Consider the following 72,089-nt stretch of genomic DNA (forward strand, 5'->3'; position numbering starts at 1 on the left):
GCGACCAGAGGGACTGTAGCCTGCCAGGCTCCTCTGTCTGTGGAATTTTTCCAGGCAGAATACTGAAATGAGTAGCCATTTCCTTCTCCAGGGGATCTTCCCTACTGAGGGCTCAAACCCGTGTTTCCTGTGTCTCCTGTGTTGCAGGTGGATTCTTTACCAGTGAGCTGGCAGGGAAGCCTGTAGACACAGTAGGTGGGACCAATCAGTTTATTCCTGCTGGAACTCCTAAGCCCATTCTGATGGTAGGGCCTCAGAGTTTTTCATCTTTCCCACAGTTCCTACGTCTGCAGGGTTTGACTACTCACATGTTCTTCCCAGAATCACATGCAAAAGTCTGCTTGTTCATCATGAGCTCTTGGTGGAAGCCTCATTCTAAAGCAATTATTTTCAGAAATGAGCTGAAAGCCACTAGAGTTATACTAAGGAACATCTGGTACCATCCCTTGAAATCCTAGCCATCCGTTCAGTTCCATTCACTCTCATGGAGGGAGTTAGTTGCTATGGCTTGTTTAAAAAAGTCAGATGGTAGGTTTGGCATATTGTCTGGATACAAGCCAGAGCCTCTGACCCACAGGCTACTGTTATTTTTTAATGGATCCTGCTAAAGGATATGAAAAGATACAGAGCTCATTTATTTGAATAACAAACATTATTATTTTAGCACCAGCAATGTGTAAGGAATATATGCATGGAGTTAGGGATAAAAATGACAGAAAAGGCATGTGTCTCTCCTGATAAAGATATGAGGTATTTAGAGGACTAAGAAGTAGGAATAGACTCTTTTAACATGTCTTCCTTAGAGCATGTATGCAAATTGAATCATGGAAGATTCCTAAATACACCTTATTTTCTCACAATAGATACGTAAACTATTGTTGGTTAGATTTTCTTTGAAGAAATATCCCTTTAGCATAGACTGCATAAGTAGGTACTTAGTAAGAGATTATTATATAAATAAATAAATCAAATATTTTTATGAAAGGATCATGCTCTAGTCCACTACCATGGAAGTCAAAATAGAGGGAGAACTGTAGATGCCACTCCTGTCTATTATTTAGCAAACACCCAGGAAAGAACCCAGTTGTGGATATTCCACAGGAATTTTTCATTTGAGGGGTAACTCCACTAACAGAAGAACTAGCAGGAAATTTTTACACTGGCTAACATGATAATAGTTTCTCAGTTACCCGTGTAAAATTCACTGTGATGTTGGGTGTTGGAAAGTGCTACAGATGAGAATGGGAAATACTGCTGTCAACAGAAAAAGTGGTTTGATATTTATGCTTTGACTCCAAATGAAATTTTGAAACTCCAAATGAAGTATTAATGATTCACATTTAATGGAGTTTTGATTTGTACATTGTTAGGTGCTCTAAATATTTATATCCATTCAGTTTTCAAATGTTTCTAAGTGGTTCGTATGGTGCAGTAGAAAGAAAACAGTCAGTTATAAGTTCAAATCCCAGTATAGCCACTTATGAACTTGTTATGTAACCTCTTCAGCTTCCTATTTTTCTTCTGTAAAATTGGGATAATAATAGTACCTATTCATAATAATTTTGAAATAATGTATACATAATAGCTAGTACAATTCCTGGCACATAATAAGTACTCAATGAATGTTGATTATTTATATTAAAACAATACCTTATGTAAAATAGATTCTTGTAAACAGTTGAGTGAATGGACAAACGAATGACTTTGCTATCACAGAACTTCAGGAATATTTTACCATTTATTATAATTTTTTTTAGCCCTTTTTTCATAGATCTGAATCACTTTTTCTGTGAATATGTATCCTCTTTCTTAGCCTTAGTCCTTCAGTGCCATGCAGAGAAGTCATGGAATATAGTTTCTGAGGCCAGGCTTCACTGCCCACTTGTCAAGAAATAATCCTTCCTTTATCTGGGAACAAAATGGACATAAAGCTTCTGTATACAAGATTTGGGATGTTTCCTAATCTAAAAGAGAAAATAAAAACATTAAACATGGTAGTAACAAGAACGTGAGTTGTTCCTCATATTTCTTCATATCGTGTCCTGCATGAAGATTTTTTTCCTGCTTGTTATTTTGAAATATTTGTGTTGGAAGAAAGTGGGACACACATTTCACTGTCTCAAATGAAACCAGAGATGTTTCACTTGGATATTGTCACTAATAATCATGTTTAGTATGAAATGGGGTAAGTTACCTCATCTCTAAGGAAGCAATAACTATGGACAAAACTTTCTTTGCTCTCCTCTTTTACAATTATATGGGGATTGGGGTTCTTCACTCTTGGGGAATTTAAAACAATTAAAAGAAAAGACAAAAATGGGTTGAGAAAACAGTGTGGGTAGTATTTGATTACTTCTTAGTATTGTAGTGAATAGGAAATAAAAAAGACTGTACTGAAAACCTGTTCGGATTGATACCTATTTCTGGGAGTTCTGGATCTTTTCTGTATTGCTTTATACAAAAACCTGATTAATTAACTTCTGTTCTATTAGGAAGAAAGTCTCTATGATCAGTGGCCAAGTGGTTCCCCAAGAGAGTGTCTCACTTACTATGATTTAATTTTATATTCCTTCTAACTTTCTTTCTTATATATATTCGCTTGTTGTTGTTGTTATTGTTTACTTGATAAGTCATGTCTGACTCTTTGCCACCCCATGGACTTATGCCTGCCAGGCTGCTCTGTCCATGGGATTTCCCAGGCATGAATACTGGAGTGGGTTGCCATTTTCTTCTCCAGGGAATCTTCCCAACCCAGGGATGCAACCCATGTCTCCTGCTTTGGCAGTTGGATTCTTTACTGCTGAAGTCACAAGATAAGCCCATATATATGTTCAATAGTTGCTTTTTTCAATATATTATTTTTATATTAAAAAAGCCTTTACATTTAATTTCTAATTTAACTGAATGGCATCAGCAAAAATCAGTATAGCATCAAGGAGAGTTAATTGCCTGTTAAGAAATTTCTCTTATGATTCATTCATACTGGTTTAGGTTAGGCTTTCCTTGAAAGAGAAGAAACTTTATGATGTATTAAGTTGTATGATAAGAAAATGCTTATAGATAGTTGTTTTTGACTGATAAGAATGGGATTTTCACTTAATTCAACCTAATTCATCTGAGGTAGATTTCTGCTTCAGGATAGAACCATTTCAAAAGGTTCATAGATATTGAAATAAAAGAGCTTTCACAAGTTGTAATGGCCACAATAATTGCCATGACACTCTCTCACTAGAGTGAGTGGTCCACACTGTAGGTGGATCTACACAAGAAGTCAAATGGTAAGCCAGTCCTTTTCAAACCTACACTCTATATTCACTCTATACCCAAAGAATTTATATATCTTTATTGAAGAAAAAAATTTTTATAATTCTATTATAATATGTACAACCATTAAACTAAGTATAAACCCTTTAGATATCCAAGACTTATGTAACAATAAAACAAAAAATGCAAATCAAATACAACCAAAAATGCAAAACCAATGCAATTTAAATGACCATGTTGATTTCATATGACAGTCTTTTCTTCCATCTGAGTTACAGATGGCATTATTTATACTGATTTCAATAATGGAGAGTCTTTCAAGTCTTCATGGGTAACTATCTGTAGGCATGTGATGACTCAGTTTTCTCCACAATCATCTCTACTGTGAAACCTCTATTCCTACAGTGTACACTGATGCCATTTGGCCATTCCTTGGCCTGGATGTGTCTTTAAAGTGTTACAACCACCTCTGCGATTTTGGACAGAGATTAAGCATTTCACAGTTAAAAATATCTTTCAGTATTAAAAAGTATTCTGGTGACAGAACTACCCCAAATACTAATAGAAGGTTTCTTTATTTCTATTCACCCTTATAGGGACTCAAAGGGTAGCTCTTTGGGGATCCAGATTTAGGTAGGGATCTTCTGTTAGATTCCATACCTTGTCAGGATCCCTATGCCTTATCCCAAACATTTGCTTGTCTCAGTATCAGTTCAGTTAAGTTCAGTTGTTCAGTTGTGTCCGACTCTTTGCGACCCCATGAATCACAGCATGCCAGGCCTCCCTGTCCATCACCAACACCTGGAGTCCACCCAAACCCATGTCCATTGTGTCGGTAATGCCATCCAACTATTCATTCTCTGTCGTCCCCTTCTCCTCCTGCCCTCAATATTTCCCAGCATCAGGGTCTTTCAAATGAGTCAGCACTTCGCATCGGGTGGCCAAAGTATTGGAGTTTCAGCTTCAACATCAGTCCTTCCAATGAACACTCAGGACTGATCTCCTTTAAGACGAACTGGTTGGAACTCCTTGCAGTCCAAGGGACTCTCAAGATTTTTTACCAACACCACAGTTCAAAAGCATCACTTCTTTTGTGCTGAGCTTTCTTTATAGTCCAACTCTCACATCTATACACGACTACTGGAAAAACCATACCCTTGACTAGACGAACCTTTGTTGACAGGGTAATGTCACTGCCTTTTAATATGCAGTCTAGGTTTGTCATAACTTTCCTTCCAAGGAGCAAGTGTCTTTTAATTTTATGGCTGCATTCACCATCTCCAGTGATTTTGGAGCCCAGAAAAATAAAGTCTGTCAATGTTTCCACTGTTTCCCCATCTATTTCCTATGAAGTGATGGGACTGATGGCATGATCTTCATTTTCTGAATGTTGAGCTTTAAGCCAACTTTTTCACTTTCATTAAGAGGTCGTTTAGTTCTTCTTCACTTTCTGTCATAAGGGTGGTGTCATCTGTATTTCTGAGGTTATTGATATTTCTCCCAGCAATCTTGATTCCATCTTGTGCTTCTTCCAGCCCAGAGTTTCTCATGATGTACTCTGCATATAAGTTAAATAAGTAGGGTGACAATATGCATGCAGCCTTGACATACTCCTTTTCCTATTTGGAACCAGTGTGTTGTTCCATGTCCAATTGCTTCCTGACCTGCATACAGGTTTCTCAAGAGGCAGGTCAGGGAGTCTGGTATTCCCATCTCTTTCAGAATTTTCCAGTTTTTTTGTGATCACAGTCAAAGGCTTTGGCATAGTCAATAAAGCAGAAATAGATGTTTTTCTGGAACTCTCTTGCTTTTTCCATGATCCAGTGGATGTTGACAATTTGATCTCCGGTTCCTCTGCCTTTTCTAAAACCAGCTTGAACATCTGAAAGTCACGGTTCACGTATTACTGAAGCCTGGCTTGGAGAATTTTGAGCATTACTTTACTCGTGTGTGAATGAGTGCAATTGTGTGGTAGTTTGAGCATTCTTTGGCATTGCCTTTCTTTGCGATTAGAATGAAAACTGACCTTTTCCAGTCCCGTGGCCACTGCTGACTTTTCCAAATTTGCTGACATATTGAGTGCAGCACTTTCACAGCATCATCTTTTAGGATTTGAAATAGCTCAACTGGAATTTCATCACCTCCACTAGCTTTGTTCATAGTGATGCTTCCTAAGGCCCACTTGACTTCACACTGCAGGATATCTGGCTCTAGGTGAGTGATCACACCATCAAGATTATCTGGGTCATGAAGATCTTTGTACAGTTCTCCTGTGTATTCTTGCCACCTCTTCTTAATATCTTCTGCTTCTGTTAGGTCCATACCATTTCTGTCCTTTATCGAGCCCATCTTTGCATGAAATGTTCCCTTGGTATCTCTAATTTTCTTGAAGAGATCTCTAGTCATTCTCATTCTGTTGTTTTCTTCTCTTTCTTTGCATTGATCACTGAAGAAGGCTTTCTTATCTCTCCTTGCTATTCTTTGGAACTCTGCATTCAAATAGGTATATCTTTCAATTTCTTCTTTGTTTTTCACTTCTCTTCTTTTTACAGCTATTTGTAAGGCCTCCCCAGACAGCCATTTTGCTTTTTTGCATTTCTTTTCCATGGGGGTGATCTTGATCCCTGTCTCCTGTACAATGTCATGAACCTCCGTCCATAGTTCATCAGGCACTCTGTCTATCACATCTAGTCCCTTAAATCTATTTCTCACTTCCACTGTATAGTCATAGGGGATTTGATTTAGGTCATACATGAATGGTCTAGTGGTTTTCCCCACTTTCTTCAATTTCAGCCTGAATTTGGCAGTAAGGTGTTCATGATGTGAAATACAGTCAGCTCCCAGTCTTGTGTTTGCTGACTGTATAGAGCTTCTCCATCTTTGGCTGCAAAGAATATAATCAATCTGATTTCAGTGTTGACCATCTAGTTATGTCAATGTGTAGAGTCTTTTCTCGTGTTGTTGGAAGAGGGTGTTTGCTATGACCAGTGCGTTCTCTTGGCAGAACTCTATTAGCATTTGCCCTGCTTCATTCTGTACTCCAAGGCCAAATTTGCCTGTTACTCCAGGTGTTTCTTGACTTCCTACTTTTGCATTCCAGTCTCCTATAATGAAAAGAACATTTTTTGGGGGTGTTAGTTCTAGAAGATCTTGTAAGTCTTCGTAGAATGTTCATCTTCAGCTCTTCAGTGTTACTGGTCAGGGCATAGACTTGGATTACCATGATATTGAATGATTTGCCTTGGAAATGAACAGAGATCATTCTGTCACTTTTGAGATTGCATTCAGTATAGAGGACTGTTTAGAGTGTCTAGTAAGTAAAATGGCTAGAAAAAGAAGGTTTTTAGTTGCTATTATTTTAATAATAAATAAATATCTCTCTGAACTTAAGTTCCCATCAGTAATTTAAATCTTGCCTTAGTTGAGAATATATCCCTCTGCTTTTCCTTTGTCTAGTCATTTTCCTGTCAAATATTAGATTAGAAAAAAAAATACTAAATTTCCATCTAATCATTGTATCTCATAATTTCTCACAAAGAATGATGAACTTCAGTATTTATGAATGTTAAAAAGATAAATAATGACTCAGGAATTAAGTAACTATGCAGATCTTTTAATATCAATTTAGCAATCAACATTGCCAGCATATCACTTTATTATTTAAGAAGCATAAACAGCACCAAACAAATCTTTTTTAAAAAAGACACCTAAATTGTATCAAAGATCCCCTTGTAAGTAGGTTTTTTGTTAAAGAAAAAATATCAATTAATTGATTTTTTGATCCAAAATCAATTAAAGTCATTCTTTTGATTTATAGTTAGTGAATAGATAAAGGAATCTTGGTCTAAATATCATCTGTTTCTTATGATATAAAGCAAGAAAAAGATTAACACTTTTAAGAGGTGATGTTTGGCTCTCTGAGAGGTCTCCAGAATTAGCTTACTTTACACTAACTATTTAATAAATTATTGATTAATTAATGATGAAATTAAGGCATTCCAAGGTGATTTTAAGAAGCAGCATCCTAGGATATAACTGATATAAAATTAGTCACTTTAAAATTTGTATTATATTATTACGCTCTAGTAGTAGACTTTTAGTGACTGAAGTATAGGGGACAGAGAACAATAAGAGAGAATGAAGTTTTTTTTTTTAACTCATTTGTTTGTGTATTCAATAGACATTAATTGAATATTTATCCCTTGAACTGTCTTCCAGGAATGCAAACAACTCAGTGGCTTTGCATACATTATTTCTTCCTCCAAGAATGTATTTCTACCAGTTCTCCATCTGGAAAACTACTTATTCTTCCAGATTCAGCTCAAAAGAAATTCCCTGTACACAGATAATTAGTTGGTCATGCCTCTGTGCTTCAATTTGGTATGCAATAAGTAGTTCCTGTTTTATTCCTTGAATGACTTTATGTTTTTATATTATCCACCCTCATCCTTTGGGTGCTTGTGTTTTCAACCCCTTGGTTATTTTCTTTACTCCGTTTAGAAGAAAAGAAGTTAATAAGAGTAAAGAAAAAAAAAAGTTAATAAGAGTAAAGAAAAAAAAATTAATATCCTTTTAAAAAAGCTTAAAATGATTAAGTAGTATGCATCATTAAGGGCTTCCAATGTGGCTCAGTGGTAAAGAATCTGCCTGCAATGCAGGAATGCAGGTTTGATCCCAGGGTTTGAAAGGTCCCATGGAGAAGGCAAATCATTCCAGTATTGTTGCCTGGAAAATCACATGGGAGAGGAGCCTGGCGGGCTACAGTCCATGGAGTTGCAAAGAGTCAGACATGACTTAAGCGACTAAACAGCAACAACAATTGTTGAGTCAATTTTTAAGTGTCAATCAGTGCAGATACAAAGGTAATTGCCATTGTGATAAAAATAACTTGTGAAAAAAAATACCCTTATCCTTGTCCTTCAGTTACATATCACATTATTATATGTGTCATTCTTTCCCCTAGATTTGCAGGATAGCTCAAATTGTATCAAGAAAGTCCTAGGAATGAAACAAATGTGATAAAAACTGTGATGGCATACCATTAGAATGGTTAAAATTAAACAAAAAACAATTAAAAAAAAAAAGCAACAAAACTGACCATACCAAATGTTGGCAAGTTTATAAAGCAATAAAACTCGCATGCTGATGGAAATTTGAAATGGTTCAACTACTTTGGAAAACTGACAGACGATTTTCAAGTTAAATGTACACCTACCATATGACCCATCCATTCCATTCTTAGCTATTTACACACAAGAAATGAGGACATATGCTCACGCAAAAACTTGTATATGAATGCTTATAGAAGCTTTATCTGTAATAGCCCCAGTCTAGAGAAAATCTAAACATTCATCAATGAGTAAATGAATAAATGTGTGATTTATCCACATGATTTGCCTTGGAAATGAACAGATCATTCTGTCGTTTTTGAGATTGCGCCCAAGAACTGCTTTTCAGACTCTTTTGTTGACTATGAGGGCTACTGCATTTCTTCAAAGGGATTCTTGCTCACAGTAGTAGATATAATGGTCATCTGAGTTAAATTCACCCATTCCAGTCCATTTTAGTTCACTGATTCCTAAAATGTTGATATTCACTCTTGCCATCTCCTGTTTGACCACTTCCAATTTACTTTGATTCATGGACCTAACATTCCAAGTTCCTATGTGATATTGTTCTTTACAGCATTGGACTTCACTTCCATCACCAGTCACATCCACAACTGGGTGTTGTTTTTGCTTTGGATCCATCTCTTCATTCTTTCTGAAGTTATTTTTCCACTCTTCTCCAGTAGCATATTGGGCACCTACCAATCTGGGGACTTCATCTTTCAGTGTCCTATATTTTTGCCTCTTCATACTGTTCATGGGGTTCTCAAGGCAAGAATACTGAAGTGGATTGCCATTTCCTTCCCAGTGGACCACATTTTATCAGAACTCTCCACCATGACCTGTCCATCTTGGGTGGCCCTACACAGCATGGCTCACAGTTTCATTGAGTTAGACAAGGCTGTGGTCCATGTGATCAGTTTGATTAGTTTTCTGTGATTGTGGTTTTCATTCTGTCTGCCCTCTGATGGAAAAGGATAAGAGGCTTATGGAAGCTTCCTGATGGGAGAGAATGACTGTGGGGGTATGGTATGGACCTAACAAAAGCAGAAGACATTAAGAAGAGGTGGTAAGAATACACAGAAGAACTGTACAAAAAAGATTTTCAAGACCCAGATAAGCACAGTGGTGTACTCACCCAGAGCCAGACATCCTGGAGTGCAAAGTCAGGTGGGCCTTAGGAAGCATTACTATGAACAAAGCTAGTGGAGGGATGGAGTTCCAGTTGAGTTATTTCAAACCCTAAAAGATGATGCTGTAAAAGTGATGCACTCTGTAGGCCAGCAACTTTGGAAACTCAACAGTGGCCACAGGAATGGAAAGGGTCAGTTTTCATTTCAATCCTAAAGAAAGGCAATGCCAAAGAATCTTCAAACTACTGCACAATTGCACTCATCTCACACACTAGCAGGAGAAAGCAATGGCAGCCCACTCCAGTACTCTTGCCTGGAAAATCCCATGGGTGGAGGAGCCTGGTAGGCTGCAGTCCATGGGGTTGCGAAGAGTTAGACATGACTGAGCGACTTCTTTCATGGATTGGAGAAGGAAATGGCAACCCACTCCAGTGTTCTTACCTGGAAAATTCCAGGGACGGAGGAGCCTGGTGGGCTGCCATCTATGGGGTCGCACAGAGTCGGACACAACTGAAGCGGCCAGCAGCAGCAGCAGCACACACTAGCAAAGTAATGCTCAAAAGTCTCCAGGCGAGGGTTCAACAGTACATGAACCATGAACTTCCACATGTTCAAGCTGGATTTAGAAAAGTCAGAGGAACCAGAGACCAAGATGCCAACATCTCTTGGATCACAGTAAAAGCAAGAGAGTTCCAGAAAAACATCTATTTCTGCTTTATTGACTATGCCAAAGCCTTTGACTGTGTGGATCACAATAAACTGTGGAAAGTTCTTAAAGAGATGGGAATACCAGACCACCTTACCTGTATACTGAGAAATCTGTATGCAGGTCAAGAAGCATCAGTTAGAAGTGGATATGAAACAACAGACTGATTCCAAATAGGAAAAGGTGTACATCAAGGCTGTATATTGTCACCCTGCTTATTTAACTTATATGCATAGTACCTCATGCAAAATGCTAGGCAGGATGAAGCACAAGCTGGAAGCAAGATTGTCAGGAGAAATAACAATAACCTCAGGTATGCAGATGACACCACCCTTATGGCAGAAAGTGAAGAACTAAAGAGCCTCTTGATGAAGGTGAAAGAGGAGAGTGAAAAAGTTGGCTTAAAGCTCAACATTCAGAAAATGAAGATCATGGCATCCAGTCCCATCACTTCATGGCAAATAATTGGGGAAACAATTTAAACAGTGACAGACTTTATTTTTTAGGGGGCTGCAAAATCACTGCAGATGGTGACTACAGCCATGAAATTAAGAGAAGAAGAAAAGCTATGACCAACCTAGACAGCATATTCAAAAGCAGAGACATTACTTTGCCAACAAAGGTCCATCTAGTCAAGGCTATGGTTTTTCCAGTGGTCATGTATGGATGTGAGAGTTGGACTGTGAAGAAGGCTGAGCGCCAAAGAATTGATGCTTTTGAACTGTGGTGTTGGAGAAGACTCTTGAGAGTCCCTTGGACTGCAAGGAGATCCAACCAGTCCATCCTAAAGGAAATCAGTCTTGAATATTCATTGGAAGGATTGATGTTGAAGCTGAAACTCCAATTCTTTGATCACCTGATGCAAAGAACTGACTCGTTGGAGAAGACCCTGATCCTGGGAAAGAGTGAAGGTGGGAGGAGAAGGGAAAGACAGAGGATGAGATGGTTGGGTGGCATCACCGACTTGATGGACATGAGTTTGAGCAAGCTCTGGGAATTGGTGATGGACAAGGAAGCCTAGAGTGCTGCAGTCCATGGGGCCACAAAGCGTTGGACATGACTGAGTGACTGAACTGAACTGGTTGCTATCCACATAATACAATGTTTTTTTTTTGTTGTTGTTGTTGTTTAGTTGCAAAATTGTTTCCAACTGTTTTGAGACCCCATCAATTATAGCCTCCAGGCTCCTCTGTCCAGAGGATTTATGAGGAAAGAATACTGCAATGGGCTGCCATATCCTTCTCCAGGGGATTTTCTTCACTCAGGGATGGAACTTGTATCTCCTGCTTGGCTGGTGGATTCTTTACCATTGAGCCACCAAGGAAGCCACACAATGCAATATACTCATCAATAGAAAGGAATAAACACTGATACATGCAATAATGTGGGCTAATCTTAAAATTATACAGAGTGAGAGAATCCATGGCCAAAAGAGCACCATATACTGTTGATTTCATTTATGCAGAATTCTAGAAAATGAAAATTAATCAATAGTGACTAAAAACAAATTGATGCTCACACGAGCAAAAGGGTAGAGGAAGGAAAGAAATACAGAGGAGACTTCTTGGAATTATGGACAGTATCATTCTGATTGTGATGATTTTATAGGTATATACATATGTCTAAACTGATCACATTTTATACTTTATGGGGTTTATTGTACTTCAACGATACTTCAGTTAAGTTAAACAGAAAAAATAATTAGGAAATAGCAGTATGGTATAATAGAATTGAATACTACAGTCTTAGCTCTGACTCTGTTAAACTGAAAAAATATTTCCCTCCTTAGGATTGGTTTTACTCATTTATAACAAGAAAGGGTGAGGTTTACAGTGATTTACAACTGTAGCTTTATAAGAGAAGACCAGAATTAAACGTACTGTCTTATTTTATGATAGCAAAATGACTAGTCATTCTGTCTATTGATTAGACTCGATTTTAAAAACCTAAACCGCTGGCATTTCTTGAAATATTAAATATTTAGAAATATTAAGGAAATTAATCAAACTATACTTCCCTCCCTAATTGCTCTCTTGTATGAGATCTAATATTTATGTTGACCTTAAAGACTATCTATTAGCTCAATTTAATTCAAATGGATGCCAAATTTCATTTATGTTGTCCTTTCAGTTCAGTTCAGTCTCAGTCACGTCCAACTCTTTGTGGCGCCATGAACCGCAGCACGCCAGGCGTCCCTGTCCATCACCAACTCCTGGAGTTTACCCAAACTCATGTCGGTGATGCCATCACCATTGAGTCGGTGATGCCATCTAACCATCTCATCTTCTGTCGTCCCCTTCTCCTCCTGCCTTCAATCTTTCTCAGCATCAGGGTCTTTTCAAATGAGTCAGCTCTTCACTTCAGGCGGCCAAAATACTGTAGTTTCAACTTTAACATCAGTCCTTCCAATGAATACCCAAGACCAATTTCCTTAGGATGGACTGGTTGAATCTCCTTGCAGTCCAAGAGACTCTCAAGAGTCTTCTCCAACACCACAGTTCAAAAGTATCAGTTCTTCAGCTCTCAGCTTTCTTTATAATCCAACTCTCACATCCACACATGACCACTGGAGAAACGATAGCCTTGACTAGACGGACTTATGTTGACAAAGTAATATCTCTGCTTTTTAATATGCTATCTATGTTGGTCATAACTTTCCTTCCAAGAGCAAGTGTCTTTTAATTTCATTGCTGCAATCACCATCTGCAGTGATTTTGAAGCCCAATAAATTAAAGTCAGCTACGGTTTCCACTGTTTCCCCATCTGTTTGCCATGAAGTGATGGGACCAGATGATCTTAATTTTTTGACTGTTGAGCTATAAGCCAACTTTTTCCACCTCCTCTTTCACCTTCATCAAGAGGCTCTTTAGTTCTTCTTCACTTTCTGCCATAAGGTTAGTGATATCTGAGGTTAGAATATCTATATAAAATGCATTTGAGGACTTGATTCTGAATGTTTAGAGCTATCAAACTGTTTTCTTAGGGAGGCATGGTTAGAATCACCCAGATTCAAAAATATATACTATTGAGTACATAAGATACTCACTAAACCTGTTTTTTTTTTTTTAATGTATTAGTAGTTTGATTTATTTGGGCATAGTGACAGGTAGTAATTTATCATAGTCTCTTCTTTTCTCCTTTTGTAACAAAAATATTCATCAGATATTATCCAGTGACCTAAATCTGCCAAATGAGCATCTTACATTTGGTTTTGGGTAAAGTATCTATGAAACTTGAAATCTTCAATCATGAGGGTTTTTTTTTGTTATTGTTTAACATGTATAGCTGTTTGACTGAGTCATAGATTCTGAGAACCAAAAGAAACCTTACAGATAATTTAACTCTAAGCTTCATTTTAGGATGAGGATGCTAAGATTTAGGTATATGTACTACTTGCATAGGAACACACATGAAGTTTGGAAGACCTGAGATTTGAACTAAGATTTCCACTCCTGATAGGTCACCCTTCCTTGTGACCTGAAACACTTGAAACACAGCTGATGCTCAATAAATATTAATATCTGCTAACTGAATGAATGTATCATTGTAGCAAAATGCTTTTACCCCACAGGCTATCCTTGTAAGATAATGAATGTAAGGGAAAGAGAACAAAACTAAGAATCAGGAGGTTTCAATCTGAGGTCAAACAGATGACTTTCAAAGTTATTTTACCCAAGTTCCTATTTCTAAAATGAAGTATCAATAGTTGGCCAATATAATCCAAAATTCTTTCATTTTCAAAATTTATACTATTGAAACTTACAGATTAATGATCGGATTTTTACTTAGTATGTTAATTGCAAATAGTTTTAATGGTCTGTGTAAACTTTGAAATCTGTGTTTATTTGGCTCATCTACACTGTCATATTTTTGCCAAAACATTGAGATTTATCTCAGACTTTATGAAAAGCACACTCAATAGTTGAGAAAATGTTTGTATTTAAGATGCTGACCAGAATTATTTTAATATAAAGTTATATCTCTAATATTTCAAAAACATGTTGCTGGTTAGTTTTAAAATGTGGGCCTACAAAGATCAGCACTCTGAGTATGTGGAGGTATGAAATTCTTTCCTCTCAGTCTTTCCCTTATTTCTAACTCCATCCTCTGATTAGCCTGAGATCCAAGGTCAGACTCTTACTGACATTTGTGGCCCTTATAAAGGATGGAAAGTGGCTCCATAGGAGTCCATAAAGAAAACTGGAGTGAGGTAAGATAAGAGGTGAAAGTGCCTCTGTGAGAAAAGAGTCATCACAGTAAATGAAAGTTTATGTGTCATAATGGGAAGGGAGAATTAGTGTAGGATACAGATGTGAGAATAAAATTTATTCCTGCTCAGATTCTTGTGGGTGCTTATGATATTGAAAAAGAAATGGTAAACTTGAAGGCACTTTGTCACCATAAGCCCATGTTTGTGGATTTTTTTCTGCCTTCATATGTGAAGAGATGAAAAGTGGAAATCACTTCTCTCCATATGAGGACTTTAGGTGAAGACTGGGTTAACATCAATGTATTCAAGACCAGAATAGAGTTGCAGCTGGTGTTTATCTCAGGAACTTGGAGGCAGGATGGTGTCACAGGCACCAGATGTTGATAAAATAGACACCTCAAAGGATGTCAAAGGTCATTACCACCTATGTGCTCCTTGCCAAACAGAATTAGCTAAGAGGAATGTTAAGAGCCAAAGAATAAAGCCAGCAGAGATAGGAGGCTGTGAAAATGCTATGTGAAATATTCTCCATTCACTTTAGAACATCCAAGGATACCAGAAAGGATTAAAGCCCTCCCATTTGGCAAGATGAGACTATTAATCTAGTGGCATTGGGGAAAAAAGCATTAAAGTGGTTATGCCTAAGATCCATAAGCAAATGTTACCTAGGGAATCATTTGAGTTAAAATATATTTTATAAATACCACTAATGCTGATGAAACTGAAGTTGAATGGCTCTATGAAGACCTACAAGACCTTATAGAACTAACACCAGAAAAAGATGGCCTTTTCATCATAGGGGACTAGAATGCAAAAGTAGGAAGTCAAGAGATACCTGGAGTAACAGGCAAGTTTGGCCTTGGAGTAAAAAATGAAGCAGGGCAAAGGCTAACAGAGTTTTGCCAAGAGAATGCATGGGTCATAGCAAACACCCTCTTCCAACAACACAAAAAACGACTCTACACATGTACATTGCCAGATGGTCATGCCAAAATCAGATTGATTATATTCTTTGCAGCCAAAGATGGAGAAACTCTATACAGTAAACAAAAAAGATCTGACTGTGGCTCTGATCATGAACTCCTTATTGCAAAATTCAGACTTAAATTGAAGAAAGTAGGGAAAACCACTAGACCATTCAAGTATGATCTAAATCAAATCACTGACAATTATACAATGGATGTGGCAGATTCAAAGGATTAGATCTGATTGATAGAATGCCTGAAGAACTATAGATGGAGGTTTGTAACATTGTACAGGAGGCAGTGATCAAGACCATCCCCAAGAAGAAGAAATGAAAAAAGGCAAACTGATTGTTTGAGGAGGCCTTACAAATAGCTGAGAAAAGGAGAGCAGTTAAAGGCAAAGGAGATATGGAAAGATATATCCATCTGAATGCAGAGTTCCAAAGAATAGCAAGGAGAGAAAAGAAAGCATTCTTCAGCGATCAATGCAAAAGAATAGAGGAAAACAATAGAATGGGAAACTAGACATCTCTTCAAGAAAATTAAAGATACCAAGAGAACATTTCATGCAAAGATGGGTACAATAAAGGAAAGAAACAGTATGGATCTAACAGAAGCACAAGATATTAAGAAGGGGTGGCAACAATACACAGAAGAATTATATTAAAAGACCTTGATGACCCAGATAATCACAGTGGTGTGATCACTCACCTAGAACCAGATATCTTGAGGTGCCAAGTCAAGAGAGCCTTAGGAAGCATCACGACTAACAAAAGTAGTGGAGGTGATAGAATTCCAGCTGAGCTATTTGTGGCTCAGATGGTAAAGAATCTGCCTGTGATGTGGGAGACCCAGGTTCGATCCCTGAGTCAGGAAGATCCCCTGGAGAAGGTAACGGCAATCCACTCCAGTACTCTTGCCTAGAGAATTCCATGGACAGAGGAGACTGGGGGGCTACAGTCCATGGGGTTGCAAAAAGTCAGACACAACTGAGGCACTAGACTTTTGCTTTCAAAAGATGATGCTGTGAAAGTGCCACACACAATATGCCAGCAAATTTGGAAAAGTCAGTAGTGGCCACAGGGCTGGAAAAGGTCAGTTTTCATTCCAATCCCAAAGAAAGGCAATGGCAAAGAATGTTCAAAGTGAAAGAAAGTGAAAGTGAAGTTGCTCAGTCATGTCTGACTCTTTGTGACCCGTGGACTGTAGCCCACCATGGGATTCTCCTCCGTCCATGGGATTCTCCAGGCGAGAATACTGGAGTCGGTTGCCATTTCCTTCTCCAGAATCTTCCCGACCCAGGGATCGAGCCCAGGTCTCCCATATTGCAGGCAGATGCTTTAACCTCTGCACCACCAAACTACCGCAAAATTGCACTCATCTCACACGCTAGCAAAGTAATGCTCAAAATTCTCCAAGCTAGGCTTCAACAGTACATGAACTGTGAAATTCCAGATGTTCAAGCTGGATTTAGAAAAGCCAGAGGAACCAGAGATCAAATTGCCAACATCCGTTAGATCATAGAAAAACCAAGCAAATTTCAGAAAAACATCTACTTCTACTTTATTGACTATGCCAAAGCCTTTGACTATGTGGATCACAACAAACTGTGGGAAGTTCTTAAAGAGATGGGAATACCAGATCCCTTTACCTGCCTCCTGAGAAATCTGTATGCAGGTCAAGAAGCAACAGTTAGAAGTGGATATGGAACAACAGACTGGTTTCAAATTGGGAAAGGAGTACGTCAAGGCTGTATATTGTCACCCTGCTTATTTAACTTATATGTAGAGTACATCATGAGAAATGCTGGACTGGATGAAGTGCAAGCTGGAATCAAGATTGCTGGGAGAAATATCAGTAACTTCAGATATGCAGATGACACCACCCTTATGGGAGAAAGTGAAAAAGAACTAAAGAGCCTCTTGATGAAAGTGAAAGAGGAGAGTGAAAAAGCTGGCTAATTACTCAACACTCAAAAAATTAAGATCATGGCATCCAGTCCCATCACTTCATGGCAAATAGTTGGGGAAACAATGGAAACAGTGACAGACTTTATTTTCTTGGGCTCCAGAATCATTGAAGATGATGACTGAAGCCATGAACGTTTGCTCCTTGGAAGAAAAGCTAATAAAAACCTAGACGGTGCATTAAAAAGCAGAGACATTACTTTGCCAACAAAGGTCCATATAGTCAAATCTATGGTTTTTCTAGTAGTCAAGTATGGATGTGAGAGTTGGACCATAAAGAAAGCTGAGTGCAGAAGAATTAGTGCTGTTGTACTGTGATGTTGGAGAAGACTCTTGAGAGCCCCTTGGACTGCAAGGAGATCCAACCAGTAAATCCTAAAGGAAATAACCCTGAATATTTATTGGAAGGAATGATGCTAAAGCTGAAACTCCAATACTTTGGCTCTCTGATGCGAAGAACAGACTCATTTGAAAAGACCCTGATGCTGGGAAAGATTGAAATCAGGAGGAGAAGGGGGCAACAGAGGATGAGATGGTTTGATGGTATCACCAACTTGATAGACACAAGTTTGAGCAAGATTTGTGAGTTGGTGATGGGCAGGGAAGCCTGGTGTGCTGCAGTCCATGGGTCACAAGGAGTTGGACACAAATGAGCAACTGAACTGAACTGATATTTTATAAAATAATTTTTAAACATCCTACAAATTTAGTTAAGATTATGGTTTATATAGAAAAGCCTATTACTACCAAAATTGGATGAGCAGTTACTTTTGTATTACAAATGCAATAGAATGTTTTATAGTTTGTAGTTTTGGTCCTTAGTTGAAAAGCTGGGGTGCCAAGTTATTCAAAGGGTCTCATATTCAGTTCAGTTCAGTTCAGTTGCTCAGTTGTGTCCGACTCATTGCGACCCCATGAATTGCAGCATGCCAGGCCTCCCAGTCCATCACCAACTCCTGGAGTTCACTCAGACTCGCATCCATTGAGTCAGCAATGCCATCCAGCCATCTCATTCTCTGTCGTCCCCTTCTTCTCCTGCCCCCAATCCCTCCCAGCATCAAAGTCTTTTCCAATGAGTCAACTCTTCGCATGAGGTGGCCAAAGTACTGGAGCTTCAGCTTTAGCATCATTCCTTCCGAAGAAATCCCAAGGCTGATCTCCTTCAGAATGGACTGGCTGGATCTCCTTGCAGTCCAAGGGACTCTCATGAGTCTTCCCCAACACCACAGTTCAAAAGCATCAATTCTTCTGCGCTTAGCCTTTTTCACAGTCCAACTCTCACATCTATACATGACTACTGGAAAAACCATAGCCTTGAGTAGACAGACCTTAGTTGGCAAAGTAATATCTCTGCTTTTGAATATGCTTTCTAGGTTGGTCATAACTTTTCTTCCAAGGAGTAAGCATCTTTTAATTTCATGGCTGCAATCACCATCTGCAGTGATTTTGGAGCCCCAAAATATAAAGTCTGACACTATTTCCACTGTTTCCCCATCTATTTCCCATGAAGTGATGGGACCAGATGTCATGATCTTAGTTTTCTGAATGTTGAACTTTAAGCCAACTTTTTCACTCTCCTCTTTTACTTTTATCAAGAGGCTTTTTAGGTCCTCTTCACTTTCTGCCATAAGGGTGGTGTCATCTGCATATCTGAGGTTATTGATATTTCTCCCGGCAATCTTGATTCCAGCTCGTGTTTCTTCCAGTCCAGCGTTTCTCATGATGTACTCTGCATATAAGTTAAATAAGCAGGGTGACATTATACAGCCTTGATGTAATCCTTTTCCTATTTGGAACCAGTCTGTTGTTCCATGTCCAGTTCTAACTGTTGCTTCCTGACTTGCATATAGGTTTCTCAAGAGGCAGGTCAGGTGGTCTGATATTCCCATCTCTTTCAGAATTTTCCAGTTTATTGTGAGCCACACAGTCAATGGCTTTGGCATAGTCAATAGAGCAGAAATAGATGTTTTTCTGGGACTCTCTTGCTTTTTCCATGATCCAGTGGAAGTTGGCAATTTGATCTCTGGTTCCTCTGCCTTTTCTAAAACCAGCTTGAATATCAGGAAGTTCATGGTTCACGTATTGCTGAAGCCTGGCTTGGAGAATTTTGAGCATTACTTTGCTAGCGTGTGAAATGAGTGCAATTGTGCGGTAGTTTGAGCATTTTTGGCATTGCCTTTCTTTGGGATTGGAATGAAAACTGACCTTTTCCAGTCCTGTGGCCACGGTTCTATGAAGACCTACAAGACCTTTTAGAACTAACACCCAAAAAAGATGTCCTTTTCATTTTAGGGGACTGGAATGCAAACGTAGGAAGTCAAGAAACACCTGAAGTAACAGGCAAATTTGGCCTTGGAATGTGGAATGAAGCAGGGCAAAGACTAATAGAGTTTTGCCAAGAAAATGCACTGGTCATAGTAAACACCCTCTTCCAACAACACAAGAGAAGACTCTACACATGGACATCACCAGATGGTCAACACCGAAATCAGATTGATTATATTCTATGCAGTCAAAGATGGAGAAGCTCTATACAGTCAACAAAAACAAGACCAGGAGCTGACTGTGGCTCAGATCATGAACTCCTTATTACCAAATTCAGACTTAAATTGAAGAAAGCAGGGAAAACCACTAGACCATTCAGGTATGACCTAAATCAAACCCCTTATGATTATACAGTGGAAGTGAGAAACAGATTTAAGGGCCTAGATCTGATAGACAGAGTGCCTGATGAACTATGGACAGAGGTTCATGACATTGTGCAGGAGCAGGGATCAAGACCATCCCCATGGAAAAGAAATGCAAAAAAGGAAAATGGCTGTCTGCGGAGGGTTTACAAATAGCTGTGAAAATAAGAGAAGCAAAAAGCCAAGGAGAAAAGGAATGATATAAGCATCTGAATGGAGAGTTCCAGAGAATAGCAAGAAGAGATAAGAAAGCCTTCTTCAGCAATCAATGCAAAGAAATAGAGGAAAAGAACAGAATGGGAAAGACTGGAGATCTCTTCAAGAAAATTAGAGATACCAAGGGAACATTTCATGCAAAGATGGGCTTGATAAAGGACAGAAATGGTATGGACCTAACAGAAGCAGAAGATAATAAGAAGAGGTGACAAGAATACACAGAAGAACTGTACAAAAAAGATCTTCATGACCCGGATAATCACGATGGTGTGATCACTCATCTAGAGCCAGACATCCTGGAATGTGAAGTCAAGTGGCCCTTAGAAAGCATCCCTACGAACAAAGCTAGTGGAGGTGATGAAATTCCAGTTGAGCTATTTCAAATCCTGAAGGATAATGCTGTGGAAGTGCTACGCTCAATATGCCAGCTCCTAATTAGTTGCCCCTAACAGTTAGGGGTGGAGAAGGCAATGGTACCCCACTCCAGTACTCTTGCCTGGAAAATCCCGTGGATGGAGGAGCCTGGTAGGCTGCAGTCCATGGGGTTGTGAAGAGTCGGACACGACTGAAGCGACTTAGCAGCAGTAGCAGCAGCAACAGTTAGGGCTGTTGATGGCCCACATCCTGTGTTTTATACATGTAGTTCAAAGGTATCCCTTATGGTATCTTTATTACATTTATTCCTGTTTGTTTTGATTTTCTTTATTTGGTTTAGCAAACTTCAGTTCCCTGGTTATCTTGCAACTCTCTCTCTTTCAACAAATCACGGCTTTTACCCAAACATTGCATCTGTGCTGTAGGTAAGTTTGATTTGTGTTGCTCTCTTGTCATTTAACCATTTAACAGCATGGTTTCTTTGTGCTGGATTGGGACTTTGAGGGCTTTCAAATTAGTTACACTCATTTGGAGGTCCTGAAAAATTACTACAGTGCTCATTCAGTGTTCTCTTTGGGCTCTTTCCTTCATTTGTGTTAGAAGGGAGGATGAGTTTGAGGAAGAAGAGAGAAGAAAGAGTAAGGAAGCCAATTTTCTTTTAATCTCCATTTAAGTTTTTAAGCAAAAACACCAAAGAAAATATTTCCACATCTTAATCAAAGTAAACAGATTCAGTTCATGGTAAAAAAAAAAAATTGATTTGTTAAAAAATGCAATTGCGTTTTAAGAGTCAGAATTTCTTGATTCTAACTTTTTTTGGTAACTAGACTTGGCAAATATTTACTGAGGACTTACTCTGTGCCAGACTCTTTTAGGTGTAAAAAACAAATAAAATCAGGGAACATTCCTTGAGGTAAATAATATTTAGTTTCACTTTATGGGTGAAGAACAAGTGAAATTAAATATAGGTAATAAATAACAGAATCAGGTTACAATTCAGGCCTACCCATTATGCCTTTAATGTGCCTAGACCAGTATTTCCCAAATTGTAATCTATGCATAAATCACCTGAGGGTCTTGCTAAACTGTAGGTTCTAGTACAGCAGGTTTTTGGGTGAAGCCTAGGATTCTGCTTTTCTAAAAGCCTCCCAGGGAATGCTGCTGCTGCTGGCTCACAAACTATAGTTTGAGTGGCAAAGCCTCAAACCCTTCTCACCTGGGGTCCTTCTGTATTAAAGAGTGAAGATAGAACAACTAATACACTTATCAGTTTGCATATTTAGTGTTTTGTTTTCTGGAGAATCTTACATTGTTTTATTGATGGTCCTAGATAGTGGTTATGTATACACTTGTTCTAGACTGATCCAGCAAATACATAATATACTCTTGAGAATGTGATCTGAGAGAGATTTAATTTACTAGGAAGAAAATTACTCAGGGCTCTTTTAGTGACTTAATTTTTTGAAATAATTTTTTGAAATAGGTTGAAAACATATCCAAATTAGATACTGTAGAGTAATTATGGCAAAGGAAATTTGGGTAAATCTTCGGTAAAATCACTTCCTAAGTCAGTTGTGTGGAAGAGAATTTAATTGAAAAGAGTGAACACGCCCCCACCTTTCTTTCTTCTTTGTTAGGCTTTAAGTAGACAATGGACAATACCAGCTGTAATCTAATTGAAGTCAGTTATCCCCAGGTGTTCAGAGAGGCTGCTCAGTCAAAATTTTGCAAATCAAGTTTGGCATGAATAAGCTTTTCCAAGGACATTAAAATTGAAGTATGTGTATATTTCTTTTCAGTACTCTTAAATTAGTGAAGTCTTGTTTTTGTGATTAAATGAACTAATAAAACTATTTTAAATTTAATTTAGTAATAGTCAAGATAAGATTTCACTGATAGTAGAAGTTATAGGAGGCAGTCCATTTACAAGAGAGAGAGAATATTCTAAATTTTAGAATACATATTAGTGCTAGAAGGACTCTTAGAGATGAGGATGTATTGTTTTCTAAGCTTTATTTCCCAACGTCAGGTGAAGACACTGAGTCCCAGAGAGATTTAATAACTTGCTTAAGGTCAATCAGCTTATTGGCAGCAACACTTTTACTAAAAGTTTGGTCATTGGTTACAAAGTTAACTGCTACAAGGCTTATGTAGGAAGCATAATTTAGCATTGTAAAGTATAAAAGAGAATGAATAAGGAAATATGGCAAACAGCATAGGTGAAAGAGTCACTGCCACACAGATCTAGCTGATTATTCTCCTATGAAAATGGAAGTTCATTATAGCCAGATTATTTTATTTTTAAATAAAAGTTGGAAGTCAAGAAATTTTACTGAAAATAAAATGCTGACCTCAAAGAAAAAGAAAAGACAATGTGAGTCAAACAAAACACTCTTACAGGACAGATTTAGCCTACAGGGTTGTACTTTTACAATATCTGACACAAGCCTTTGTTCTCCCAGCTTAGTGTGCCTTCATCAGTGATTTCTAGCAGCTCTCTGAAATTCTCCTAGTAGCTGCTCTAGGAATTGAGGGGAGGCCAGGTGGATAGTGTTCTGGTCCTTCCAATCCAATCCTGGATCAACAGGATCTCCACATAAGGACTATTTGGAAAGAAGTATTCAACTAATAATACTTATTTCATTATTAACTCCTTAAATGGTGAATAAAAACTTAAGATCCCTCCCACTGCCTTTGTTGTTGTCCAGTTGTTAAGTTGTATCTGACTCTTTGTGACTCCCTGAACTGCAGCACGCTAGGCTTCCCTGTCCTTCACTATCTCCCAGAGCTTGCTCAAGCTCATGCCCATCGAGTTGGTGATGCCATCCAACCATCTCATCCTCTGTGGTCCCCTTCTCCTCCTGCCTTCAATCCTTCCCAGCATCAGGGTCTTTTCCAATGAGTCAGTTCTTCGCATCAGGTGGCCAAAGTGTTGGCATTTCAGCTTCAACATCAGTCCTTCCAATGAATATTCAGGACTGATTTCCTTTAGGATCGACTGGTTGGATCTTGCAGACTCCTTGCGGTCTTCTCTAGCGCCATAGTTCGAAAGTGTCAGTTCTTTGGCTCTAGCCTTCTTTATGGTCCAACTCTCACATCCACATGTGACTACTGGAAAAACCATAGCTTTGACTATATGGACTTTTGTCATGAAGTGATGTCTCCACTTTTTAATACACTGTCTATGTGTTTCATAGCTTTTCTTCCAAGGAGCAAGCATCTTTTTAATTTTGTAGTTGCAATCACCGTCTGCAGTGATTTTGGAGTCCAAGAAAATGAAATATGACACTGTTTCCATTTTTCCCCCATCTATTTGTCATGAAGTGATGTGGAAATAGATGTGATGTCTTTGGGGCAAAAATATAATTTACAAGCTCAATGAAAAGAATGAAATCATTAAAGAATTCCTGCCTCAAGAGGGCACTGTGCTGATGGACAGTAGTCAAGTTTTCCCAGTAATCTATAAAATTAATCAGTTAATTTTGGCACTGCTTATTGTTGAATATTATTTGTGTAATGTGCACATGTGTATGTACATATATATACATACACATGTATGTAAGAGAGAAGGATACTCTAATTGGATTTAGAATTACCATCTTTTTTTTTCCCTCTCTCATTACACTGAAAGAGAACTAACATCAGATGTGAAGAAATGATGAGCTACTGGAATACTACCATCATTTGAGATGGAAGTCAGGGTATGAGATGAAGGAGGCTATTAGTTTTATCAACTTAAGCTTTCGTTGGTGGTCTCAACTATTTGTGAACCTTCTGAAAGTTCAAAGTCATGTAACATCTAGTCATTTTTTCTAAGGTACAAATTTTAATTGCACAATGGTGGTTAAGGAGGAGAGGGACACTTATCTGGTGTGCAAATGTAGACTACCATTAGGCATTTGTAGGATTAAATAAATTAGTACAGATAAAGTGTATCTAGCATGGAGAAGATGTTTAATCAATCGTAGCTGGTATTACTATTTCTTTATGCTGTGGCTTTGCTGTTTAAGATACACTATCCATCATCTTTTCTTGGTGATCTGTTATGATACAGTTCAAATGCTATGGTCCCTAACTTGACTGTGAAAGATTATATAGGCACATTATTTCTGCTAGATACTCTTCTCCAAATTTCTTCTGCACCTACCCTAAAGAATTTGGATAGTACATGGAATAAAATTTGAGGATAACCTCATTATTTATTAAAATTTTTATTAATATGCAGGATTGTATAGGATATATAGTAAAGAATTCCTGTTCCCCAAGTTTTACAGAATATTGATTTGAGATAATGATATGTAACTTCTAATCAAATTTATGTACTCATTAATTTAAATTGTCAAACTATAGTAAGAAAGGGGAAAGCAAGTGATTGACATTGGATGAAACATTTTATAAAAGTTATGAAAAATTTAAAAATATAATCATTGTGAAAAAAAATCAAGCTTGTATTTTAAAAAATTTTTTACTAATTTACCAGTAACTCTCTACATGTGAACTTTATGAAACATTTTGGTTTTGATATCAAAGCAGTAATGTAACTCATTTTCATACATAATTTATTTTGTTTTTGAGCTGTATCTTCATAAGCACATTTTAATGCATAATTGAACTGAACTTCATTTAGTTTATTTTATTCCACTTTTGGAGATCATCTACCCTGTAGATGACTTGCATGAATTGATTTATGAATGCTTTACTCAGTAATGCTTTAACTCAATAATAAGACATTGGAGAAATTTTCTTAAATTAAGAAAAAAGAAATCTCCCATGTTGGAGGGAGTTTCAGTGTACTTGATTTTCAGAAATCTTTGCATTTCTAATTGAGAGGTATTTTGAGGGTTGCAGTTATGATCTCCTAGCCATTCTGCATGATTGCACACCGAGATTTTTCAGCCGTCTTAATTTGCAGATTGATAAACGCAGTCATTAGAAAAGACACTGATGCTGGGAAAGATTGAAGGCAAAAGGAGAAGAAGGGTGGCAGAGATTGAGATGATTAGGTAGCATCACTGACTCAATGGATGTGAAGTAAGCAAACTCCCGGAGATAGTGAAGGACAGAGGAACCTGGTGGGCTGCAGTTCAGAGGGTTGCAGAGCCGGACATGATTTTGTGACTGAACAACAACAACAACCTGGCAGTCAACTTCAAGAGTTTCTCATAGAAATGTTTTATGGAAAGTAAGCTTCAGTAATCACTGTATGATTAAGATTAAAAAGAATTAAGTCATGCCCATTTCCTATAACTTGGCCAATGAAATAGATGAAACTCTTCTATACATCTTGTATTTTATAATTTAAAAAAAGACCATAATTTGAGAAAAATGTGTTCATTTCAATTCTCTGTTTATAGACTTTAAGGGACTTGAAGATTGGACTTGATTGCTTTAAATGGAGCCCTATGTTAGTATTATGGGTTGGTATTTAATTTTTTATAAGATCAGAAGCAGCTCATTTTATATAGAGCTTGATGTTCATAAGTAGCTGACAGATAGGGTGTATGCCCTCAGTTCAGTTCAGTTCAGTCGCTTAGTCGTGTCCAACTCTTTGCGACCCCATGATTGGCAGCACGCCAGGCCTTCCTGTCCATCACCAACTCCCGGAGTTCACTCAGACTCGTGTCCATCGAGTCAGTGATGCCATCCAGCCATCTCATCCTCTGTCATACCCTTCTTCTCCTGCCCCCAATCCCTCCCAGCATCAAAGTCTTTTCCAATGAGTCAACTCTTCGCATGAGGTGGCCAAAGTACTGGAGTTTCAGCTTTAAAATCATTTCTCCCAAAGAAACCCCAGGGTTGATCTCCTTCAGAATGGACTGGTTGGATCTCCTTGCAGTCCAAGGGACTCTCAAGAGTCTTCTCCAACACCACAGTTCAAAAGCATGAATTCTTCAGTGCTTAGCCTTCCTCACAGTCCAACTCTCGTATCCATACATAACCATAGGAAAAACTATAGCCTTGACTAGATGGACCTTAGTCAGCAAAGTAATGTCTCTGCTTTTGAATATACTGTCCAGGTTGGTCATAACTTTTCTTCCAAGGAGTAAGCATCTTTTAATTTTATGGCTGCAGTCACCCTCTGCAGTGATTTTGGATCCCCAAAAAGGTAAAGTCTGTGACTGTTTCCACTGTTTCCCCATCTATTTGCCATGAAGTGAAGAGACCAGATGCCATGATCTTCGTTTTCTGAATGTTGAGCTTTAAGCCAACTTTTTCACTCTCCTCTTTCACTTTCATCAAGAAGTTCTTTAGTTCTTCTTCACTTTCTGCCATAAGGGTGGTGTCATCTGCATATCTGAGGTGATTGATATTTCTCCCGGCAATCTTGATTCCAGCCTGTACTTCATCCAGCCCAGCATTTCTCATTATGTACTCTGCATAGAAGTTAAATAAGCAGGGTGACAATATACAGCCTTGATGTACTCCTTTCCCAATTTGGAACCAGTCTGTTGTTCCTTGTCCAGTTCTAACTGTTGCTTCTTGACCTATATACAGATTTCTCAAGAGGCAGGTCAGGTGGTCTGGTATTCCCATCTCTTTCAGAATTTTCCACAGTTTCTTGTGACCCACACAGTCAAAGGCTTTGGCATAGTCAATAAAGCAGAAGTAGATATTTTTCTGGAACTCTCTTGCTTTTTCCATGATCCAGCGGATGTTGGCAATTTGATCTCTGGTTCCTCTGCCTTTTCTAAAACCAGCTTGAATATCAGGGAGTTCATGGTTCACGTATTGCTGAAGCCTGGCTTGGAGAATTTTGAGCATTACTTTACTAGCATGTGAGATGAGTGCAATTGTGTGGTAGTTTGAGCATTCTTTGGCATTGCATTTCTTTGAGATTGGGTTGAAAACTTACCTTTTCCAGTCCTGTGGCCACTGCTGAGTTTTCCAAATTTGCTGGCATATTGAGTGCAGCACTTTCACAACATCATATTTCAGAATTTGAAACAGACCCATCACAAGCATGGAAATTGAAACTGTAATCAGAAATCTTCCAGCAAATGAAAGCCCAGGTCCAGACGGCTTCACAGCTGAATTCTACCAAAAATTTCAAGAAGAGCTAACACCTATCCTACTGAAACTCTTCCAGAAATTTGCAGAGGAAGGTAAACTTCCAAACTCTTTCAATGAGGCCACCATCACCCTAATACCAAAACCTGGCAAAGACGCCACAAAAAAAGAAAACTACAGGCCAATATCATTGATGAACTTAGATGCAAAAATCCTCAACAAAATTCTAGCAATCAGAATCCAACAACACATTGAAAAGATCATACACCATGACCAAGTGGGCTTTATCCCAGGGATGCAAGGATTCTTCAATATCCACAAATCAATCAATGTAATTCACCACATTAACAAATTGAAAAATAAAAGCCATATGATTATCTCAATAGATGCAGAGAAGGCCTTTGACAAAATTCAACATCCATTTATGATAAAAACTCTTCAGAAAGCAGGAATAGAACGAACATACCTCAACATAATAAAAGCTATATATGACAAACCCACAGCAAACATTATCCTCAATGGTGAAAAATTGAAAGCATTTCCCCTAAAGTCAGGAACAAGACAAGGGTGCCCACTTTCACCGCTACTATTCAACATAGTTCTGGAAGTTTTGGCCACAGCAATCAGAGCAGAAAAAGAAATAAACGGAATCCAAATTGGAAAAGAAGAAGTAAAACTCTCACTGTTTGCAGATGACATGATCCTCTACATAGAAAACCCTAAAGACTCCACCAGAAAATTATTAGAGCTAATCAATGAATATAGTAAAGTTGCAGGATATAAAATCAACACACAGAAATTCCTTGCATTCCTATACACTAATAATGAGAAAATAGAAAAAGAAATTAAGGAAACAATTCCATTCACCATTGCAACGAAAAGAATAAAATACTTAGGAATATACCTACCTAAAGAAACTAAAGACCTATATATCAAAAACTATAAAACACTGATGAAAGAAATCAAAGAGGACACTAATAGATGGAGAAATATACCATGTTCATGGATTGGAAGAATCAGTATAGTGAAAATGAGTATACTACCCAAAGCAATCTACAGATTCAATGCATTCCCTATCAAGCTACCAGCAGTATTTTTCACAGAACTAGAACAAATAATTTCAAGATTTGTATGGAAATACAAAAAATCTTGAATAGCCAAAGCAATCTTGAGAAAGAAGAATGGAACTGGAGGAATCAACTTGCCTGACTTCAGTCTCTACTACAAAGCCACAGTCATCAAGACAGTATGGTACTGGCACAAAGACAGAAATATATATCAATGGAACAAAATAGATAGCCCAGAGATAAATCCACACACCTATGGACACCTTATCTTCGACAAAGGAGGCAAGAATATACAATGGAGTAAAGACAATCTCTTTTACAAGTGGTACTGGGAAAACTGGTCAACCACTTGTAAAAGAATGAAACTAGAACAGTTTCTAACACCACACACAAAAATAAACTCAAAATGGATTAAAGATCTAAATGTAAGACCAGAAACTGTAAAACTCCTAGAGGAGAACGTAGGCAAACCACTCTCCGACATAAATCACAGCAGGATCCTCTATGATCCACCTCCTAGAATATTGGAAATAAAACCAAAAATAAATAAATGGGATCTAATTAAAATTAAAAGCTTCTGCACAACAAAGGAAACTATAAGTAAGGTGAAAAGACAGCCTTCTGAATGGGAGAAAACAGTAGCAAATGAAGCAACTGATAAACAACTAATCTCAAAAATATACAAGCAACTCCTGCAGCTCAACTCCAGAAAAATAAACGACCCAATCAAAAAATGGGCCAAAGAACTAAATAGGCATTTCTCTAAAGAAGACATACGGATGGCTAACAAACACATGAAAAGATGCTCAACATCACTCATTATCAGAGAAATGCAAATCAAGACCACAATGAGGTACCATCTCACACCAGTCAGAATGGCTGTGATCCAAAAGTCTACAAGCAATAAATGCTGGAGAGGGTGTGGAGAAAAGGGAACCCTCTTACACTGTTGGTGGGAATGCAAACTAGTACAGCCACTATGGAAAACAGTGTGGAGATTCCTTAAAAAATTGCAAATAGAGCTGCCTTATGACCCAGCAATCCCACTGCTGGGCATACACACTGAGGAAACCAGAATTGAAAGAGACATGTGTACCCCAATGTTCATTGCAGCACTGTTTATAATAGCCAGGGCATGGAAGCAACCTAGATGTCCATCAGCAGATGAATGGATAAGAAAGCAGTGGTACATATACACAATGGAGTATTACTCAGCCGTTAAAAAGAATACATTTGAATCAGTTCTAATGAGATGGATGAAACTGGAGCCTATTATACAGAGTGAAGCAAGCCAGAAAGAAAAACATCAATACAGTATACTGACACATATATACAGAATTTAGAAAGATGGTAATGATGACCCTGTATGCGAGACAGCAAAAGAGACACAGATGTATAGAATGGACTTTTGGACTCTGAGGGAGAGGGAGAGGGTGGGATGATATGGGAGAATGGCATTGAAACATGTATACTATTATGTAAGAAAAGAAGTGCCATTCTATGTTCGATACAGGATACAGGATGCTTGGGGCTGATGCATGGGGATGATCCAGAGAGATGATATGGGGTGGGAGGTGGGAAAGGGATTCAGGATTGGGAGCTTGTATACACCCATGGTGGATTCATGTCAATGTATGGCAAAACCAATACAGTATTGTAAAGTAAAATAAAGTAAAAAAATAAATAAATAAATAGAAAGAATTGAAATATAGTTGATTTACGATGTATTAGTTTCAGGTGTATAACAAAGTGATTTAGTTATAAATATATATGTATATAAAAAAAAATAAACAGTTCAACTGGAATTCCATCACCTCCACTAGGGGCATTATATAATGATGCATATATAGTATTAACTAGAACTCAAATTTGCACGTTCTAGAAAATGAATCTCAAATTGGCATAAACAAAATTACAGAGTTGAATACTTCATGTAAGCGGGAAGTCTAGGAAGTATGACTGCCTTTCTAGTATAGTCTGACCCAAGGGCTCAAATGATGTTGCCACAACTATTGCTCTCCATTCATTGGTTCTGTCTTCCACTGTTCTCTATTGTTACTAAGGGGATGAGTTTTTAAGAACATGGAGGGTACTATGTTACATTACTGGGGTAAAAGAAGGAGCATTAAGCTGAAGAGAAGGAAGGATTTGGTCAGTGTGGAGTTCTGTGCAGAAGAAGAGATGGGCATGGGGCATATTAAAAATATATATCTACTTTAGAAGCCAAATTTTAAGCATGTGATCCAGTAAAGTATCTGTAATCAAAGGAAAGGGATTTTTAATTTGAATTTTTAATTTCATCATATTTTAATAGCTTTATTTATGCAGCTCAGTAGTAGGAATATATGTGACAGGAAGATGAGAAGGACACCCATCTTTACTGGGTGTCCTTCTCCTTGAGAAATGCTTAGATGGCTCCTACTTATGTTTAGTTCTATAACACTTAATTCTAAATAGATGTATTGTTTAGATTTGTTAATACATTTAACAATCTGTTTCTTTGAGATTTTGCATATTTCTGATATATTTCACTATGTGTCATTTTTATTGTTTAATTACCAGAGGGATATTTCATTTTTAAATTCTGAGCAGGAAGCTAACTGTTGCCCTATTTATCACCTAATCCATTCAGAATTTTCAAGTGTTTTGTACACTTTGCTGAAGAGGCAAAAGTAATTTAGCAGAGTAATTTCTTCTACAAGTACATTCTTAAGTACCAAATGTACTCTAAAGTTTTCCTTTGGTTATTAAACGATCTATTTTGTTCTGCACAAATCATGGTTTGGCCATATGTAAGGAAATATAGAGGATTAGGGAGAAATCTATGAGATTGTTTTCATCATCTGCTTTTGATGTAGAAAGATGTAATAGTAACTGCTGGAGTAGTCTTCACTTTATTTTCTCCTTTTACTTTATCCAACCTTTCTCATCTTTAACCCAGATGCCTTTATGTCTTTAACCAAGATATATTTTTTAATGGCTCCATTATGTTCATGTTTATCCAAGCCCCAAACCTGAAGTTATCATATAGGGCTCCATCATCCTCAGCCCACATCAGTTAGTCACTGAATCCTATTTATTTTACTTCCTGAAGTTTCTCTTTTCCTTTTTATTCCACTGCTGTAGGTCTTCACAATTGCTTAGCTATCTGTTGCCACTCTTCAAACTGGTCTCTGTGCTTAAGTTCTTCCCCAGCTCCACTCTGCCAACTCTGCCCTCAGCCTCATCTAACCCTTGCAGTAAAGGTTATTTTTTTGATATGCTTATTTGATTGTATAACTTCTTTTTGGTAAATTACCATAGCCTTCAGGATATGTACAGGTCAGATGCCATGGCTTAGCATATAAAGCCCTTTGTGTTCTGGCATCTGACCACTTATTCAGCTCAATTTTCTGTCTTGCTGGCATAGGCATTCTTTTCTCTAGACAAGTCAAATGCACATGCATTTTTTTTTTTTCCACACAGGTCATTTTGCATATGACTTTGTCGCCCCTCTTTCTCCTGCTTAGCTTAGTAACTGTTACTTATCCTTCAAAATTTAGTTCAGTCATCACCTTTCTTTAATGGTTGTCAAAATCAATGGAGTTGAATTCAGTGCCCTTAATCTGACTTTCTTAGCACCTTACCATAGTACTTTGCACACTGACCTATGTTGATTTCCTTGTTTGTCTTCCATATGATAATGTGATGACTTAAGGGTAAGATCTGTGTCTGGAGTAGTACTAGACCCATTGGAGTTACTCAATAAATATTTGCTGACAATGTTTGAAGATTAATTTTATGTATCAGCTCAGCTAGCCTATTGTCCCCAGCGGTTTGGTCAAACAATAGCCTAGATGTTGATGTGAAGGTATTTAGTAATGTTATTAACATTTATGATCAGTTGACTTTGAGTAAAGCAGATTACTCTATAAAGTGGGTGGACCTCTTTCAATAAACCGAAGGTGTTAAAAGCAAAATCAGAGGTTTTCTGGAGAAGGAGTTTTACCTAAGGACTGTAACAGAAATCCTAGTTGAGTTTGCAGCCTATTGTCCTGCTTTATAGATTTCTGACTGACTGTTCTTGATGGTCATGCAAGCCAGTTCCTTAAAATTAAATTAAAAAATTTCACTTTCTTTATATGTTTGTGTGTGTGTATTCACTTTTGATTCTGTTTCTTTAGAGCATTATTATTGATACAGAATTTATTAAGTGAGTTGAAGACGTTCTGAACATATATTGTCCCAATTATTTGAGCAAATCATATAAATATTATATAGTTTCTTATTTAAGGAAGTAAAAGAATGCATTTTAACTGCATCTAAATTGAATTAAGCTCTCCTGAGAAACTTCTTATTAAAGTTTTATTTCTTAAAAAATGGATGTGCAAAATTTTTAGTGGATTAAATTTATGACATTTAAATATTACATCCTTGTAGCAATTCATAAAGTAAAAACAGGCCTTTCCCACTGAAGGCTTAGGAAGGCCAATTTTAAAAAGTTGGATTATGGGATTATTATTGGCATTCTTGGTTCTGAACTTGTTTTTGTTTGTTTTGTTCATCAGTATCTTTGGTGATAGAGTTCTGGTTAGTTCTGCAAATATAACCTGAAATTCAAAGTATGGTTTATTCTCCTATTTACATTTTTTATGAAATGCCAAAGTGTGATAAAGTGTTAGAGCCCTTTGAGCTGATTTCCATTCATTTCGCAGAAACATTCTATGAAGAAATGGAGTGCAACAGTGGAATTTTACAGCTATCTGGGCATTGACTTGTCCTTTATCTAAGGCATTATTCACCTCAGTGGACAGACTAATTTTCTTTCATCAAGATATCAGAAAAAGAGATTTCCCATATGAAACCAAACTGAGCCAAAGAAGATAAATGTGTCTGTGAACTAGCATCTCTCCAAACTAAATAATAAGTAGGATCTTGAAGTTTAAGATCCATTTTAAATGCCTGTAAGATACATAAATTTAAAAATAATAAAATTATGGAGATGTAAGAGTTACAATGGCTGCAAAGTAAGCATCTTATAAGTCTTCAGTTCAGTTCAGTTCAGTCGCTCAGTCGTGTCCGACTCTGCGACCCCATGAATCGCAGCATGCAAGGCCTCGCTATCCATCACCAACTCCCGGAGTTCACTCAGACTCACGTCCATCGAATCAGCAATGCCATCCAGCCATCTCATCCTCTGTCGTCCCCTTCTCCTCCTGCCCACAATCCCTCCTAGCATCAGAGTCTTTTCCAATGAGTCAGCTCTTCACATGAGGTGTCTGAAGTACTGGAGCTTCAGCTTTAGCATCATTCCTTCCAAAGAAATCCCAGGGTTGATCTCCTTCAGAATGGACTGGTTGGATCTCCTTGCAGTCCAAGGGACTCTCAAGAGTCTTCTCCAACACCACAGTTCAAAAGCATCAATTCTTTGGCGCTCAGCCTTCTTCACAGTCCAACTCTCACAGCCATACATGACCACAGAAAAAACCATAGCCTTGACTAGATGGACCTTAGTTGGCAAAGTGTCACTGCTTTTGAATATGCTATCTAGGTTGCTCATAACTTTTCTTCCAAGGAGTAAGCGTCTTTTAATTTCATGGCTGCTGTCACCATCTGCAGTGATTTTGGAGCCCCTAAAAATAAAGTCTGACACTGTTTCTACTGTTTCTCCATCTATTTCCCATGAAGTGATGGGACCAGATGCCATAATCTTCGTTTTCTGAATGTTGAGCTTTAAGCCAACTTTTTCACTCTCTTTCACTTTCATCAAGAGGCTTTTTAGCTCCTCTTCACTTTATTCCATAAGGGTGGTGTCATCTGCATATCTGAGGTGATTGATATTTCTCCCGGCAATCTTGATTCCAGCTTCTGTTTCTTTCAGTCCAGTGTTTCTCATGATGTACTCTGCATATAAGTTAAATAAGCAGGGTGACAATATACAGCCCTGACGTACTCCTTTTCCTATTTGAAACCAGTCTGTTGTTCCATGTCCAGTTCTAACTGTTGCTTTCTGACCTGCATACAGATTTCTCAAGAGGCAGGTTAGGTGGTCTGGTATTCCCATCTCTTTCAGAATTTTCCACAGTTTCTTGTGATCCACACAGTCAATGACTTTGGCATAGTCAATAAAGCAGAAATAGATGTTTTTCTGGAACTCTCTTGCTTTTTCCATGATCCAGCAGATGTTGGCAATTTGATCTCTGGTTCCTCTGCCTTTTCTAAAACCAGCTTGAACATCAGGGAGTTCATGGTTCACGTATTGCTAAAGTCTTGCTGGGAGAATTTTGAGCATTACTTTACTAGCATGTGAGATGAGTGCAATTGTGTGGTAGTTTGAGCATTCTTTGGCATTGCCTTTCTTTGGAATTGGAATGAAAACTGACCTTTTCCAGTTCTTACTTTTGGTATTATCAGATATTTTGACTTGATCCAACATTGTGCCATTTGAGGTAAAATTAATATAGCATTTATTTGCTCCTCTACTATGAATAAAATCTTATATAGATGTTTTGGGTGAGTCAAAGATGATATAAAACTTGCAACAGATTTAGTAAGAACAATAATAGAGGTACAACAATGTTTTAGAGGAAAAATAGCTAAGGAATGAGACTAATTGTGAGGAGTAAAAGTTGGGTATGGTTCATGGAATTTGAGCTAGACTCCAAGAAGTGATTCAGTACTTTGAGTAACAGATATAGGAGTGGGAAAGAGGTTTCTAAGCATCAGAACAATTTGAACATCTTAAAGAAGACATAGAAGGCAGGAAAGCACAAAGCCATTTGGAGCAGTGTTCCATATCCAGATAATGATTTGGAAAGGGAAATCTTGGCACTGAGGAGACCACTTTTAATGTGATTTCAGTGATTCAGAGGAGAGCTGGTGAGAGTCTGAGCTCAGTTCAGTTTAGTCGCTCAGTCGTGTCCAACTCTTTGTGACCCCATGGACTGCAGCACACCAGGCCTCCCTGTCCATCACTGACTCCTGGAGTTTAACTCACATCCATTGAGTCAGTAATGCCATCCAGGCATCTCATCCTTTGTTGTCCCCTTCTCCTTCTGCCTTCAATCTTTCCCAGCATCAGGGTCTTTTCCAATGAGTAAGTTTGTCACATCAGGTGTCCAAAGTATTGGAGTTTCAGCTTCATCATCAGTCCTTCTAATTAATATTCAGGACTGATTTCCTTAAGGATGGACTGGTTGGATCTCCTTGCTGTCCAAGGGACTCTCAAGAGTCTTCTCCAACACCACAGTTCAAAAGCATCAGTTCTTCAGCTCTCAGCTTTCTTTGTAGTCCTACTCTCACATTCATACATGACTACTGGAAAAACCATAGCCTTGACTAGATGGACCTTTGTTGGCAAAGTAATGTCTCTGCTTTTTAGTATGCTGTCTAGGTTGGTCATAACTTTCCTTCCAAGGACTAAGCACCTTTTAATTTAATGGCTGCAGTCACCATCTGCAGTGTTTTTGGAGCCCCCCAAAATAAAGTTTGTCACTGTTTCCATTGTTTTCCCATCTATTTGCCATGAAGTAATGGGAACAGACACCATGATGTTAGTTTTCTGAATAATTTTTAAGCCAACTTTTTCACTCTGCTCTTTCACTTTCATCAAGAGGCTTTTTAGTTCTTCTTCACTCTCTGCCATAAGTGTGGTGTCATCTGCATGTCTGAGGTTATTGATATTTCTCCTGGCATTCTTGATTCCAGCTTGTGCTTCATCCAGTCCAGCATTTCTCATGATATACTCTGCATATAACTTAAATAAGCAATGTGACACTATACAGCCTTGACATAATCCTTTTCCTATTTGGAACCAGTCTGTTGTTCCATGTCCAATTCTAACTGTTGCTTCTTGACCTGCATACAGATTTTGCAGGAGGCAGGTCAGTCTGAGCTCAGATAGTGGAAATGGGAGGAGATATAAGGAAGTACATATGAAAGATAGTATAGGAATATATTTGATATTTTAAGGCATTAGATAAGGTGAATTTTAAAAAATATTTATTTATTTTTGGCTCTGCTGGGTCTTTGTTGCTGCATGGGCTTTTTCTCTAGTTGTGCAGACCGGGGGCTATTCATAGCTTGCACATTTCATAGCTTGTGACTTCTCTCTTGTGGAGCGTGGGTTCTAGTGTAAGTGGGCTTCAGTAGTTGTGGCACGTAGGCTCAGGAGTTGTGGTTCCTGAGGTCTGGAGCACAGGCTCCATAGTTTTGGCACATGAGTTTAGCTGCTCCACTGGCCTGTGGGATCTTCCCTGATCAGGGATTGAGCCAGTGTCTCTTGCATTGGCAAGTGAATTCTTTACCACTGAGCCACCAGGGAAGCCCCAAGATGAACTTTTTAAAAATGAAATTTACTCTCTTCATAAACAGAATTTTACTAGTAATCTAAACTTATTTTGAAAAGAAAACTCAAATCTCAAGAGAAATTTAAATAATGTTGGTAAAAAATACATAAATATCTTTCTATATTTTTCAAATAAAAAGGTCAGTTGTTAGAGTGGAATACATTGTGTAAACACCAGACTACTATGAAAAGATAAATGAGAGTGCCAGATTGCTCTAATTTCAATTATTTAAAAATAAATTTTTTTTGGCCCTGATACACAGTATGCAAGATCTTAGTGCCCTGACCAGGGTTCCAATCTGTGCCCCCTGAAGTGGAAGTGCAGTCTTAACCATTGATGGTGGTGGTGGTGGTTTAGTCACTAAGTCATGTCCAATTCTTTGCAACCCCATGGACTGTAGCCAGCCAGGAGCCTCTCTGTCCATGGGATTTCCCAGGCAAGAATACTGCAGTGGGTTGCCATCTCCTTCTCCAGGGGATCTTCCTGACCCAGGGATTGAACCTGGGTCTCCTGCATCATGGATGGATTCTTTACTGACTGAGCCACCAGGGAAGCTACTGGACTGCCAGGGAATGCCCTATTTAGTCTTAATTAAGCTGTATTCTAGAGTATGCAAGAACTTACAGTTGTGGCCACAGGCCAATTATTGGTGATTTTGAAGAGCCCAGTAGAATGGGGATGGATACGATACAGAGATAGATAGCAACTGTTTCATTTGTGAAATATGTGTATGTTAGATGTCTGTGAAGGAATGCATCTTCTAGGAATAGACTAATTTTAACAACAATTCCTAGAAGATCTGGAAGAGAATTGAAGGTAGATTATTGTGTGCATAGAGATAATCTGTTAAGTATTAGGAGACATCAGGGATTCAAAGAACAAAGCACGCTCAACTTGGTTCCTTTTAAATTATTTTTATTAAAATTTGAATCACCCAGAAAAGTATACAAAATGAATAATCTAAACACAGACTTCATTGACATTTGTGTATATTTCTTGCCCTTAGTTTTGAGACTTCTATGTAATGTGTTTAGAAATATTTTTTTCAAATGATTCTTTTTGAAATGATTCTTTAAGATTTATGATGATATATGCAGTCCCTTACCCTATTATTTCCAATTCCAGAAGCAACTGGTTTTTTTTTTTTAACTGAAGTATAGCTGATCTACAGCACTGTGTACAACACTGTGATTCAGCTATATATATATATATATATATCTGGAGAAGGAAATGGCAATCCACTGCCACTGCAATATTCTTTCCTGGAGAACCCCATGGATAGAGGAGCCTGGTCGGCTACAGTCCATGGGGTCACAAAGAATAGGACATGACTAAGTGACCAACACACATATGTATATATGTATTCTTTTTCAGAAGCAACTAAGTTTGGCTGTTTCCTTTGGAATTTACTTTTGTGTTAACAATAATAGATTTTTTTTCTGTGATGACATGACTTTCTAAATAGATCTATTGACATTCTGTTAATAAAGATGAGAATTTGGTCTCTCACTCCAGCATTACCCCTCACCGCACTCCCCACTTTATTTTCTTCTACGTAGTAATGTCACAGATTTTTGTTTAAATAAATATTTAGTGTCTATACTATAGTGATGATTATATAAATATTATCTATAATCCAGGTCTTCAGTATACCATTGTCATATATACTTTCTGGTGAATTTTTTTGTTTGTTTTTAGTGGAGTTTTTTTTGTTTGTTTGTTTATTTTTTGCTTAGTTTTTAATGTGTTCAGTTCAGTTCAGTTCAGTCGCTCAGTCATGTCCGACTCTTTGCGACCCCATGAACTGCAGCACGCCAGGCCTCCCTGTCCATCACCAGCTCCCAGAGTTCACTCAGACTTGCGTCCATTGAGTCAGTGATGCCATCCAGCCATCTCATCCTCTGTCGTCCCCTTCTCCTCCTGCCCCCAATCCCTCCCAGCATCAGAGTCTTTTCCAACGAGTCAATTCTTCGCATGAGGTGGCCAAAGTACTGGAGTTTTAGCTTTAGCATCATTCCTTCCAAAGAAATCTCAGGGCTGATCTCCTTCAGAATGGACTGGTTGGATCTCCTTGCAGTCCAAGGGACTCTCAAGAATCTTCTCCAACACCACAGTTCAAAAGCATGAATTCTTCAGCGCTCAGCCTTCTTCACAGTCCAACTCTCACAGCCATACATGACCACAGGAAAAACCATAGCCTTGACTAGACGGACCTTAGTTGGCAAAGTAGTCTCTGCTTTTGAATATGCTATCTAGGTTGGTCATAACTTTTCTTCCAAGGAGTAAGCGTCTTTTAATTTCATGGCTGCAATCACTATCTGCAGTGATTTTGGAGCCCCCAAAAATAAAGTCTGACACTGTTTCCACTGTTTCCCCATCTATTTCCCATGGAGTGATGGGACTGAATGCCGTGATCTTCGTCTCCTGAATGTTGAGCTTTAAGCCAACTTTTTCATTCTTAGCATTAAGTAAATTGCTTAATAATTCATTCAAGCACATAAACTAGTCCCTCAGTTTCATCATTTTCTTGGTGAAATATTTGGATGACATATCTTGGTGACTTATCTGGAGCCATCTGACCTCTGAGCCTGATGCTCAGCTGGTCTTGGGATTTTTGTCCTTTCACAATCATCCTATGGATTACATTCACTTTTTACATGATGGGAATCCTCTTATCCTCTTTTTTTCCTGGATTTCACATTTTTCTATTTATAGGTTTATTCCCTTTTTTTGATGGAATATCATTCTGTGACTTCCTGAGAAATAATTCATGGAAGTATACTTTTTGAGACTTTATATGTCTGAAAATGCCCTTATTTTGTCTTTGCTCTTGATTAATAGTTTCCAGACATAGACATCTAGGTACAGAATGTTTTTTCTTCAGAATTTTGGAGTTATTTCTCTCTCTCTTCTCTTTTTTGGTTTATCTTTCCATTTTTAAAATTAAAAGCAAATATGTATTTGTGGACACATTCCAAAGATTAGCAAGAAGAGATAAGAAAGCCTTCTTCAGTGATCAACGCAAAGAAATAGAGGAAAACAACAGAATGGGAAAGACTAGAGATCTCCTCAAGAAAATTAGAGATACCAAGGGAACATTTCATGCAAAGATGGGCTCAATAAAGGACAGAAATGGTATGGACCTAACAGAAACAGAAGATATTAAGAGGTGGCAAGAATACACAGAGAACTATACAAAAAAGATCTTCATGACCCGGATAATCACGATGGTGTGATCACTCATCTAGAGCCAGACATCCTGGAATGTGAAGTCAAGTGGGCCTTATAAAGCATCACTATAAACAAAGCTAGTGGAGGTGATGGAATTCCACCTGAGCTACTTCAAATCCTAAAAGATGATGCTGTGAAAGTGCTGCATTTAATATGCCAGCAAATTTGGAAAACTCAGCAGTGGCCACAGGACTGGAAAAGGTCAGTTTTCATTCCAATCTCAAAGAAAGGCAATGCCAAAGAATGCTCAAACTACCACACAATTGCACTCATGTCACATGCTAGTAAAGTAATGCTCAAAATTTTCCAAGCCAGGCTTCAGCAGTATGTGAACCATGGACTTCCTGATGTTCAAGCTGGTTTTAGAAAAGGCAAAGGAACCAGAGGTCAAATTGCCAACATCTGCTGGATCATGAAAAAACAAGAGAGTTCCAGAAAAACATCTATTTCTGCTTTATTGACTATGCCAAAGCCTTTGACTGTGGGGATCACAATAAACTGTGGAAAATTCTGAGAGAGATGGGAATACCAGACCACCTGACCTGCCTCTTGAAAAATCTGTATGCAGATCAGGAAGCAACAGTTAGAACTGGACATGGAACAAGAGACTGGTTCCAAATAGGAAAAGGAGTACGTCAAGGCTGTATATTGTCACCTTGCTTATTTAATTTCTATGCAGAGTACATCATGAGAAAAGCTGGGCTGGAAGAAGCACAAGCTGGAATCAAGATTGCCAGGAGAAATATCAATAACCTCAGATATGCAGATGACACCACCCTTATGGAATAAAGTGAAGAGGAGCTAAAAAGCCTCTTGATGAAAGTGAAAGAGGAGAGTGAAAAAGTTGGCTTAAAGCTCAACATTCAGAAAATGAAGATCATGGCATCTGGTCCCATCACTTCATGGGAAATAGACGGGGAAACAATGGAAACAGTGGCAGACTTGATTTTTTTGGGCTCCAAAATCACTGCAGATGGTGACTGCAGCCATGAAATTAAAAGACGCGTACTCCTTGGAAGAAAAGTTATTACCAACCTAGATAGCATATTCAGAAGCAGAGACATTACTTTGCCGACTAAGGTCCATCTAGTCAAGGCTATGTTTTTCCCAGTTGTCATGTATGGCTGTGAGAGTTGGACTGTGAAGAAGGCTGAGTGCTGAAGAATTGATACTTTTGAACTGTGGTGTTGGAGAAGACTCTTTAGAGTCCCTCGGACTGCAAGGAGATCCAACCAGTCCATTCTGAAGGAGATCAACCCTGGGATTTCTTTGGAGGGAATGATGCTAAAGCTGAAATTCCAGTACTTTGGCCACCTCACACGAAGAGTTGACTCATTGGAAAAGACTCTGATGCTGGGAGGGATTGGGGGCAGGAGGAGAAGGGGACGACAGAGGATGAGATGGCTGGATGGCATCACTGACTCAATGGACGCAAGTCTGAGTGAACTCTGGGAGTTGGTGATGGACAGGGAGGCCTGGAGTGCTGCCAATCACGGGGTCGCAAAGAGTCGGACACGACTGAGAGACTGAACTGAACTGAACTGATATGTATAAAGTCCAACGAATCCTGTTTTTAGTCCCACTGGTACCCCTACCATTAGTACTATTAATATTTCCAGTTTCTGAGTCTTTCTGGAATTATACAGTGTAAATCAGCTAGTGTTTTGGCTCCCTCAGCCGTATCTTTTTGTTCTGTTTTTCTATTTTGTTCTATTCACATTCAAAATTTTATTTTTATTTTTCCCTGTTTACTTTCTTCTTGTTTCTCATATCATTTGTGCTTTTGGTATTACTTTAAAAATTTCTAAGATTTACTTTTAAATTACTGAAATTACTTTTAAAATTACCAGCAGTGTAGTGTGATTTTGTGAGGAAATGGAGATAGACTCATGTGTTCAATCTGTAACAGTTTGGTCTCTCTAGAATATTTCTGTCACTTAATATTCTACTTTATAAATAAAAGTCCCTCTGTTTTTACACATGCTCATGTAAACAGTTAAGGAAATATCAAGTTTGTATAATATTGCATGAAATAAATATACCATTCTTCTTAACCTTTCTTTTACTATAAAGTATTTCAGTGTCTTTTAAGATAACTTTATTTATATATTTGTTTTTGATTGTGCTGGGTCTTTGTTGCTGTTCACAGGCTTTCTCTAGTTGTGGTGAGCAGGGACTATTGTTCACTGTGGTGTGTGGGCTTTTTTTATAGTGGCTCTGTAGTTGTGGCACATGGGCTTAGTTGCCCTGTGACATGTGGGATCTTTCTGGACCAGAGGTTGAACCTGTGTCCCCTGCATTGGCAGGCAGATTCTTTACCACTGTACTGCTGCTGCTGCTGCTGCTGCTGCTAAGTCTCTTCAGTCGTGTCTGACTCTGTGCGACCCCATGGACGGTAACCCACCAGGCTCCCCTGTCGCTGGGATTCTCCAGGCAAGAACACTGGAGTGGGTTGCCATTTCCTTCTCCAATGCATGAAATTGAAAAGTGAAAATGAAGTCACTGAGTCGTGTTCAACTCTCAGTGACCCCATGGACTGCAGCCCACCAGGCTCCTCCATCCATGGGATTTTCCAGGCACGAGTACTGGAGTGGGGTGCCATTGCCTTCTCCAACTGTACCGCTAGGGAAGTCCTATTTCAGGGTTTTTCTAACCTTTGTCAACTGAAAAAAAAAAAGTACTATGTGAGAGTTGTGAGTTAAGTTTTAGTTGGGGGTAAAACAATCTACAGATTCGGTGCAATTCCTATCAAATTAGCAATGGCACTTTTCACAGAATTAAAACAAAAAATTTGATATTTATATGGAAACACAAGGACCATTGGCTTTGAATAGCCAAAGCAATCTTGAGAAAGAAAAACCCAGAGGAATAAAATTCCTTGACTTCAGATTATAGTACAAAGTTAAGATAATCAAAACAGTATGGTAGCAGGACAAAAACAGAAAGAGAGATCAATGGAACAGGATAGAAAGTCCAGAGATAAAAAGTCCATGATCACTTAATCTATGTCAAAGTAGGCAAGAATAGACAATGAAGAAAAGGTCATCTCTTCAGTTAGAGGTGCTGGGAAAACTGGACAGGCAGATGTAAATGAATGAAATTAGAGTACTCCCTAATGCCATATAATAAACTCAAAATGGATGGTGTGCTGAAGGTCAGTGACTTTAGTGGCTAGTAACTTAATCTTTGTAGAGGCAGATTCTAAGTCCCAGTTTGTAGTTGGTATCACCAGTGAACATGATTCTGTAAAAAAAAATTTGGTATGTGGAAACTGATGTTAACTATGAAGAAATTTACTAACAGTAGGCTCAGGATTCTATATTTGGCCCCATCTTATTAACATTTTTTTTTTTTAGTGACTTTGATGAAGTAATCTTTTAAAGGCCTCTCCTGCCTGTAGGATGAGATTTAGGACAGATTCAATCTATTTTTCATGATTCCATAAGGCGTAACTTGGATAGAATTTTTAAGGAGACAAATTTGAGTTCAATTTAAAAAAGATTTTCTAATATTTAGAGTTATTCAGAAAAGAAACAGGGCTGCTTAGTATGCAAATAGGCCCTTCTTTACTAAACAGTGAGCTCTAAGAGAGTGGGAGCCATCTGATTCACTTAAGTCCTTAGTACAGTGCTGTCACAGGGTGGGGACTGGAATGTTTATTTAATGTTGAAAGCATTAATGCTATTTTACCACCAGATAGAGTTGTAGAAACAGAGATGCCTGTTCTTTGTGAGAAGTTTTACCCCTTAAAATCCCTTCTGTCTCTGAAATTTTCAGCATCTGAAAGGAGATGCTAAAAGCCAACAATTGATAACATGGGAAAAAAGTGGATTCAATATCTAAAAATCTCCTTTTTGATGTCTATATAGGATGGTTATCATTAGTGATACCAAGTTAGATAGATAACTAATTGGATATGTTTATTTCAAGAGTAAGAAAATTAATGACCTAATTTGCTTTCAGTTTAGTTCAGTCGCTCAGTCGTATCCGACTTTTTGCGACCCCATGAATCACAGCACGCCAGGCCTCCCTGTCCATCACCAACTTCCAGAGTCTACTCAAACTCATGTCCATTGAGTCGGTGATGCCATCCAGCCTCTGTCGTTCCCTTCTTCTCCTGCCCCCAATCCCTCCCAGCATCAAAGTCTTTTCCAATGAGTCAACTCTTCACATGAGGTGGCCAAAGTATTGGAGTATCAGCTTTAGCATCAGTCCTTCCAATGAACACCCAGGACTGTCTCCTTTAGAATGGACTGGTTGGATCTCCTTGCAGTCCAAGGGATTCTCAAGAGTCTTCTCCAACACCACAGTTCAAAAGCATCAATTCTTCAGTGCTCAGCTTTCTTCACAGTCCAACTCTCACAGCCATACATGACCACTGAAAAAACCATAGCCTTGACCAGACAGTCCTTTGTTGGCAAAGTAATGTCTCTGCTTTTGAATATGCTGTCTAGGTTGGTCATAACTTTTCTTCGAAGGAGTAAGTGTCTTTTAATTTCATTGCTGCAATCACAATCTGCAGTGATTTTGGAGCCCAGAAAAATAAAACCTCACACTATTTCCACTCTTTCCCCATCTATTTCCCATCAAGTGATGGGACCAGATGCCATGATCTTCGTTTTCTGAATGTTGAGCTTTCAGCCAACTTTTTCACTCTCCTCTTTCACTTTCATCAAGAGGCTTTTTAGCTCCTCTTCACTTTCTTCCATATGGGTGGTGTCATCTGCATATCTGAGCTTATTCATATTTCTCCTGGCAATCTTGATTCCAGCTTGTGTTTCTTCCAGCCCAGCATTTCTCATGATATACTCTGCATAGAAGTTAAATAAGCAGGGTGACTGTACTCCTTTTCCTATTTGGAACCAGTCTGGTGTTCCATGTCCAGTTCTAACTGTTGCTTCCTGACCTGCCTATAGGTTTCTCAAGAGGCAGGTCAGGTGGTCTGGTATTCCCATCTCTTTCAGAATTTTCCACAGTTTATTGTGATCCCCACAGTCAAAGGCTCTGGCATAGTCAATAAAGCAGAAATAGATATTTTTCTGGAACTCTCTTGCTTTTTTTATGATCCAGAGGATGTCGGCAATTTGATCTCTGTTCATCTGCCTTTTCTTTAGTAGTGAGGATTTCCCATGTATCCATCATTTCTGCCTTGTAATCACAGGCCATTGTTTTGTCCTTAACCTTGATTACAGAGAGTTATTTTCCCCCTGTTGATATCCTCTTAATTTAGCAGAATTTTTCATTCTAAGCATCCTTCTGCCATTATAATAAAAAATCAAATTACCTAATCAAATATGACAATCATATAGTTTTCATTTAATAACTTTTATCACTTTCTAAGTCAGTAAATTCCTTGCAAGTATATTTGCCTTATTTCTTCATATACGTATTTTGTGAAAAACTCATTATTATTTTGCCTTAGTTATATTCATAGAGTAGCCTAGGAATTAGTTGAAATGTTCAAGTGGTGAAATTTCACTTCTTTGTAGGCCATTTGACATTACTCTGAGTGTAAGCTCAAAATTATAACAATTTGTAAAGTCGTTGAAAGACATATGTCCTTTAGTACATGTGTATGTGCTCTCACTGGCTCATTTGAAGTTCATAATTTTTTATTTTATTTTATTTATTTTTTATCCTTTTTAAAAAATTTAAATTTATTTATTTTAATTGGAGGCTAATCACTCTACAATATTGTATTGGTTTTGCCATACATCAACATGAATCTGCCATGGGTGTACATGTGTTCCCTATCCTGAACCCCCCTCCCCCCTCTCTCCCTGTACCATCCCTCTGGGTCATCCCTTTGCACCAGCCCCAAGCATCCTGTATCATGCATCGAACCTGGACTGGAGATTCATTTCTTATATGATATTATGCATGTTTCAATGCCATTCTCCCATATCATCCCACCCTCACTCTCTCCCACAGAGTCCAAAAGACTGTTCAATACACCTGTTTCTCTTTTGCTGTCTCGCATACAGGGTTATCATTAGCATCTTTCTAAATTCCATATATATGAGTTAGTATACTGTATTGGTGTTTTTCTTTCTGGCTTACTTCACTCTGTATAATAGGCTCCAGTTTCATCTACCTCATTAGAACTGTTTCAAATGTATTCTTTTTAATGGCTGAGTAATACTCCATTGTGTATATGTACGATAGCTTTCTTATCCATTCTTCTGCTGATGGACATCTAGGTTGCTTCCATGTCCTGGCTATTATAAACAGTGCTACAATGAACATTGGGGTACACATGTCTCTTTCAATTCTGGTTTCCTCAGAGTGTATGCTCAGCAGTGGGATTGCTGGGTCATAAGGCAGTTCTATTTCCAGTTTTTTAAGGCATCTCCACACTGTTCTCCATAGTGGCTGTACTAGTTTGCATTCCCACCAACAGTGTAAGAGGGTTCCCTTTTCTCCACACCCTCTCCAGCATTTATTGCTTGTAGACTTTTGGATCGCAGCCATTCTGACTGGCGTGAAATGGTACCTCATTGTGGTCTTGATTTGCATTTCTCTGATAATGAGTAATGTTGAGCATCTTTTCATGTGTTTGTTAGCCATCTGTATGTCTTCTTTGGAGAAATGTCTATTTAGTTCTTTGGCTCATTTTTTGATTGGGTTGTTTATTTTTCTGGAATTGAGCTGCATGAGTTGCTTGTATAATTTTGAGATTAGTTGTTTGTCAGTTGCTTCATTTGCTATTATTTTCTCCCATTCTGAAGGCTGTCTTTTCACCTTACTTATAGTTTCCTTTTTTGGGGCAGAAGCTTTTAATTTTAATTAGGTCCCATTTGTTTATTTTTGCTTTTATTTCCAATATTCTAGGAGGTGGATCATAGAGGATTCTGCTGTGATTTATGTCAGAGAGTGTTTTGCCTATATTCTCCTCTAGGAGTTTTATAGTTTCTGGTCTTACATTAAGATCTTTAATCCATTTTGATTTTACTTTTGTGTATGGTGTTAGAAACTGTTCTAGTTTCATTCATTTACAAGTGGTTGACCCGTTATCCCAGTACCACTTGTTAAAGAGATTGTCTTTTCTCCATTGTAGATTCTTGTCTCCTTTGTCAAAGATAAGGTGTCCATAGGTTTGTGGGTTTATCTCTGGGCTTTCTATTTTGTTCCATTGATCTATATTTCTGTCTTTGTGCCAGTACCTTACCGTCTTGATGACTGTGGCTTTGTAGTAGAGCCTGAAGTCAGGCAGGTTGATTCCTCCAGTTCTGTTCTTCTTTCTCAAGATTGCTTTGGCTATTTGAGGTTTTTTGTATGTATTTCCATACAAATCTTGAAATTATTTGTTCTAGCTCTGTGAAAAATACCGTTGGTAGCTTGATATGGATTGCATTCAATCTGTAGATTGCTTTGGGTAGTATACTCATTTTCACTATATTGATTCTTCCAGTCCATGAACATGGTATATTCTCCATCTATTAGTGTCCTCTTTGATTTCTTTCACCAGTGTTTTATAGTTTTCTATATATAGGTCTTTAGTTTCTTTAGGCAGATATATTCCTAAGTATTTTATTCTTTTCATTGCAATGGCAAATGGGACTGTTTCCTTAATTTCTCTTTCTATTTTCTCATTATTAGTGTATAGGAATGCAAGGGATTTCTGTGTGTTGATTTCATATCCTGCAACTTTACTATATTCATTGATTAGCTCTAGTAATTTTCTGGTGGAGTCTTTAGGGCTTTCTATGCAGAGGATCATGTCATCTGCAAACAGTGAGAGTTTTACTTCTTCTCTTCCCATTTGGATTCCTTTTATTTCTTTTTCAGCTCTGATTAGTGTGGCCAAAACTTCCAAAACTATATTAAATAGTAGTGGTGAGAGTGGGCACCCTTGTCTTGTTCCTGACTTTAGGGGAAATGCTTTCAATTTTTCACCACTGAAGCTAATGTTTACTGTGGGTTTGTCATATGTAGCTTTCATTATGTTAAGGTATGCTCCTTCTATTCCTGCTTTCTGAAGAGTTTTTATCATAAATGGATGTAGAATTTTGTAAAAGGCTTTCTCTGCATCTATTGAGATGATCATATGGCTTTTATTTTTCAATTTGTTAATGTGGTGCATTACATTGATTGATTTGTGGATATTGAAGAATCCTTGCATCCCTGGGATAAAGCCCACTTGGTCATGGTGTATGATCTTTTTAATGTGTTGTTGGATTCTGATTGCTAGCAATACTCAGATAAAATAGACTTTAAAACAAAGGCTGTGAAAAGAGACAAAGCTGGACACTACATAATGATCAAAGGATTGATCCAAGAAGGAGATATAACAATTATAAATATATATGCACCCAACATAGGAGCACTGCAATATGTAAGACAAATGCTAACAAGTATGAAAGGGGAAATTAACAATAACACAATAATAGTGGGAGACTTTAATACTCCACTCACACCTATGGATAGATCAACTAAACAGAAAATTATCAAGGAAACACAAACTTTAAATGATGCAATAGACCAGTTAGACCTAATTGAAAGCTATAGCACACTGACTCATTTGAAAAGAGACTGATGCTGGGAAAGATTGAGGGTGGGAGGAGAAGAGGATGACAGAGGATGAGATGGTTGGATGGCATCACCTTCTCAGTGGACATGGGTTTGAGTAAACTCCAGGAGTTGGCGATGCACAGGGAGGCCTGGTGTGCTACAGTCCATTGGGTCACAAAGAGTCAGACACATCTGAGCGACTGAACTGAACTGATGTGCTCAGTGGCTCAGATGTGTCTGACTCTTTGTGACCCTGTGGACTGGAGCCAGGCAAGCTACTCTGTCCAAGAGATTCTCCAGGCAAGAAAACTGAAGTGGCTTGCCATTTCCTCCTCCAGGGGATATTACCTGACCCAGGTATCTAACCACATATCCCACATCTGCGTTGGCAGGCAGATTGTTTACCATTGTGTCACCTGGGGAGTAGTAGTAGTAGTTGTTGTTCAGTCATTCAGTCGTGTCCGACTCTTTGATACTCCATGGACTGCAGCACACTAGGCTTTCCTGTTCATCACCAACTCCCAGAGCTTGCTCAAACTCATGTCCATCTAGCCATCCAACCATCTCATCCTCTGTGGTCCCATTCTACTCCTGCCTTCAATCTTTCCCAGCATCATTTCCAATGAATTAACTCTTTGCATCAGGTGGCCAAGGTATTGGACCTTCAGTTGCAGCATCAGTACTTCCAATGAATATTCAGGGTTGATTTCTTTTAGGATTGACTGGTTTGATCTCCTTGAAGTCCAAAGAACTCTCAAGCATCTTCTCCAGCACCACAGTTCGAAGGCATCAATTCTTTGTGCTCAGCCTTTCTTATTGTCCATCTCTCACATCTGTACATGACTATTGGACAAACCATAGCTTTGACTATATGGACCTTTGTAGGCAAAGTAATGTCTCGGCTTTTTAATGTGTTGTCTAGGTTTGTCATAGCTTTTCTTCCAAGGAGCAAGCATCTTTTAATTTCATGGCTGCAGTTACCATCCTCAGTGATTTGGAACCCAAGAAAATAAAGTCTGTCATTGTTTCCATTGTTTCTGCACCAATTTTCCATGAAGTGATGGGACCAGATGCTATGATCAGTTTTTTAATGTTGAGTTATAAGCCAGCTTTTTCACTCTATTCTTTCACTTTCATCAAGAGGCACTTAAAAAAAAAAAAAGGAAGTTCTTTAGTTCCTCTTCACTTTCTTCCATTAGGGTGATGTCATCTGCATATCTGAGGTTATTGATATTTCTCCTGGCAATCTTGATTCCAGCTGTGCTTCCTTCTGCCCAGCATTTTACATGATGTACCCTGCATATAAGTTAAATAAGCAGGGTGACAATATACAAGCTTGACATACTCCTTCCCTAATTTTGAACCAGTCCGTTATTCCATGTCCAGTCCTAACTGTTGCTTCTTGACCTGCATACAGGTTTCTCAGGAGGCAGGTAAGGCGGTTTGGTATTCTCATCTCTTTAAGAATTTTCCAGTTTGCTGTGATCCACACAGTCAAAGGCTTCAGCGTAGTCAATGGAACAGAAATGTAGATGATTTACTGGAATTCTTTTGTTTTTTCTATGATCCAATGGATGTTGACAACTTGATCTCTGGTTCCTCTGCCTTTGCTAAGCACAGCTTGTACATCTGGAATTTCTCAGTTCACAAACCGCTGAAGCCTAGCTTAAAGGATTTTGGGTATTACCTTGCTAGCATGTGAAATGAGTGCAATTGTGCGATAGTTTGAACATTCTTTGGCATTGCCCTTCTTTGGGATTAGAATGAAAACTGACCTTTTCCAGACCTATTGCCACTGCTGAGTTTTCAAAATTTGCTGGCATATTGTGCAATACTTTAACAGCATCATCTTTTATGATTTGAAATAGCTCAACTAGAATTCTGTCACTTCCACTAGGTTTGTTTGTAGTGATGCTTCCTAAGGCCCCCTTGACTTCCTATTCCAGGATATCTGGCTTTAGGTGCATGATTACACCACTGTAGTTATTCGGGTCATTAAGATCTTTTTTGTATAGTTCTTCTGTGTATATTTGCCACCTCTTCTTAACTTCTTCTCCTTCTGTTAGGTCCTTATTATTTCTGTCCTTTATTGTGCCAGTCTTTACATGAAATTTTCCCTTGGTATCTCTAATTTTCTTGAAGAGATCTCTAGTCTTTCCCATTCTATGGTTTTCCTCTATTTCTTTGCATTGATCACTGAGCAAGACTTTCTTATCTCTCCTCGCTATTCTTTGTATCTCTCTCTGCATTCAGATGAACATATCTTTCCTTTTCTCCTTTGCTTTCACTTCTCTTTTTTTCCTCAGCTATTTGTAAGGCCTCCTCAGACAACCATTTTCCTTTTTGCATTTCTTTTTTTTTTTCAGATTGCTTTGATCATGTCCTCCTGTACAATGTTACAAACCTCCACCCATAGTTCTTCACACATTCTGTCTACCGGATTTAATCCCCTGAATCTGTCATTCCACTGTAATATTGTAAGGTATTTAATTTAGATCATACCTTAATGGCCTACAAATCCCTCATACCTTAAATCGGAGAAGGCAATGGCACCCCACTCCAGTACTCTTGCCTGGAAAATCCCATGGGCGGAGGAGCATGGTGAGCTGCAGTCCATGGGGTCGCTAAAGTCGGACATGACTGAGTGACTTGACTTTCACTTTTCACTTTCCTGCATTGGAGAAGGAAATGGCAACCCACTCCAGTGTTCTTGCCTGGAGAATCCCAGGGATGGTGGAGCCTGGTGGGCTGCCGTCTATGGGGTCGCACAGAGTTGGACACGACTGAAGCGACTTAGCAGTTAATGGCCTAGTGGTTTTCCCTACTTTCTTCAGTTTGAGTCTGAATTTGGCAATAAGGAGTTTATGATCTGTGCCACAGACAGTCTATTCCTGGTCTTATTTTTGTTGACTGTATAGAGGTTCTCCATCTTCAACTATGAAGAATATAATCAATCTGATTTTGGTATTGACCATCTGGTAATGTCCATGTGTAGAGTCATCTCTGTGTTGTTGAAAAAGTGTATTTGCTACGACTGGTGCATTCTATTGGCCAAACTGTTAGCCTTTGCCCTACTTCATTTTATACTCCAAGGCCAAAGTTGCCTGTTATTCCAAATATCTCTTGACTTCCTACTCTTTTATCCCAGCCTCCTATATGAACAGGACATTCTTTTTTGGTTTTAATTGTGGAAGGTCTTGTAGTTCTTTAACCATACAACTTTACCTTCTTTGGCATTAGTAGTTGGGGCATAGACTTGGATTAATGGAATATTGAATGGTTTGCCTTGGAAATAATTTGAGATCATTCTGTTTCACCTGGTAAGTACTTTTCCTTATATTGCTAAATAGTCTGTTTGGTTTCACCGATTTACAACCAGCCATTTCAAACTTGAATATGGAATTAGTAACTCTTGAAAACATTTCCCTGGACCTGCTCAAATAGGATTAATCTGTATCTGAATGCTGGTAGCACTTCATCTTGATGTCTCATATAATTCATCCCTTTTGACATAGTACTTATAGTGGCTAAAAAGGGCTAAACTGACTTCCCTGAATTTCTTGAGAACTACTAACCAGAGCTCAAGAGATATTTGTGAAAAAAGTTAGAATGTATTTGAATTCATATTTTGTGGTGATAAAAACACATTGTGTAAATGTAATAGAGAAAATAATATTTTGTTAACTGATATCTGTATTCCTGTTGTGAGGGGGACTACCTTGTATAGAAAAATACTTCCATGAACTGCTTTGTCAGGTGGAAGGTGATGCTCTCAAGGATAAAGGTGTCTGGTGTTGTGGGGAGGGTCTGCAAAACTACTTAACAGGAGGCTGCAGGCTCTGAAGGAAGTGGGACATTCCAGCTTTGGGGTAGTTAGTAATGCCCAAGACTACATGTGACTAACATTCCAGTCAAAATAAATATATAAACCCCTTAGTACACAGTTCCAGGGGACATGGCTCACTGAACAGAAGAATGTATTGAACACACCAGTATGAGCACACAGTTTCATCCAGGCTACAATAGAAATGTATATTGGGTGAGTAGTTTGGAGGAGTAATCAAGGAAATCAGGATGAATCCCACATTCATTTTGGTGAGTAGAGCAGAAAAATAGAGAATAACTACAGGAACCAAGACATGCAAATCAGAGATTTAGAGCCATAGGTGAAAATTAGCAGAAGTCATTAGACTTCACACTTAGAGTAAAGGCTAGTCTTCCTGATTTTATTTAAAACTCAGAAGCATTGTGGGCTCAGATACCTGGCTACATAGATATGGCTTAGATGATCAAAAACCTGAATCCTCTTCATTTCCCTAATAAAAGCAAATCCAGTTTTCTGAAAACTGGCTAGAAATTCAGTAAGGGCCAAAGATTACCAAATCACACAACCTATAATATCACTTGGGGTTTCCCTGGTGTCTCAGATGGTAAAGAATCTGCCTGCAAAGCAAGAGACCCAGGTTTGCTCCCTGGATTAGGAAGATTGCTTGGAGAAAGGAGTGGCAACCCACTCCATTATTCTTGCCTGGAGAATTCCATGGACAGAGGGGCCTGGTGGGTTTTGAAAGAGTCAAACATGACTGAACGACTAACATTTTCAGTTTCACTTCATGATATCACTTATATTTAAGTGATATCAACTTACTTAAGTGAATTGCCTCATGCAAAATTAGCTCTATTAGAAAAAATTAAGTGTACTATGTGTCAAGCACTGTTTAAAGACTTTAGATACATCTCTTACATGGATCTTATATATATTAACAACTCTGGGGGATGGTGAAGGACAGGGAAGCCTGGTGTGTTGCAATCCATGGGATCACAAAGAGTGGGACACAACTGAGAGACTGAAAAACAACAACAAATATGTATTAACTCTTCATAACAGGTTACAAGTAAAATAGATTGTTATTCTAATTTGACAGAAGGAAAACCAAGGCAAAGTAACGTAAGTCAGTTACCTAAGTTCCCAAGGCCAGTAAGTAGCAGGGCTGGGGTTTTACCTAGGTAGTCTAATTTCAGAGGCCATGTTCTTAACAACTGTAGACATTCTATACCGCTATACTTTGTAGAATAGTTAAAATATGAGTTACAAAAGAAGGTAAAACCTTCTTCAAAGTTTTAAGTAAAAAAGAAAGGTAGGTCAGCAAGTGAGAACAGCCCTACCTAGCTGTTTAGCACTACTGTTATTTACCTGTGTTAGGGTCTATTATGAATTACTTAATGCTTTGTTTCATCATTTCTTCCATTTTAAAGTGAGGACTATGCCTACTCTGATGCCTTTCATGGGAAAGTTTTGAGCAAAATGTATACATAGTTGAAACATTTCATCAATGTAGAGAGATGTCCCATAGAAATCACAAAGTTGTGTATGAATACTGCAGATAATTTGAACCTTCAGCTAATGTTCCAAAATGGAACTGGATAATTCCTCTACAGCTCTTTGAGTTGAAAGATGGAGATTATCAGTAATTCAAGTTTTGAAAGACAGTTCCTAAACCTTAAATATGTAATCAGCTGTGAGGGAAAACAGATGCGGGATTGGGTAACCTCTCTGCCTTAGCTGAACTGAAATTTTTTTTGTATTTCTAATTTTCATTTTATTGTCTTAATATCATGTCACCTGTGCACACTAAATTTTTCATGTAAAGAGGGCTTGGTATGCTCCTCTTTTTTATTAGCCTTTAGTGTGGTCAAAGGCATGAGCGAGAGAGGAACTGGCAAGCAAATTAAAGACCTTGGATCAGAGTCTGTAGGAAACTGAATAGTGGCAGTCCATCTATCACCCACACTGTTTGGCAATTTCAGTGCAATTACACTAGGCTCTAGACACTAAATACAAAGTGTTACACAAACAGATTTAAAATTAGTAAATGGAAGCCTGTAGCACTTTGCCAGGATTAATACAATAGCCACTGTGAAGAGACAGAAAGAGTCCCAGAATATGTTCAATTCCCGAAAAATGGCAATTTCAGCAGAAGGTTCATAATACAATATAATAACATTATTTTTCCAATTATAGTTCAAAATATAATGTTTAATTCCCGTGAGGACAGAAATCCTTGTAAAAGGAAAAGGTTGTTGTGATAAAGGCAGAGAAAGACAGGCTAAAAGAAAAAACAAGATCATCTGAAATGAAGACTTCAGTTTATAAAAAAGAGAGTACTTGGCTAATACTGTATTATTTAATCTAAAAACAATATAATGGAGGCCTCGGGGAGGGGAAAGTATGATGAGGTGGGAAGGAAGAGTAATATGAAAAACCACAGTCCTCATCATACCTGAGAAATATTGATCCAGACTGATATAGATCTCAGTTCACTTCAGTCGCACAGTTGTGTCCAACTCTTTGCAACCCCATGGACCACAGCACGCTAGGATTCCCTGTCCATCACCAAATCTTGGAGTTTACTCAAACTTATGTCCATTGAGTCAGTAATGCCATCCAACCATCTCATCATCTGTCGTTCCCCTTCTCCTGCCTTCAATCTTTCCCAGCATCAGGGTCTTTTCAAATGAGTAATCTTTTTGCATCAGTTGGCCAAAGTGTTGGAGTTTCAGCTTCAACATGAGAACTTCCCATGAATATTCAGGACTGATTTCCTTTAGGATGGACTGGTTGGATCTCCTTGCAGTCCAAGGGACTCTTAAGAGTCATCTCCAACACCACAGTTCAAAAGCATCAATTATTCTGCATTCAGCTTTCTTCATCATCCAACTCTCACATTTATATATGACTACTGGAAAAACCATAGCCTTGACTAGACGGACCTTTGTTGGCAAAATAATGTCTCTGCTTTTTAATATGCTGTCTAGGTTGATCATAACTTTTCTCCCAAGGAGTAAGCGTCTTTTAATTTCATGGCTATAATGACCATCCGCAGTGATTTTGGAGCTCCCCCAAATAAAGTCTGCCACTGCTTCCACTGTTTGTCCATATATTTGCCATGAAATGACGGGTGTGGATGCCAATATTTTGTTTTCTGAATGTTGAGCTTTAAGCCAATTTTTTCACTCTCCTCTTTCACTTTCATCAAGAGGCTCTTCAGTTCTTCACTTTCTGCCATAAGAGTGGTGTCATCTGCATATCTGAGGTTATTGGTATTTCTCCTGGCAATCTTGATTCCAGCCTGTGTTTCCTCCAGCCTAGCTTTTTTCATGATATACTCTGCATATAAGTTAAATAAGCAAGGTGACAATATACAGCCTTGATGTATGCCTTTTCCTAATTGGAACCAGTCTGTTGTTCCATCTCCCATTCTAACTGTTGCTTCCTGACCTGCATACAGATTTCTCAAGAGACAGGTCAGGTGGTCTGGTATTCCCATCTCTTTCAGAATTTTCCACAGTTTCTTGTGATCCACACAGTCCCAGGCTCTGGCATAGTCAATAAAGCAGAAATAGATGTTTTTCTGGAACTCTCTTGCTTTTTCCATGATCCATTGGATGTTGGCAATTTGATCTCTGGTTCCTGTGCCTTTTCTAAAACCAGCTTGAATATTTGGAAGTTCACAGTTCACGTATTGCTGAAGCTTGGCTTGGAGAATTTTGAGGATTACTTTGCTAGCGTGTGAGATGAGTGCAATTGTGTGGTAGTTTGAGCATTCTTTGGCATTGCCTATCTTTGGGATTAGAATGAAAACTGACCTTTTCCAGTCCTGTAGCCACTGCTGAGTTTTCCAAACTTGTTGGCATATTGAATGCAGTACTTTCACAGCATCATCTTTTAGAATTTGAAATAGTTCAATTCAGTTCAGTCGCTCAGTCGTGTCCGACTCTTTGCGACCCCATGAACCGCAGCACACCAGGCCTCCCTGTCAATCACCAACTCCCGGAGTTCACTCAGACTCGTGTCCATCGAGTCAGTGATGCCATCCAGCCATCTCATCCTCGGTCATTCCCTTCTCCTGCTGCCAATCCCTCCCAGCATCAGAGTCTTTTCCAATGAGTCAACTCTTCACATGAGGTGTCTGAAGTACTGGAGTTTCAGCTTTAGCATCATTCCTTCCAAAGAAATCCCATAGTTGATCTCCTTCAGAATGCACTCTTTGGATCTCCTTGCAGTCTGAGGGACTCTCAAGAGTCTTCTCCAACACCACAGTTCAAAAGCATCAATTCTTCGGCACTCAGCCTTCTTCACAGTCCAACTCTCACATCCATACATAACTACTGGAAAAACCATAGCCTTGACTAGCTCAACTGGAATTCCATCATCTCCACTAGTTTTGTTCATAGTGATGCTTTCTAAGGCCCACTTGACTTCACATTCCAGGATGTCTGGCTCTAGGTGAGTGATCACACAATCATGATTATCTGGGTCGTGATGATCTTTTTTGTACAGTTCTTCTGTGTATTCTTGCCACCTCTTCTCAATATCTTTTGCTTCTGTTACATCTATACTATTTCTGTCCTTTATTGAGCCCATCTTTGCATGAAATGTTCTCTTTATATCTCTAATTTTCTTGAAGAGATCTCTGGTCTTTCCCATTCTATTGTTTTCCTCTATTTCTTTACATTGATCACTGAGGAAGGCTTTCTTATCTTTCCTTGAGAGATAGATCTGGGTGATCATAATTGACACTGAGGCCCAGATTTCATCCAAACTTCCATAACAAGGTTGATGAGTTTAAAAGAATCTTCAAGTTATTTATTTTTCTTAATTTTTGAAGAAGCAACAGAGTGCTTTGTGAAGTGGAGGCTTAGATGTTTCTCTCTTTTTTTAAATTTTATTTATTTATTTATTTATTTATTTATTTTTTAATTTTAAAATCTTTAATTCTTACATGCATTCCCAAACATGAACCCCCCTCCCACCTCCCTCCCCATAACATCTCTGTGGGTCATCCCCATGCACCAGCCCCAAGCATGCTGTATCCTGCGTCAGACATAGACTGTTTCTTTATGAACAATTCTCGTGTAATTTTTGTGGTAAGAACTCAGTGTTGGGTACCATGAGGTTGTGAAAATGAGACCTTGACTCTGTCCTTGGGAAACTTACAATTTGATTGAGAAGATAACCTATGCTTAAATAATATTTTAAATTTAGAAAATAGTAGACCTGAAACCACAGCTAAAACAGAGTGCCATGGGAGCTGAGGGTTGGGAAAGATAACTTGCAATGAAGATGTGAGAAGAATTTTATGGGGAATTTAGAAGGGTTTCTGAAGAATGAATAGCTGTATTTGGCTAGAACTTGGCTATGAGATAACATTATTTATGGTGGTTGAAATTTCAAGTTGTAAAAGCAGTTCCTTCTCTGTCGTAGACTGGAAGTTTTAGGATGGATTGACTGGAACATGATTTAGTAGCATAAGAGACAATTTAGTTCTTTTATTGGACTAGTCAACAGCTGATCACTCTCCACCTTTTTGTGTGGCCCAGGGGAACCTGGCCTGGATCCATTCTGTTGTGTTCTGTTGTGTCAGAACTCTGAAGAAAGAATTCTTTCCCATGCTGAATTCTATTACATATCATTCCATGTGTAATTTTTATTTATATATATGCTTTTACTTAGGGATTTCATTCTAAAAGATAGAGATTTGCTTTTTAAAAAACACTTGATGACACATATAAGATAGTTTATCTTTAATGTATTTTTATTAATTCTGTTGGTTAGAAATTGGTTTAGAAGAAAATCTATCAATACGTAATACCACCTGCTTTCTGTGACACTATATGTTCATATCATCACAGTGAAGAATTAAAGGAAATCTTACATTACATAATGTGAAATCATTTACAGTTAATTTTGAATCCTGTTTTAGGTTTCTATGTTTTAGCTTGACTTAAATAATGAATCAATGCTTAAGATACCCTATATATTTATATATGCTTATAAATTGCTCTAGAAATTTATTAAGTTAAAGGAAAGAAATTAACCAACCCTAGGGATTCCTATTTGAGTTAATGATTTTGTTAATGTTCTTGCAACCTTTATCAAGTCTTAGTTTGCAATTATTACAAAGGTGCAGACTGTTCCCCTTTTAATGAGGAAATTATGGTGAATACCTCCTCAATATCTCTCCTATTGATTGCCTTCTTCCTCTAACAAGTACCAGATCTACTTCAGACCCTCATTAGCTCTTCTCTGTACTATAATAAAGACCACCTAATTGGTCTCACTGCCTTCTGTTTCCTGCTCATGTAATCCAACCCAACTCCTGAGAAACTAATCTTGCTAAAACAAAGCATGGATCATGCCACCTCCTTGCAGAAAAGCTTTCAATAATTCCCTGTTACAACATGTTCTATACTCAGATGCGTTGCCTTGATTTGCAAGGCTGCCACAGTTCATCTCATTCATATACCTTATATCTCTAGTCAAAGGTGATCACTTTACTATGAACATTCCTACCTCCACAGTTAAGCCCTTGCTATCTGGAAAGCCCTCCCTATTATTTCTAGTTGCAGAAACCCTCATAATCCTACAAAGTCTGACCTTATCAAGTTCTTTCACCCTCACTTTACCTTGCTCTAGCACTTCACAGTCCAACCAAGTATAAGTGAGTTCTCCTTCCTCTGAATTCCCAGACTCATTTTTTGAACCACCCTCATAGAAGTTACCATACTCTGATTTTCATTGTAATGATCTGTATGCTTATTTAAGCCCCTCCTATACTGTAAAATCCTTGTAGACCAAGCTCACATCTCATCATCCTTCTGTCTCCCACAGTACCCATCCCAGTGGCCTGTACATTGTTGTTGCCTAATAAATTCTACTGCTTTGAGGATGTAATTAATGAAATATTGACTTGTCCAAAGGTTATGATTGCCATTTATCTTATTGGGAGTGTTTAATGGCTTAAAATAATTTCTTAACTGTTACTTGTCCTGAAACCCCTGACTCATTTTAGGCCATTTTTCAATGTAAAATATTTTAATTAGAGTTGATAAAACTGGACACAATATAACAAGAATGGCAGAAAAGGAAATGCTGCAGATAGTACTTGTGAATTTGTTGAACTCAGGATAAGGAAACAGCATCTGTTCCAGAAATATCTACTAGTTAAGACCCAAGAAGTCAAACATACCTAACCACCCTGCATATCACATTATTTCAGCAGGAGGTGCCAAGAAGAAAAGGAGCAATCTACCATCTGCTAAGCCATCTGTTTCATAAGACCTATTCCTTATTTAGTACCATTGGGGTTTTCATTTCTTTAAAAAATGATTAGCATAATCAAAGACCACAAATAAGAGCATGTGGCATTATTTAATAGCCATTGGAGTTAGCATCAGCTTCTATTTTTCTCATAGTTGTTTCCCTATTTAGCATGGAAAGAGCATAATCCATGAATCAGAAGCACTGAGTCTGAATTCTAACTCTGCTTCCTACTAACTTATCTAGGGCAATTGTCTGTATCTGACTGTATATGGCTTCTTATGTAAAATGTAAATAATATTTATCTCACAAGATGTAAGCTAAAATGTAAGTCCTATGAAGCCAAGAATGTTCATCTGGTCTGTTCCTTGATGTATCCCAAGTCTCAGAACATTGGCATATAGAAGATGCTCATTAAAAACTTGTTGAATGTGGTAGTATTGAAATAAAATTAATATTCTAGAAATGCTTTGAAAGCTATATCCAAGTAATAAATTTTAGGATGGATCACCCAATTTAGTTTTCTTGAATTAGTAGATAGGTAAACTTATACTAAATATCTAAGTATTATTACTATTAATAAATAGCATTAATACTTATACTAAATATCAGCAAATGGCTGTCTGAGGAGGCCTTTACAAATAGCTGTGAAAAGAAGGGAAGTGAAAAGCAAAGGAGAAAAGGAAAGATATAACCATCTGAATGCAGGGTTCCAAAGAATAGCAAGGAGAGATAAGAAAGCCTTCCTCAGTGATCAAAGCAAAGAAATAGAGGAAAACAATAGAATGGGAAAGACTAGAGAGCTCTTCAAGAAAATTAGAGATACCAAGGAAACATTTCATGTAAAGATGGGCACCCTAAAGGAACGAAATGCTATGGACCTAAGAGAAGCAGAATATATTAAGAAGAAGTGGCAACAATACACAGAAGAACTATACTAAAAATATCTTCATGACCCAGATAATCATGATGGTGTGATCATTCACCTATAGCCAGACATTCTGGAATGTGAAGTCAAGTGGGCCTTAGGAAGCATCACTATGAACAAAGCTAGTGGAGGTGATGGAGTTCCAGTTGAGGTATTTCAAATCCTAAAAGATGATACTGTTAAAGACCTGAACTCAATATGCCATCAAATTTGGAAAATTCAGCAGTGGCCACAGGACTGGAAAAGGTCAGTTTTCATTCCAATCCCAAAGAAAGGCAATGCCAAAGAATGCTCAAACTACTGCACAATTGCACTCATCTCACACACTAATAAAGTAATGCTCAAAATTCTCAAAGCCAGGCTTCAACAGTACGTGAACTGTGAATTTCCAAATGTTTAAGCTGGATTAGATGGAGAAGGCAATGACACCCCACGCCAGTACTCTTGCCTGGAAAATCCCATGGACAGAGGAGCCTGGTAGGCTGCGGTCCATGGGGTGGTGAAGAGTTGGACACGACTGAGCGACTTCAGTTTCACTTTTCACTTTCATGCATTGGAGAAGGAAATGGCAGCCCACTCCAGTGTTCTTGCCTGGAGAATCCCAGGGACGGGGGAGCCTGGTGGGCTGCTGTCTATGGGGTCACACAGTCGGACACGACTGAAGTGATTTAGCAGCAGCAGTAGCAGCAGTTCAAAAGGTACTTAATAAATACTCAATAAATACTTAATTTTTTTTAAGCTTGGAGGAAAATCCAGATAGACTGAATAGTTTTTGAAGCTCTCTAAAATATCACTGCAGGATATGTAATTTACTGATTTATACAGTTTGGTTATTGAAAGTTATGGTAAATTTTAGTAGACTTCCTAAACTCTGGTATCAGCTCTAGCCCTTCCTTAATAATACTGTCAGATTATGGTTTTTAAAAACCTTCTTTTACTATTTTCCTGCTTTACTCAAAACCTTCAAAATCATGTGTACATGGTTGTGTGTGAGTACACCATGTATGCCTTTGTGTATAATGTTAAGACAAAGCATCTTTGCTTCCTTCTCCCTCCTTTCCTCCCTTCCTTCTTTTATTTTATCACTATTGTTTAATGAGCGCCACTATATATATTAGGTCTATTTTTTTTTTTTTTTTGTATTTTACCTGCAAAATTTCCCTGTAAGCTTCACAACATCTTACAAGAATCTGTTATTATCCTCATTTTTTTAGATAGAGAAAATATATATTGTACTGGTTAAGAAGCCTATCTCAGGTTACTCAGCTATTAAGTGGCAGAATTGCAATAGGAGTTAAATCTGCCTATTCTAAAGCTGGAGAAGGACACGGCAGTCCACTCCAGTATTCTTGCCTAGAGAACCCTGTGGACAAAGGAGCCTGGTGGGCTGCCATCTATGAGGTCACACAGAGTTGAACACGACTGAAGTGACTTAGCAGCGGTAGCAGCAGCATTCTAAAGCTTCTGTACCATTGTTTCCTCAAACTCAGGAAATATACAGACTGCTTTATTTATTTGTTTGAGTTTTATTTTTTCACCTTTTCATTGAGGTATAATAGGGTGAAGTATGTAAATTTTGTGTACAGTTCAATGGATTTCTAAATATCTGTTCATTCAGGTAGCTACCATTCGGATCAAGATATGCATTTCCAGTCCTTTAGATAGACCACTTTTTAAAGACAATAATTTTTTTCATAAATGTTCAATGCTGACAAGTTATTTTTATTAAATTAAAATAAATAGAAAATGATATATAACCCCCTTTTGTTTGTAGTTCTTATACAAGCATAAAAGCAAATTAGTATATTTAATATAAGCAAAGGTGAAAATTTAGTAAAACTTCCATTAGCAAAATTTAATAAGATATATAATATTTTGCTGAAACCAAACTCTGTCACCATGTGAATACAGTATTGATTTCATAGCTTGGCTTTTTGTGTTTACTATGCCTGTGTCACTTTATGATATAGTTGTTTTTCCATTTGAGTCGTCTCAGAACCTTTTTTCATACACTACTCTATGACACAATTTAGACCTTATTTCATGTGAATACAAAATTTATGTATTGAATCAGCTTCTATTTTGTTCTCAGGAATCTTCAATAATTAAAGTAATTAGCACCAATATAATCATATACATACAAGATGTGTGTACTGAAATCTCTTGTCAGTACTTGATATTGAGGTGGTCATAGGGATAAATCTATCAATTATAAATATCTGCTTAGACAATCAAATAAATGAAAACATAAAATTTAAAAATTCTTGTGGAAAATGTTGTGGACCATTGGGGCTATGCCTGAAGAGTTTCAATTAGGGAAACACTGGTGTGCCCTGCTCACTCAAGGACACACCCTCAAGGTCCACCATATTTGAGTCATTTTTACTTAGAAAACAACATTGATGATGAAACAGGACTCCTTCTCTGTTAGGCTGGTGTCGTCACTCTCTGAGGAATGTGTCATGGGAATGCCTAGTAGATGCCTTAATGTTACTGGTAAACCTTCCTTTAAGCAATTGCCTATTGAATGGTTACCATTCTTAAATTTGGGCTTCTCCGATGGCTCAGATGGTAAAGAATCTGCCTGCAAGGTAGGAATCCTGGGTTTGATCCCTGCATCAGGAAGATCCCCTGGAGAAGGGAATGGCGATCCAACTCCAGTATTGTTGCTGGGAGAATACCAGGACAGCTGGGCTGCACTCCAAGGGGTCACAAAGATTTGTGCATGACTGAGCACACAGCGCACATTATTAAATTCACAGTTAAAATTTCACCTTCTTCATGAAATCATTGCTAATCTTTTTGAGCTGTGCAACCTCTTTTTCTTACAGTATTGTGTCTATTTTAGTGTTGACATTAAATTTAGTCCATAATGATTTTTACAACTTAGTATAATATAATTTATAGTCTTAAAGTTTATTATATTATTATGTGTATTAATTTTAGTCTCTTTAAATTTTGTGATCGTATAGTGTGGAAGAAAGAACATTGCTTTTTAATTATGGTTAAGTTACTTATTAGCTCTGTGATGGAAAGCCTCACTGAAATTGTTTTCATATTTTTTAAAAAATTAGAATTAAAAACTCAAAGGAGTTTATTTATTAAAGCAAGCCTATAATAATCATCTGGTAAGCAGTCTTAATGATGAATGTTTATTTACTCTTTACTGAAGATGGGTTTGGCTGTAGCCACATGAAAATTTACTAGGAAGATAGAAAATCTAAAAGACATTGAAACTGCTGACCATTACTCACTTTTGGTGATAAACAAAACCACCAAAAGAAGTATAGAATACTTGATAAGTGACTTTGGAATCCCGGAGAACTCAAATGGTGAAAAAAAAAAGAGTTATTAGAAGTGAATAGCTAACTGAATATATAGTGTCATGGGGGTAGAAATCGCTTTTCCAGACCAACTGAGAACCTGGGAAAGTTGGAATATGTCTTACAAAATCTGGAAGAAAACATGCAAAGTTTTCAGAGTTTTCAATTCAGATTTAAAAGGAATTTAGAGATAGAGATATAATGTTTATTCAAAAACTTAAAATCCAAATAGTATACAGGACAGTGGGTCTAACACTGATAGATCCATAGTGGAAGAGATGTATTTTCACTGGAGAACATAAAGAAGAGGGTCATTAATAACACGTTTGGCCTTAAATATCTCCATATGGATGCAGAACATAAGTAATGAAGAAAGTGATCTTAAAATATTAAGACTAGGATGTAGTTATTAAGATTAGAGTGGAATGGGGTTTAGAGTCCCATCACTTCATGGGAAATAGATGGGGAAACAGTGGAAACAGCGTCAAACTTTATTTTTGGGGGGCTCCAAAATCACTGCAGATGGTGACTGCAGCCATGAAATTAAAAGACGCTTACTCCTTGGAAGAAAAGTTATGACCAACCTAGTTAGTATATTCAAAAGCAGAGACATTACTTTGCCGACTAATGTCCGTCTAGTCAAGGCTATGGTTTTCCCTGTGGCCATGTACGGATGTGAGAGTTGGACTGTGAAGAAGGCTGAGTGCCGAAGAATTGATGCTTTTGAACTGCGGTGTTGGAGAAGACTCTTGAGAGTCCCTTGCACTGCAAGGAGATCCAACCAGTCCATTCTGAAGGAGATCAACCCTGGGATTTCTCTGGAAGGAATGATGCTGAAGCTGAAACTCCAATACTTTGGCCACCTCATGCAAAGAGTTGACTCATTGGAAAAGACTCTGATGCTGGGAGGGATTGGGGGCAGGAGGAGAAGGGGACGACAGAGGATGAGATGGCTGGATGGCATCACTGACTCGATGGATGTGAGTCTGAGTGAACTCCGGGAGTTGGTGATGGACAGGGAGGCCTGGTGTGCTGCAGTTCATGGGGTCGCAGAGTCGGACACGACTTAGCGACTGAACTGATCTGAATGAAATGTCATGAAGAGGCACCTTGTTCAGTGAAGCCAAAAGAGTGGTAGTGTGCTTTCATTCCCACCCCTCCCCCCCCCCAAAGTTGAGGAAATAGTGAATAAGCCTCTTTGCTAAGTCACTTCAGTCGCGTCTGACTCTGTGCAATCCCATAGACGGCAGCCCACCAGGCTCCCGTGTCCCTGGGATTCTCCAGGCAAGAACACTGGAGTGGGTTGCCATTTCCTAGTCTGAGCTTAATCTGATCAATGAGAGAAAATTGCTTGTAGGTGTAAAAGTGTGAATAACCATGAATAATAGGGATCATGTTTTCAAGTTTGTAAAACCAAACAAAGAAAATGAGAGAATGTCTGGACCACTAAATCATGCTATGCATTGGAGAAGGAAATGGCAACCCACTCTAGTGTTCTTTCCTGGAGAATCCCAGGGACGGGGAAGCCTGGTGGGCTGCCATCTATGGGGTCGCATAGAGTTGGACACGACTGAAGCGACTTAGCAGCAGCAGCAGTGATAGTTGTTATTTACTGAACAGTTACTAATATACAAGATACCATAACAAGTGTTTTATATTGAATATCTCATTTAATTCTCACAGTTCATCCCAGTTTTATAGATAAACAAACTGAGGCTTAGAAAAGAAGTGATTTTCCAAGTGGCACACAGACATTTAATAAGATAGCCAGATTTGAATCCATGCAGTCTGAATATAGAAATATCTTTCTAAGACTGTATATTTCTTAGAGTTTTTTGAAAAGATAAATGGATTTCCTTGACCAGTAAATTTAAAAGAAAGAATGGCAATCCAAAGACCCAGAATAGCCAAAACAATCTTGAGAAAGAAGCTGAAAGCTAGAGGTGTGATGCTCCCTGATTACAAATTATACTACAAGGTTATGATAATCAAAACAATATGTTACTGGCACAAATAAGACATATATTAATGGAATAGAATAAAGAACCCAGAAATAAACCCACATACTTATGGTCAATTAACATGACGAAGGGAGCAAGAATATACAATGGGGAAAACACAGTCTTCTCATAAATGATGTTGGGAAAACTAGACAGCTACATGCAAAAGAATCAAGCTAGACTGTTCTCTCACACCATGCACACAAAAAAATTCAAAGCAGAACACTTACATGTAATACCTGAATTCATAAAACTTTTAGAAAAAAATAGGCAGTACGTGCTTTGACATTGTTCATAATATTTGTTTGGATATGTTTCCTTAGGCAAGGGAAAGAAGAGTAAAAATAAACAAATGGAACTGCATCAAGCTGAAAAGTTTTTGCACAACTAAGAAATTCTCAACAAAATGAAAAGACTCCCTACTTAGAAGATATTTACAAATGATATATTCCATGAAGGATTAATATCCAATATATACAAAGAACTCATATAATCCTACATCAAAAAACCCACCCAAAGCCAAACAACTTGAATAAAAAATGAGTAGTTGATCTGAGTAGACATTTTTCCAGAGAAGGCATACAAATATCCAATAAGCATATGAAAAGATGCCCAACATCACTGATCATCAGGAAAATGCAAACCCTCAAAACCTCAATGAGATGTCACGCATACCTGTCAGAATGGCTGTTATAAAAAACAAAACAAATAACAAGTATTGGTAAATGTGGAGAAAAGGGAACCTTCATACAAATGTTAGTGGAAATGTAAATTGGTGTAGCCACTATGAAAAACAGTATGGAGATTCCTCAAAAAATTAAAATAGATCTAACATATTATCTAGCAATTCCATTTCTGGGTATTTATATGAAGAAAAAAACACTAATTAAAAAAGATAGATATACTTCTATGTTCGTTGCAGTATTTATTTGCAATAGCCAAGACAGGGAAGCCTGGCATGCTGTAGTCCATGGGGTTGCAAAGAGTTGGACATGACTTAGCAACTTAACAACAACAAAAGATATGAAAGCACATAAGTGCCTCTCTCTCTCTCTATATATATATATATAGAATACACTATATATATATATACATTATATATATATAATGGAATATTACTCAGCCATATAAAAGAATGAAATCTTACTGTTTGAAACAACAAGAATGGATCTAGAGAGTATTATGCTAACTGAAATGAGTCAGAAAGAAAAGGACAAATACGATATGATTTCACTTTTATGTGGCATCTAAAAAGCAAAACAAATGAATAAATATAACAAAGCAGAAACAGAATTATAAACACAGAGAATAATCAGGTGGTTACCAGAGAAAAGAGGAGCAGGAGGAGGAAAGAAATAGATGAGGGAGATTAAGAGGTACAAATCTTCAGTTGCAAAATAAATGAGTCACAGGTATGAAATGAAAGGTGAGGGTATATATTGTAGTAAATAATTACATTGGCTTCCCTGGTGTCTCAGATGGTAAGGAATCTGCCTGCAGTGCAGGAGACCTGGGTTCGATCCCTGGGTCAGGAAGATCCCCTGCAGAAGGGAATAGCAACCCACTCTAGTATTCTTACCTGGAGAATTTCATGGACAGAGGAGCCTGGCAGACTGCAGTCTATGGGGTCTCACAGAGTCAGACATGACTGAGTGACTACATCTTCACTTTCAAATAATTTTGTAATATACTCATATAGTGACAGATCGTAACTAGACTTACCTAGTGCCAGTGATGTTTTTGCTTTATCTTTTACTTTCAGTTTATGATCATTAAAAGAAGATGGAAGAGATTAAAATTTTAAAGATATCTATCATTTAGGGATTAGGCTTGACTGTGAAGAACTTTAAGTTGTAGCAGCTTAACAGGATAGAAATTCATTTCTCTTTTCTGCTGAAATCTGTAGGTGAGTAGTCCATGACTGGCACAATGTCTATGCTCTACAAGGTTCTCATGGGCTCAGCCTATTTTGTGGTTCTGTTCCATGTAGACATTAGTTTCAAAGTCATCTCATGGTATAATATAGCTACTCCAGCTCCAGTCATCACTTCTATACTTCAACCATCAAGAGAGAAAGGAAGAACATCATGTCTGCACACTGTAAGGGTACTCTTAAATTGCACAAACTAGTTCCTTTTACTTCTGTTGGTCAAAATTAGTCAGATGGTTACACCTAGTGATAATTAAAATGGGGAAATGCAAATTTTAGTCTAGATATCTGCATTTCTGCCTAGAACCTGTGAGTGCTATTAGTAAATTATGGGCTTCCCAGGTGGTGCAATGATAAAAAAAAAGAAAATCCAACTGCCAATGCAGAAAATGTGGGTTCAATTCCCGGGTTGGGAAGATTCTCTGGAGTAGGAAATGGCAACCCACTCCAGTACTGTTGCCTGAAAAACTCCACGGAAAGAGGAGTCTGGTCAGCTACAGTCCATGAGGTTGCAAAGAGTCAGACATGACTGAGCACTTATGCCTGCTATTAGTAAATTATAAGGAGGTAGAAACAGAAGGTGTGGGTGCGGATCCAGCAAATTTTTATCACATATATGTAATCAAATTCAAAGAGAAAGATAACAGAAACCTATAATAATAGTGTCAGGAAAGATAAAAGCCTAATATAGTTTGAAGTTTATAGAAAATTCTAACAAAATTTTGGCTTTTGATTGTTCAAAAGTTTTTACATAATTTTAGAATAAATGTAAATATTTGTAATTACATTTAGAGTAAATATAATAAAGGAAAGTGATAGCTAATTCTCACTTGGGGAAAATTCTAATGTTAATAGGTGATGAAAAAATAGTAGAATTAGTCCCGTATATTGTTTTCACCTCTTGTATTTGTTGTTGTTCAGCTACCAAGTCTTGTCTGACTTTTTGTGACCTCATGGACTGCAGCATGCCTAGCTTCTGTCTCCCACCTCTTTTATTAGTTTGGTGCAGAAGTAATCATGGTTTCTGTGTTGCCATTTGCCATTTGATACTGGAACACATTATAAATAAATGTGGTTATGTTATATATCATTTTAATGTGCATTTCTCACTTTATGTTTTTTTGCTAATGACATTACTTACTGTTTATTTCATATTTATTTTAGACTGTGGAAATGATGTTAGACAAAGAACAAATTTGAGTAATTTCCTTATTTGAGTTCAAAATGGGTTGTAAAGCAGAGTATACCACTTGCAACATCAACAATGCATTTGGGCCAGGAACTGCTAACGAACATACAGTGCAATGGTGGTTCAAGACGTTTTGCAAAGGAAACAAGAGCCTTGAAGATGAAGAGCATAGTCACTAGCCATTGAAAGTTGACAAGAACCAATTGAGAGCCATCATCAAAGCTGATCCTCTTACAACTACATGAGAAGTTGATGAAGAACTCAACATCGACTGTTGTATGGTCATTCAGCATTTAAGCAAATTGGAAAGGTGAAAAAGCTTGATAAATGGATGAGCTAACAGCAAATTTAAAAAATCGTTTTGAAGTATCATCTTATTCTATGCAACAACAACAAACCATTTCTTGATTGGATTGTGACATGCAATGAAAAACGGATTGTACAAGACAACTGGTGATGACCAGCTCAGTGATTGGACTGAGAAGAGGCTCCAATGTACTTCCCAAAGCCAAACTTGCACCAAGAAAGGGTCATGATTACTGTTTTGTGGTCTGCTGCCCATCTGATCCACTACAGCTTTCTGAACCCTGGCAAAACCATTACATCTAAGAATTATGCTCAGCAAATCGATGAGATACACCAAAAACTGCAACGCCTGCAACTGGCATTGGTCAACAGAAAGGGCCCAATTCTTCTTGGCAGTGCTTGACTGTACATCACACAACCAACACTTCAAAAGTTGAACAAATTGGGCTACAAAGTTTTGTGTCATCCATCATATTCATCTGACCTCTCGCCAACAGTCTACTTAGGTCTTCAAGCATCTCAACAACTTTTTGCAGAGAAATGCTTCCACAACCAGCAGGATGCAGAAAATACTTACCAAGAATTCACAGAATCCTGAAGCATGGATCTTTATGCTGCAGGAATAAACAAACTATTTTTCTTTGGCAAAAATGTGTTGATTGAAATGGTTCCTATTCTGACTAATAAAGATGTGTTTGAGTCTTGATTTTGATTCATGGTTCAAAACCGTAATTACATTTGCACCAACCTAATACCAAAATTAATTATTAAATTAGAAGAACATGCTGATGAGAAATTGAAATCCCAAATACGATAGAATAGCACCTTGATTCTGGTTCTCATTGCTTGCCTGCATTATCTCAGCAGCCTCCTTAAAATTCTTGCTATTGCTTGGCACACATTTTCCCTTCTCACCCTCCAATCAAGTAAAGAAGACAACTTCTATACTCCTACCAGTTATTTTCTTTTTAAATAAATCATGTCTTTCCACACTTAAAAACTTTTTTTGGTTCTCTATAATTTATAGAATTAAGTTCAGACTTCTTACCATGACATATAAAGCCCTTCATGATATGTTTTGAACTTTTCTTTCATCTCATCTGTCTATTCCGTTCATGTGTTTTGAGCTTCACCTTTGTCAAACCTCTTATTATTTCCTGAATGTTAAACTTACTAATCCTTTTGTTTGAATGCCTCTCTTTGCCTGGGAAAACTCATGGGCAGTCTTTCAGACTAAACTCACATATCTCTACCTTTTAAAAGCCACACACAGATTGCTAGTTTTTTCTGTGTATCTACATAGCATTCTGTAAATATTTCTGTTGTAGTACTTGTTATATTGAAATAAATACATATTTATTTACATGTCTTTCTTCCCTGCTGCACTCTGAGTTCCCTGGGGGAAACAAGTATTGCTCAGAACTTAGTGAATATTCAGAATGTTAATTGACTAATTGATGAGAGCATGCAGATGGTATAAATTAATTCAAGTTCTTAGGGTCAGATGAAATACATCCATCTTAGAGTAATAAAAAAAAATCCATTTGTGATTTAGGAGCTATTGCCAAGTATCTCAGAGGAATTTTGGGTAATAGAAGTGTCAAAAGACTGGAGATAGGCCATGTTTTAATTTTCACAGTGGGTGTAAAAGTATATCTAGAAATTGGAGGTTCACAAGCATTAGGCCAAATTGTAGAGCAGATTATTAGACAGATGGCTTGTGAGCACTTTAGGAAAAATACTGAAAAGTATTTTTATTTAAAATTTTTCTATTGTTATATTTTAACTCTGCTTAATTTCATAAAGAATTAGAGGTGGATATTGATTCCTAGTTTTGCTTAGGACAAGTTAAAATTGTATGTCACTCTTTTTCTGTGTTTCTTGAAACTTATTGACTGAGAATAATGGTAATGGACTTCCCCGGTGGCTCAGATGGTAAAGCATCTGCCTACAATGCAGGAGACCCAGGTTCATTCCCTGGGTTGGGAAGATCTCCTGGAGAAGGAAATGGCAATCCACTCCAGTATTTTTGTCTGGAAAATCCCATGGATGGAAGAGCCTGTAGGCTACACTCCATGGGGTCACAGAATCAGACACAACTGAGCGACTTCATTTCACTTCAATGGCTGTATATTCTGTAAGGCATTTGATGATGTCTCTTATGTACTCTCTGTTGTGGTTTTGTGTGGACCAGATGATAGTTTTGTGCACTGAAAACTATAAAACTCTATGCCAGACTTTCTCTATTTTTAGTCATTTGTTTATTAATACCTTTATTTTTTGTCATATTCACATGCCATGTTTACTTTTATATACCTAACATTTTTCTTTGTCACCGGATCTTTTTTATTTAAACATAACCTTATCCAAAATGAAAATATCTTTAAAGCCACAGATTTGTAATAATATTTTTTCTAATATACCCTGTAATAAATACATAACTATGAACAAAAAAATTGATGGTCCATGTATCATCTTGAATATAATCACTGTATAATTTTATAATATTTTATGCTATAATCATTGTATAAAATATG

This window comes from Capricornis sumatraensis, chromosome 1 (assembly GCF_032405125.1).
Source record: "Capricornis sumatraensis isolate serow.1 chromosome 1, serow.2, whole genome shotgun sequence".
NCBI lineage: Eukaryota > Metazoa > Chordata > Mammalia > Artiodactyla > Bovidae > Capricornis > Capricornis sumatraensis.